This window comes from Tursiops truncatus, chromosome 6 (genome assembly GCF_011762595.2).
Source record: "Tursiops truncatus isolate mTurTru1 chromosome 6, mTurTru1.mat.Y, whole genome shotgun sequence".
NCBI lineage: Eukaryota > Metazoa > Chordata > Mammalia > Artiodactyla > Delphinidae > Tursiops > Tursiops truncatus.
The window spans coordinates 85,587,940-85,660,028 of NC_047039.1; positions in this window are offsets into that span (position 1 = coordinate 85,587,940).

A 72,089-nucleotide genomic window follows, 5' to 3' on the forward strand; every position below is an offset into this window, starting at 1 on the left:
GTAACTTGACATAGTGAAACAAAAAATAGAAATCTGTGAATGTCTACTGAACTTTTAATAATAGTTTAAAATATTATATATAACAATTAAGTATAAAAATATATATAATATTTTAAATGTTGTGTAGTCAGAACTATGTTTTCTCTGTGACTTATTTTATAGCCATTGTGTATTCAAAGTCCTTTCCCATTTATATCTCCTGTGATTATTTATTCATTTCTCATTGGGTTTATATGTTTTAATTTTTCATTTTTTTAACTTATCAATTTTGCCATATACTTTGATTTTCAAAATTCTTATTCTGATAAAAAATAGAATATTTCACAGTCTAATTTTGGTGGGGCACTAACATAACAGTTTTATTTTTTTTTCTCCACTTACTACCTTCAAATATCCTCTCTTGTATCTCCCTTCTTTCCAGTCATTTTCAGGTATTAAAAAATATGTTTCTCTCTAAGCCAGTTTAAAATTTTTTTCTCATGTCAAAATCTAATTTTCTCCTGCACCATTCCTTCTCACCTGTGACTCAGAGACCTGCACTGAAGGAAGATAGTTTGTCTGTTCTTTCCCCCTCCTGATCTTGTTCTCTCCTTCATACAGTATTGTTTTGTTTTTGGTTTCTATAGTCTCAGGTAAACGGGATGGAGAAATACCTGACAGAGACCTAAGGTGCATCACTTGGTTGCACTGTTGAAGTCTGTGTATCAGTGTATTTTGAGAGATAGGTATCCAAATGCTAAATAGTTACACAATGCTAAATAGTTATGCTTATAGTTATACAGTCGGTCATCCATATAGGTGGGTTCTGCATCTTTGGATTCAACCAACCACAGATCAAAAGTATTTTTTAAAAAAAATTTGGAAATTTCCCAAAAGCAAAACTTGAATTTGCTGCATGCTGGCAACTATTCACATACCGTTTATATTGTATTAGGTATTATAAGTAATCTAGAGATGATTTAAACTGTATAGGAGGATGTGCTTAGGTTACATGCAAATACTAACCCACTTTACATAAGGGACTTGAGCAACAGGGATTTTGGTATCCAGAGGGTCCCTTGAACCGATCCCCCATAGACAGAGAGGGAAAACTGTATGTTCTTCAGGAAATCCCATTAGAACTCCCCACAACCCCACACCCATTGCTTCATTCCTTAATATTCCTGGAATAACCTTTCATGAACTGTTTTTAGTCATTTTAATTTAATCCATAGTTTCTTCCTCTATGAGGGCAGAGTACTGACAAAATGGTCCATTTTCAATTGCTATTACTTGTTCACTTGGCCTGTGGGAAACCCACTCATCCTTTCTTTCCATGTCAAAACTATGGAAGTCCAGACTCTGTCCTTCTAAACTGACATTTCTGTGATTCTCTTCCTTATCCTCCAACTCAAAAGACAAACAAAACAACAACAACAAAGAAACCCATGGTATCCATCAGCCACTATTCTGAATACACAGTTTTCTGTTCAAAGCCTGTGTGGCTCATCTCTCCTCCCAGGAGATCTTATTCTATACTAGTTGTTTTCTTGGCTTTCCCACATCTTGGCCTAAGAGAACAGCAACAGTCTTGCCTTGGATGACAATACATGACTCTCCTAGTTAACTTACATCAAAGCACCTTTTTAAAATAGTTCTCTTCTTTTTTCACAAAACAGTGATGGGTGATGGAGTCATGGTCTGTGGACCATTTTGAGCATCTCTTAGTAAATGCTGTAAAATATACCATTTAACTTTCTGGTACCTGTCTCTAGAATACGGGAGAAATCAGAGTTTGTTAATCTTAGTTTTGGATCTCTATCCAAAATTCTGAGGCAATATACAATATCCCCTTTTATATATATACTTTTTTTTTTTTACAGAAAATCACACGTTTAATCTGTTTTTTATAATTTTAAATTATGCAGGACAACTTTATAGAAGCTCTCTGTCCTTCTATACAATAAGATAGCCATCATTTTCCTCTGCAGTGTAAACCATCTCTTGGAGTAGCAATTCCTCATGGTCTGGAAGGGACAGCTTCAGGCCCTGTGAAAGTATTCACCTCAAGGCCACAACTGATTGGATCAAGGTGAATTAATCTGTAGGCTAGACTGAGAAAATCAGATTATTTTTCTTAGTAATTTAAATTAAGAGATACTGAGACCAAGTCAGTCAGTCTGATGTATGAGGTATGAAACACATGAATGCAACTTCAGGTAGAGTTAGAGCCACAGGAAATGCTAGAATTTTGCATGAGAAAACATGTATAGAAAAGGAGAGATCAAACAGTCTAAATGTCCATCAGTGGATGAACAGATAAAAAAAATGTGGTACACACACACATACAACTGAATATTATTCAGCCATAAAATAAGGAAATCCTGCCCTTTGAGACAACATAAACGGACCTTGAGGGCATTTTGGTAAGTGAAAAAAGTCAGAGAAAGACAAATACTGTATGATCTCGCTTACACATGTATGAAAAACTGAAATCATAGAAACAGAGGGTAGAATGGTGGTTACCAGGGGGGAAATGAGGAGATGTTGGTCAAAGGAAACAAACTTCCAACTATAAGATGAATAAGGTCTGGAGATCTAATGTACAGCATGGTGACTATAGTTAACAATTTTGTGTTATATTCTTGAAAGTTGCTAAGAGAGTAGATCTTAAATGTTCTCACCACACACACAAACTCTAATTATGTGAGGTGATGAATGTGTTAACTAACCTTATTTTGGTAATCATTTTGCAAAATAAACATGTATCAAATCAGCATGTTGCACACGTTAAACTTACAAAATATATGTCAATTATATCTCAATAAGACTGGAAAAAGAAAAGAAAGAAAAGGCGAGATTAAAATCTACCCAAGAAAGTTATGCAAAGAATGGAATTGCTTTATGAGTTTCTAGTTACTGTCAGACCAGGCTTTACTTTTTGTACTTTGTTCTTCAGGATTCTCTATTCTTACAAAACAGGAGGGTCTCTTTTTATGCATGCCATATTGAAAGGGTTTATGTTTCTTGCAAGGAAATGAGGTCTAACAAAACACTTGTGAGCCAAATTTACCTGGTTCATCAATGTAAAAATGGGATTTGCAACTTCTTTAATCTCCTCAACAACCCTATAAGAACAGATGTTTTAAATGCATTTTACAGTTAAAGAAAAAATGGTACAAATAGTAATGGCCAAGTTTCCGAAGCTAGTAAGAAAAATCTCCAGAGTTTGATTCCAACTGTTTCTCTTCTGTATTAGTTTGCTAATGGTGTCTAACAGATTACCATGAATTTAGCATATTTAAACAACATGTGTTTATTATCTCACAGTCCTCTAGGTCAAAAGTCTGAGAATGGTGTGATAGGATTCTCTGCTCATAGTCTCAAAGGTTGATATCAAGTGTCAGCCAGACTGAGTTGTCATCTGGAAGCTCTGGGGAAGAATCCACTTCCAAACTCATTCAAGTTGTTGGTGGAATTCAGTTCCTTGCAACTGTAGGACTGAGGTCCCTGTTTCCTTGCTGGCTGTCAGCTAGGAGCTGTTTTTAGCTCCTCAGAGTCACCCACATTCATTGCCAATTAACCCCTCTATCTTCAGACTAGCAATGGTAAATCTTTCTTGTGTCACATTCCTCTCACGCTCTGAATATTTTTGTTCAGGAAAAGCCTAGTCCCTTTTAAGGGTTCACCTGATTAGGTCAGGCCCACTAAGGACAATCTCCCTTTCTTAAATCTGATTTGGGACCTTAATTACATATGCAAAATCCCATCATAGTAGAACCAAGATTAGTGTTATACTGACTAACTAGAAAGAGATATGTGTACACTGCGGGGCAGAGAATCTTGGTGGTCATCTTTGAAGTCTATACATCGATCATGTTCCTTGCTCTACTTTGCTTAAGATTTAAATTCCAAAGACAGACCTGTTTAACCTAGCCTGGTCACAGGTTCACCTTTTGGCTAAGTGAAACTGAGACACCTTGATTAATACTGCTCACTGGACTGATTACAATGGAGGCAGTTATTTTCCAATGGATACTTGATATTTTCTTATTTAAAAAGTAAAACTAAAATGCCATGGAGGAAAGAAAAAATGTCTTTGCATGTCCCCTGTGTTTTGAGTCTTGTTGTCTATGGAGAGAGATTGAAAAGAATCTTTTTCTAAAGAAGGTAAGAAAACAGGAGTCCAAGGCAGAAGTTCCATTCCTTAATAGGGCCTGTAGCATCTTCTCTGTTGTCTCTCCTAGGTCAGAATCTGGGCATGACTGAACCATTTAACAGGTGGGAAAGGAAATGCCCAACCAAGGTACAAGAAAGCTATAGAGATTTAGTGTTCTATAGAGGTGTGTAGAGAGATGTCTTTACTGAGATGAATGCAAAAATAGATTGTCAGCGTAAGCAGAATTTTTAAAATGCAGAATGTGAAAAATGTATTCAGCCAGTGTTACTGAAATGTTCCCTGGAGAAAGGAATAGTCATGTTAATTAGAAAAAATGGACATGTACAGATATGAAGTTTGGACAATTTAATTTAGAACATCCTTTAAAATAAAGGTGGCTACTCTCCCTTTGATCTTTGTGCTGCTTGGACAATAATGAAGCACAATTCTAGAGTGCTCTTAAGATGCCCCTAGTTGATGAGGTTCACAGTTTATAAAAATTCTTTAATGCCAATGAAAATACTGAGACCAAAAACCTAAGACCTGATTTTTCAGAATTACTGCCCATAACATTTCTAATTCTATGCCAATTTCTAATTTTAAGTGTTAGACTGTTTATATATTTTTTGCCTCTGGTTAAATAATCAGCCATTTGGAAAGAAGAGTATTATTATTAAATTTCTGGAAGAAAAATTTGTACAAGAGCCTTTTAAGAATCTGTATAGCTCTCCCTGGGATCTGTCCTCTGAAGCCCTAGTCTCAGCTCCCAGCCCCCACCCACTATGTGGTGAGCAGACAAGCATCTCAGGCTGGCTTCTAAGAGGAGAGAAGGGGGCCACCAGCCAAAAACTCCAGGCAGTTTCTGGAAGCCAGAGAAGGCAAAGAAAGGAATTCTGCCCTAGCCTCTTGAAAGGAACACAGCCCTTCTGACATCTTGAGGTTTGTCCAATGACACTCATTTTGGAATTCTGGCCTCCCAGACTCTGTGTGGCTGAGAGGGTCCTGGTGCTCTGGCCAGGTGTCAGGCCTGAGTCTCAGAGGTGGGAGAGCCGAGTACAGGATATTGGGTCACCAGAGCCCTCCTGGCCCCAAGTAATATCAATCGGCCAGAGCTCTCCAAGAGATCTCTGTCTGAATGCCAAGACCTAGCTCCACTAAACGACCAGGAAGCTACAGTGCTGGACACCCCATGCCAAACGACTAGCAAGACAGGAACACAACCCCACACATTAGCAAAGAGGCTGCCTAAAATCATAATAAGTTCACAGACACCCCAAAACACACCACTGGATGTGGTCGTACCCACCAGAAAGACAAGATCCAGCCTCATCCACCAGAACGTAGGCACCCTCCACCAGGAAGCCTACACAACCCACTGAACCAACCTTACCCACTGGGGGGCAGACACCAAAAACAACGGGAACTATGAACCTGCAGCCTGCGAAAAGGAGACCCCAAACACAGTAAGTTAAGCAAAATGAGAACACAGAGAAATAGACAGCAGATGATGGAGCACGGAAAAAACCCACCAGACCAAGCAAATGAAGAGGAAATAAGCAGTCTACCTGAAAAAGAATTCAGAGTAATTATAGTAAAGATGATCCAAAATCTTGGAAATAGAATGGAGAAAATACAAGAAACGTTTCACAAGGACCTAGAAGAACTAAAGAGCAAACAAACAATGATGAACAACACAATAAATGAAATTAAAAATTCTCTGGACTGAATCAATAGCAGGATAACTGATGCAGAAGAACAGATAAGTAACCTGGAAGATAAAATAGTGGAATTAACTACCACAGAGCAGAATAAAGAAAAAGAATGAAAAGAATTGAGGACAGTCTAAGAGACCTCTGGGACAACATAAAACACACCAACATTCGAATTACTTGGGTCCCAGAAGAAGAGAAGAAGAAAGGTTCTGAGAAAATATTTGAAGAGATGATACTTGAAAACTTCCCTAATGTGGGAAAGGTAATAGTCAATCAAGTCCAGGAAGTGCAGAGAGTCCCATACAGGATAAATCCACAGAGAAACATGCCAAGGGATATTAATCAAACTATCAAAAATTAAATACAAAGAAAAAATATTAAAAGCAGCAATGGAAAAGCAACAAGTCACATACAAGGGAATCCCCATCAGGTTAACAGCTGATCTTTCAACAGACACACTGAAAGCCAGAAGGGTGGGGCAGGAAGTATTTACAGTGATGAAAGGGAAAAACCTACAACCAAGATTACTCTACCCAGAAAGGATCTCATTGAGATTTGATGGAGAAATTAAAGCCTTTACAGAGAAGCAAAAGCTAAGAGAACACAGCACCACCAAACCAGCTTTACAACAAATGCTAAAGGATTTCTCTAGGCAGGAAACACAAGAGAAGGAAAAGACATACAATAAGAAACTGAAAACAATAAAGAAAATGGTAATAGGAACATATATATTGATAATTACCTTAAATGTAAATGGATTAAATGCTCCCACCAACAGACGTAGACTGGCTGAACAGATACAATAACAAGACCCTAATAAATGCTGTCTACAAGAGACCCACTTCAGACCTAGGGACACATACAGACTGAAAATGAGGTCATGGAATAAGATATTCCTTGCAAATGGAAATCAGAAGAAAACTGGAGTAGCAATTCTCATATCAGACAAAATAGATTTAAAATAAAGACTATTACAAGAGACAAATAAGGACACTACAGAATGATCAAGGGATCAATCGAAGAAGAAGATATAAAAATTATATATATTTATTCACCCAACATAAGAGCACCTCAATACATAAGGCAATTGCTAACAGCCATAAAAGGGGAAATCAACAGTACCACAATCATAGTAGGGGACTTTAACACCCCACTTTCACCAGTGGACAGATCATCCAAAATGAAAATAAATAAGGAAACAAGGGCTTTAATTGACACATTAAACAAGATGGACTTAATTGATATTTATAGGACATTCCATCCAAAAACAACAGAATACACTTCTCAAGTGCTCATGGAACATTCTCCAGGATCATATCTTGGGTCACAAATCAAGTCTTGGTAAATTTAAGGAAATTGAAATTGTATCAAGTATCTTTTCTGACCACAGTGCTATGAGACTAGATATCAAATACAGGGAAAAAAACTGTAAAAAAATACAAACACATGGAGGCTAAACAATACCCTACTAAATAAGCAAGAGTTCACTGAAGAAAACAAAGAGGAAATAAAAAATATCTTGAAAAAAATGACAATGAAAACCAATGGCCCAAAACCTATGGGATGCAGCAAAAGCAGTTCTAAGAGGGATGTTTATAGCAATACAATCCTACCTCAAAGAACAAGACACATCTCAAATAAACAACCTAACATTACCCCTATAGCAATTAGAGAAAGAAGAACAAAAAAACCCCAAAGTTAGCAGAAGGAAAGAAATCATAAAGATTGGATCAGAAATAAATGAAAAAGAAATGAAGGAAATGGTAGCAAAGATCAATAAAAATAAAAGCTGGTTCTTTGAGAAGATAGACACAATTAATAAACCATTAGCCAGACTCATCAAGAAAAACAGGGAGAAGACTCAAAATAGCAGAATTAGAAATGAAAAAGGAGAAGTAGCAGCTGACAGTGCAGAAATAAAAAGGATCATGAGAGATTACTACAAGCAACTCTATGCCAATAAAATGGACAACCTGGAAGAAATGGACAAATCCTTAGAAAAGCACAACCTTCCAAGACTGAACCAGGAAGAAATAGAAAATATAAACAGACAAATCACAAGCACTGCAGTTGAAACTGTGATTAAAAATCTTCCAACAAAAAAGTGCCCAGGACCCGGTGGCTTCACAGGTGAATTCTATCAAACATTTAGAGAAAGAGCTGACACCTATCCTTCTCAAAGTCTTCCAAAATATAGCAGAGGGAGGAACACTCCCAAACTCATTCTACAAGGCCACCATCACTCTGATACCAAAAGCACACAAAGATGTCTCAAAGAAAGAAAACTCCAGGCCAGTATCACTGATGAACATGGATGCAGAAATCCTCGACAAAATACTAGCACACGTAATCCAGCAGCACATTAAAAGGATCATACACCATGATCAAGTGGGGTTTATCCCAGGAATGCAAGGATTCTTCAATATACGCAAATCAATCAATGTGATACACCATATTAAAACATTGAAGAATAAAAACCATATGATCATCTCAATAGATGCAGAGCAAGCTTTTGAAAAAATTCAACACCCATTTACGATAAAAACCCTCCAGAAAGTAGGCATAGAGGGAACTTACCTCAACATAATAAAGGCCATATATGACAAACCCACAGCCAACATTGTTCTCAATGGTGAAAAACTGAAACCATTTCCTCTAAAATCGGGAACGAGACAAGGTTGCCCACTCTCACCACTGTTATTCAACATAGTTTTGGAAGTTTTAGCTACAGCAATCAGAAGAAAAGGAAATAAAAGGAATCCAAATCGGAAAGGAAGAAGTAAAACTGTCACTGCTTACAAATGACAGGGTACTATACGTTGAGAATCCAAAATATGCTACCAAAAAACTACTAGACTAATCAATGAATTTGGTAAAGTAGAAGGATACAAAATTAATGCACAGAAATCTCTTGCATACCTGTACACTAATGATGAAAAATCTAAGAGAGATATTAAGGAAACACTTCCAATTACCATTGCAACAAAAAGAATAAAATACCTAAGAATAAAACTACCTAAGGAGACAAAAGACCTGTATGTAGAAAACTATAAGACACTGATGAAAGTAATTAAAGATGATACAAACAGATGGAGAGATATGCCATGTTCTTAGACTGGAAATCTCAACACTGTGAAAATGACTCTACTACCCAAAGGAATACAGATTCAGTACAGTCCCTATCCAACTACCAATGGTATTTTTCACAGAACTAGAACAAAAAATTTCTCAATTTGTATGGAAACACAGAAGACCTTGAATGGCCAAAGCAATCTTGAGAAAGAAAAATGGAGCTGGAGGAATCAGGCTCCCTGACTTCAGACTATACTACAAAGGTACAATAATCAAGACAGAATGGTACTGGCACAGAAAAGGAAATAAAGATCAGTGGAACAGGAAAGAAAGCCCAGAGATAAACCCACGACATACGGTCACCTCATCTTTGATAAAGAGGCAAGAATATACAATGGAGAAAAGACAGCCTCTTCAATAAGTGGTACTGGGAAAACTGGACAGCTACATGTAAAAGAATGAAATTAGAACACTCCCTAACACGATACTCAAAAATAAACTCAAAATGGATTAAAGACCTAAATGTAAGGCCAGACACTATAAAACTCTTAGAGGAAAACATAGGCAGAACACTCTATGACATAAATCACAACAAGATCCTTTTTGACCCACCTCCTAGAGAAATTGAAATAAAAACGAAAATAAACAAAGGGGACCTAATGAAACTTCAAAGCTTTTGCACAACAAAGGAAAGCATAAGCAAGACAAAAAGACAACCCTCAGAATAGGAGAAAATATTTGCAAAGGAAGCAACTTTCAAAGGATTATCTCCAAAATATACAAGCAGCTCATGCAGCTCAATATCAAATAAAGAAACAACCCAATCAAGAAATGGGCAGAAGACCTAACGAGACATTTCTCCAAAGAAGATACACAGATTGCCAACAAACACATGAAAGCATGCTCAACATCACTAATCATTAGAGAAATGCAAATCAAAACTACAATGAGGTGTATCACCTCACACAGGTCAGAATGAGAATCATCAAAAAATCAACAAACAGTAAACGCTGGGGAGGGTATGGAGAAAAGGGAACCCTCTTGCACTGTTGATGGGAATGTAAATTGATACAGCCACTATAGGGAACAGTATGGAGGTTCCTTACAAAACTAAAAATAGCACTACCATATGACCCAGCAATCCCACTTCTGGGCATATACATTGAGAAAACCATAATTCAAAGTGAGACATGTACCACAGTGTTCATTGCAGCACTATTTACAATAGCCAGGACATGGAAGCAACCTAAGTGTCCATCAACAGATGAATGGATAAAGAAGATGTGGCACATGTATACAATGGAATATTACTCAGCCATAAAAAGAAATGGAATTGAGTTATTTGTAATGAGGTGGGTGGGCCTAGAGTCTGTCATTCAGAGTGAAGTAAGAAAGAAAAAGAAATACTGTATGCTAACATGTATATATGGAATCTAAAAAAAAAAATGGGTCTGAAGAACCTCAGGCCAGGGCAGGAATAAAGATGCAGACGTAGAGAGTGGACTTGAGGACACAGGGAGGGGGAAGGGTAAGCTGGCAAGAAGTGAGAGAGTAGCCTTGACATATATACACTACTGAATATTAAACAGATAGCTAGTGGGAAGCAGCCGCATAACACAAGGAGATCAGCTTAGTGCTTTATGACCACCTAGAGGGGTGGGTTAGGGAGGGTGGGAGGGAGATGGAAGAGGCAGGGGATATGGACATATATGTATACATATAGCTGATTCACTTTGTTATGCAGCAGAAACTAACACAACAGTGTAAAGAAGTGTACTCCAATAAAGACGTTAAATTCCATATATATGTGTTAGCATATGGTATTTGTTTTACTTTTTCTGACTTACTTCGCTCTGTATGGCAGACTCTGGGTCCATCCACCTCACTACAAATAACTCAATTCCTTTTCTCTTTATGGCTGAGTAATATTCCATTGTATATTTTAAAAAAAAGATGTTAAAAAAGTCAAACAAACTACAAAAAAGAATTCATAAAATGGAAGACTATAATCTCTTCCTTTTTGGTACTGAATAACTCAGAAATATGCACAAGTAAAGCAATGAGTGAATATTTAGTCTTGGTTTAATTACCTGTAATTGAATCAATTTTAAATAAATAACAAAGCTATCCACTCTTGTATAATGATATAAAATTTATACAGTAATGAAGCTGAGCGTTGAGGTTAATTAGTCATTATTGCCTTCTGAAGATAGCATGTTGTATTAGGAACCAAATCTCTAGAATTCATTTCAGTGTGCATTTGTAGAGCTATTTCATTAACTGAAATACATTTTAAAGTTGCTTTTTAAAAAGAATTATTTGGTCAACAGTGATGTTTATAGCAATTGGAAGTCATCACTTCATCCTTCCAAGAAAAAAGTTTTACAAATTGAAAATTAATAATTTTCCTTAGACTCTCAAGAGAATTGAGTTTACAGGGAAAACCATCACCCCAAAATATAGAGAGATGAGTGAATATTGAAAATCACTGCTGAGATCTGCTTACCTGGAGCAGAAGCCACTGAGACAAAAAAGGTAGGAACACATATTTGGTAATTTTGATGAATTGTTGGAGACTAAGACTGGACTAGCTGGAATGTGAGAAACTCTGGGGGCTGCAGGCTTTTTCTTTGGGAATTCTCCCACCCTTGGTTTCCCCCACCCCTTTATTTTTCTTATTCTGAATTTATCTAATTATAGCTGCTTAAATATACAATAGTAGAAAAGTGTTGGGTGAATATAGCAATTGGATAAGTGAAATGAGTGACAGTAGTGTTACATGGGATGGGAGGGAGGAAATGGAAATACTCTGTTATAAGGTACTTACACTACATATGGAGTGGTATAGTGCTATTTGTTGGTGGGCATAGATTAGTCCAAAATGTTTATCATATACTGTTGTCAGAGTGGAACAAAAAAAATTAACAAAAACAAGATCTAATTATATGCCGTCCATGAGAACTCACTTTAAATAAAAAGACCCACATAGGTTAAAGTTACAGGGATAGAGAAAGATATATCGTGCTAACACCAATCAATAGAAAGTTGGGGTGCCTATATTAATTTTTAAACAAAACAGTCTTCAGAATAAACAGGATTATCAGGGATAAAGAAGGGCATTACATAATTTAAAGGGTCCATTTCTCCAAGGAAGCATGACGATTCCAAACATATATGCATCTAACATCAGCATGTCAAAGTACATGAGGCAAAATGTGATAAAACGGAAAGAAGAATGAGACTGATTTTATATTATGTTTGAAGATCAACACTCTTCTGTCAGTAATTGATACATCAAGCAGGGAAAAATCAATAAGGATGTGGAAAATCTGAGCTGCACAGTCAACTTTGTCTAATTGACATTTATAAAATACTTTTCCAGCAACAGCAGAATACATGTTCTTCTCAAGTTGTTGTGGAAAATTCCCCAGAATAGACCATAATCTTTACCATTAAACATACTTTAACACATAAAATAGTAGAAATTGTATAAAGTATCTTCTCACACTGCAATGGACTCAACCTAAAAATCAATAGCAGAAAATAGCTGAAAAATACCCAAATATTTTTGAAATTATACAGCACATTTCTAAATAACTCAAGGGTCAAAGAAGAAGTTTCAAGAGAAATTTTAAAAATTTAACTAAAAGGGGCTTCCCTGGTGGTGCAGTGGTTGAGAGTCCACCTGCCGATGCAGGGGACATGGGTTCGTGCCCCGGTCTGGGAAGATCCCACATGCCGCAGAGTGGCTGGGCCCGTGAGCCATGGCCACTGAGCCTGCACGTCCGGAGCCTGTGCTCCGCAACGGGAGAGGCCACAACAGTGAGAGGCCTGCGTACCGCAAAAAAGAAAAAAAAAAAATTAACTAAAAGAAAATAAAAATACAACTTGTCAAAAACTGTGGGATGCAGCTAAAGCAGTGCTTAGAGGGAAATTTATGGCATAGAAAAGGAAAAAAGTCTAGTATCAATAACCTAAGCATCCACCTTAGGAAATTAAGAAGAGAAAATTAAGCTAAGGCAAGCAGAAGAAAGAACTATTAAAGATTAGAGCAAAAAGAAAAGTATCAGGTATAGCAGGTTTTTCTGTTTGTTTCTTCCCTGATAAATCCTAACAAGCTTTAAGGAAGAAATTATACTAATTCTCCGTAATCTTTTACAGAAAATAAAAACAGAAGAAATACCTCTTAATTTAAATAATTAGGCCAGCAGTATTCTAATATTAAATCCAAATGAAGACATAAGAAAATTATGTACCAATATTGTCATGAATATAAGAAGCAAAATATTAACAAATATAATTCAGCAATATGTAAAAAGGATAATACATCTAGATTAAGTTCTTAATTGCAAGGCTTCTTGTATAATCACAAATCAATCAATATATTCATCATATTAGCAGAATGAATTTTAATAAATGATATAGGTGAACAACTTAGAAAGCAAGAACTCTAACTTGTTTCTTTTGTGCTCTCATTACCTGGCACACAAGCAGTGTAATAAACATTTGTTAAGTTAATGAAAACTCTACATAAAATCTCCTCATAGTTTTTCAGGCCCAGCCTCTGAGATTCCAAGGCACCATGTCAAGACCAGGAGGAGGATTTGAGGAAAACAGAAAGACTGGCTTGCCTGAAGCTGTTATAAGCTTATGGCTAGAGCTGGGCAAGAGCCCAGGGTGATGTTTCATTAAATCACTGAGCTGTTGGAATGGGCAGAGCACATCTGGAGGGAGCTAAGTGGTTAATTTCAATTCATGGACCCAGCCAAACTAAAATGCAGCTTGTTCACCAAACCATCCCCTTTTTCCCTATTTTTCTCTGGATCGATCCCAGCTCTAATTAAAATGTAATATTCTCCTTACAAAATAATTATATCAATAGATGCAGGAAAAATATTAAAGAAAAACACCATTCATAATAAAATTATTGAAAAACTAGGACTATAAGAGAACTTCCTTAACCTAATAAAGGAAGTGTCAAAATCTACAGCTAACATCATACTTAATGGTGACATGATGACTACCTACCCCCTGCATTTGTGATCAGGGCAAGAATACCATCCGTCACCACTCCTATTCACCATAATACTGGAAGAACTACCTAATTGCAGAAAGATAAGAAAAATAATTATAAAGATTGGAAGGAAAGAAATAAAAGTGTCTTTACTTGTAGATGACATGATTGTCCATGTAGAAAACTCTGAAGACTACAGGAAAACAAAAACAATTTCTGGAACTAAGTATAGCAAGGTTGTAGGATATCATGTCAATATACAAAGATCAATTGCTTTCCTGTAAGCCAGTAATGAACATTTGGAAATTAAAATACAAAAATATGGTTTATAAAATTACCAAAAAACAAAGTACTTTTTTATGAATCAAAGTAAATATGTTTAGGATCCATATGTAGAAAACTACAAAACAAAATGATAAAAAATAATAATAAAAGAAAAGAACTAAGTACATAGAGAGCAATTCCATGTTCAGAGACTGGAAAATTCAATATTGTTCATACAATAATTCCTTGTAAATTTGATCTGTAGGTTCAGCACAGTCTCAATCAGAATTCCAGAAAGCTATTTTGTAGCCTTGGACAGACTGATTCTAAAATTTATATGGAAAGACAAAGGTTCTAGAATAGCAACATGCCACTGAAGAACAGCATAGCTGGAGTACTCATAATACTTGATTTCAAAGCTTCCTAAAAAGCTACAGTAATTAAGACTTTGTGGTATTGGTGGTGAAATAATAGGAACACTGATCAATGGAAGAGAATAGACAGCCCAGCCCAGAAAAAGAACCACACCAAATAAAACTGATTTTTGACAAATGCACAAAAGCAATTCAATGGAGAAATGATGGTCTTTAAACAATTAATGCTGAAACAACTGGAAGTCAATATGCATAAAACAAGGACCTAGACAGAGGCCCTGTACCTTACACAAAAATTAGCTAAAAATGGACCATAAACTTAAATGTAAAATGCAGATGGGAGCTTATAAACAAGCAAGGGAAGAAGCTAGAATGATCCACCTGATAATGGGTTAGAATTGGAGACATTAGTGTGAACTCACATTTAGCTTAATATAGATACAAATGGATGCATATAAAACTACTTATAGATAAGTGTAAATAAAGGAAGTAACGGAAGTTAGAATCAGAACTATGTCACATATAATGTATACCTATTGAATCGTAATTTCTAAGACTTTTTTAAACAAAAAAGTTTAAAAAAGCTCCTTTGCAGAATGAAGCTTGAATAAGGTATATTCTTATTTGGGCATGACTCATGTTACATAAGCAGTATAATAATAATTAGTAGTAACAAATTAATAAAAATAGATAATAGGATATTAAACAATTATTTGACAACTTATTTGATATCTGCATTCCATTAGATTATGAGCTACATATGCCAGGGAATTTTTTTTTAGACCAGTACATATTCATAATCTAGCACACAGCCTGATAAATAGAGGGTACTCGATAATATTTGTCAAATAACTGAGTGAACATGATAGGTGTATTTTTCAGGGAAAAAATTAGATTGGTCTGTGGTAACAGTCCCCAAATCTCATTGGCTTAAAACAAACCCTTCACTAAATACTCATGATGAGTCCACTGCTGATTTGAGTAACACTTAAGGACCGTTGGCATCTGTGCAATAATTCAGCAATGCAGGTTGTTTAGGTACTGCAGCTTTATCACCTCAAATATGAGACCTTCTCCCTGATTATTATAGCAGGGGAAATGAGGAGCTGAGAATTGTCCAGGGACTTTTCATCACATTGGCCCAGAAGCAACACATGTTATTTCAGCTCACGTTTCATTGGTCAGAACTACTCACATGTTTCCCCTTAACTGCAAGGGGAGCTGGGAAACATGGAAAAGGAAATTAAATAGTTGGTTAGCATCATCACCTCTTTCTCCAAAATTATTTGATAAAAGTTAGTTGAATGAATTAACGAGTAAATGATTATAATGTAGATAGAATAACTGAAGCATATGTTTATTATTTAGCCCTCTGTCTGGCAGTTGATATTACCAAACAAACGCCTACTACCTCCAGCTTTTTTTTTTTTTTTTTTTTTGCGGTATGCGGGCCTCTCACTGTTGTGGCCGCTCCCATTACGGAGCACAGGCTCCGGACGCGCAGGCTCAGCGGCCATGGCTCACGGGCCCAGCCGCTCCGCGGCATGTGGGATCTTCCCGGACCGGGGCACGAACCCGTGTCCCCTGCATCGGCAGGCGGACTCTCAACCACTGCACCACCAGGGAAGGGAAGCCCTTCCCCTCTTTTATTTAATTACTCTAAGTAATTCGTTGTTTCCTATTTAGGTTGGTTTCTGGGTTACGCAATCTTACATTTTTCTAGGTTCTAAATATTTTATTTCTTTTCACTTTACAAGTATATAATGATATTGACATCTGTCGTTAATGTATAACTGTCTTTAAAGGTCCACTCTGCATAAATCATCTGTTTTAATGATGTTCATCTTTATCCTCTTCATTCAAAGCTCATCGTGAAATGTAATAACATAGAAACCAAACAGCATGTGGGTTTCTTTGATGACCACATTTATAAGAGAAATTGTACTCTCTATTTTCATTCTTCAGGTTTCAGATCAGCTTATAAGGAGACTTTGAAACTTGGCTTCTTAAAGTCTTTGAATATAAACCAATTTACATTTCTAGACAGAAAGTACCTGAAACACTCATTCCTTTAATAATTAAATTTTTGTAATGAAATCAAGCAATCAATCATGTTTCTTAAGAAGAAATAAAAGTAGTATCATAGAGAAGGGAACAGAGCAGGTAAGATTTGTACATGTTGCAAAGTGAAAGAAATGCTAATTGGCTGCTAGAACCAAAGTGAAGTCAGACTCATATATCCATGAAAAGGAAATTTAAACTTTCTTTTTTGATAGTATACCCAGCATATTAGGACAGGTAAATCCAGTATTGTACTTCTAAGTCTGAGGTCCCCAAATATTTGTAATGCTCTTAAGGGTAATATTGTTTATTTTCAGTATATGAAAAAAACTGATGGATATTATCACTTTCCCCTAAAATGATACAAGCCACCTGAATGAAATTGCTTTTTTCAAATGTAGTCAGTGTAGTGACATTAGTTGTCTTATGCTGAGTTGTACAGTAAATTACACTGACTGAATTCCAAATCCTGGTTCAATCACTTACCTTGGTACCTTGGGCCAAATAATTTTTCTGATCTTCAGTTTCTTCATCTGTAAGTGGGGACCCTAACCATCACACACATCACAGTTTTAGGGATTAATGACATAACATATGTAAGTGTCCAGCATATTTGTCTTCGTCAGCTTGGGTGGCTATAAAAAAATATCACAGACTGGGTGGTTTAAACAAAAGACATTTACTTCTCATAGTCAAGGCTTTATCTCAACCTAATTAGCTCTGAAGACCCTACCTCCAAATACCATGACGCTAAGGGGTTAGGGCTTCAACATATGAATTTTGGGGAGACACAAACATTCAGTCTATATCAATGTCCTAAGTGTTTACCTCATCATAAACGTTTTTATATTAAATTACAATTGATTTATAACATTACATTACAATCAATTATAATTGATTTATAACATTACATTAGTTTTATAACATTACATTAGTTTCATTAACATTACATAGTGATTCAGTATCTTAATACACTAATGTATTAATAAGTAATGTAATAAGTGTAGTTACCATCTGTCACCATACAAAGTTATTACAATATTATTGATTATATTCCCTATGTTGTACATTACAGCCCTGTGACTTATTCATTTTATTACTGGAAGTTTGCACCTCTTAATTGTCTTCACCTATTTTGCCTGTCCACTCCCTCCTCTCTGGCAATCACCAGTTTGTTCTCTATATCTATGAGTCTGTTTCCGTTTCTGTTTTGTTTGTTTATTTGTTTTTTAGATTCCACATATAAGTGAAATCATACAGTATTTGTCTTTGTCTGACTTATTTCACTTAGCATAATGCACTCTAGATCCATCCATGTTGTCCCAGATTGAAAGATTTCATTCCTTTATATGGCTGAGTAATATTTATATATATTTATATATATATATATATATATATATATATATATATATATATATATATAAAATTACTTCTTCTTTATCCATTCATCACTGATGGACGCTTAGGTTGCTTCCATATATTGGCTATTGTAAATAATGCTGCAATGAATATAGGAAGGTATATACATATATATATATATATACACACACACACACACACATACATACATTTATATATATACACATATATACATATATAGAGATATATACATTTTTTCATATATATATGAAAAAATATATCTTGTAGAATTAGTGTTTTTATTTTCTTCAGATAAATTCTCAGATGTGGAAATGTTGGATTATATGGTAGTTCTATTTTTTAATTTTTGAGGAACCTCCAAAATTTTCCATAGTAGCACCAATTTACATTCCCACCAGTAGTACACAAGGGTTCGCTTTCCTTCATGCTCTTGCCAACGCTTGTTATTTCTTATTTCTTTGATAATAGCCATTCTGACAGGTGTGAGTCATTGTAAGATTTTAGTTGAAAAAATTAAAATTGAAGTTAATCCTTATAAACTATAATATTAAGGAGTTCAAAAGTCTGTAAATCCAGCTACTATAAGACCCAGTAGTTATGAAAAGTGGTTTCCCAGCCCCATAGGAAAAGTGATAATTCAATTGGATGGACCAAAAAGCAATTTACTACTTTCTTCAAAATAAAAGAACACTGTGAAATTGGAAAATTCAAGAAGGCAGGACATAAAATATTGCATAACCCTATAGTCCTCCAGAAAGAAAGGAAAAACAAAATAAAACAAGTGTGAAATTAGAGAAAGTGGCATGAAGGCCGGTGTCTTCTAGATTTGCCCAGTATGTATGTGCAGTAAGCTTACTTAATATTTCTCATACTTATTATACAGTATTATTAAAATAATATTAGCTTCTTAATATAGCATTTTAACTTATTTGTTGAATATTTTAGATATACTTAGGCATATTGTGTGCTGGTATATATTATGTTAATACTCTTGAAACTGATTGCATATAGGGATAGTCTGGCACATAGTAGATGGGGAATAGGCATTTGTTTCTCAAGGATTTGCTTAATGATTTAATAATTGATGGTACTGCAGTTAATAAATATATTTTATTTAATTAAACATAAAAAAGAGTACGTGACATAATCCAGTTCATACCCACGGAAACTGACTGTAGAAGGACCACTTGTTTTGGTTCGCCTTCTCCTGGGGACCTAGGAAGGGTGCGGGAAGAGAACAGTGCTGGTGGAGGGAAGGATTTTCACCACTGGATTTACGAAGCAAGTCAGAAAAGGGAACCCAGAGGTGGGTGCTGCTATAACAAAGTACCTGGAACTGCTATAACAAAGTACCACAAACTGGGTAGCTTAGAAAAACTGCCACTTATTGTCTCACAGTTCTGGAGACTAAGAGTCCAAAATAAAGTTTTTGGCAGGGCCATGCTCCCCAGGGCACTAGGGAAGGCTCCGTTTCAGGGCTCACTCCTAGCTTCTGGTAGCAACATCTGTTCCTTAGCATGTACATTGCCTTCTTCTTGCTGTGTCTCTGCATCATCTTCTCTTTTTGTGTGTCTGCCTCTTTTTGTGACTTTTCTGTTTTTTATAAAGACACCAGTCACACTAGTTTAGGGGCCACCCTACCCCAATATGACCTCATCTCAACTTTAATTGCCTTGATAACAATGCTATTTCCAAATAAAGTCCCATTCTGAGGTTCTGGGAGTTAGGATTTCAACATACAAATATTAAGGGACACATTCAACCCATAATAGTGGTTTTATGGTAATGGGGTTAAAAATTACAGGCAATAATTTAGAGCTGGAAGCATCTTTATCAATAATACAGTTTTCTTAATTCTCTATGAGAAAACTAAGGCCAGTGTGATGAGGAAACTTTCCTGAAGTCATTTTATTTATGTCAGAATTGGGCCACAATTAGGATATCCCTAATTTAGGTTATTTTCTATCACAGTATACCATGCTAAACTCTGGCTCTTATGGATGTTGATGTGCATGTGTACATCCTAAACAGGATCTCATTAGGAAATCCAATTAGGGTTATTGTTCAGCTGGAAATAACAAAGTTAATACTACCAACCATTACAGAGTATGAAATAGACTAGAGCTGAAATAAATAAAACTCATAAATTTCTTCCTTCTACCATACATCCCTCTTCATCCCTCTGGAGCATGATCAGGAAGAAGTATTTAATTATGGGACAGAAGAGAAATAAGTGAATGTTGTTAGATAGCCAAAGAAATTGCTCTTCACAAGGTACCAAGTATAGTCTCACTTCTGTATTGGCAAGAGCCCAGTTGATATAGTCCGTAGGGTCATACTTCCAGAGAACAGAGAAGGATCGAGAATGAGTAAATTTCCTTTAAGGGATGAATGAAAAATATCCATCACAAAATTGAAAGAATTAATAGTATTGAATTACTAGGAATGATGCTAGAGAAAGAAATATTCTTAGATAATGGAAATATATATATATATCATATTCATAAGTTACAAAATGGGTCACAAAATAGCATTTTATAATTAAAGTGAACATAGATAAATCGACTAGAGAACAAACAGTAATATTGGAATGAGAGGATAAATGGTTCTAGGGAAGGTATCTCAAAAGAGAAAAAAAAGAAAGAATGTGAACTGATAGACTGTATTCAGATGCATTGAGCAGTGATTTTCACTCTATGTAGAGAGACTTGGGATGAATTAAAGTGCCTTAAAAAAACACAAGTAGGAAAATAAGTATGTTTCTAGCCACAGTCCATCTCTAGATGCTGAGCTCTTCACTCACAGCATTACAGAGATAGAAAGAGAGAGAAAGAGCAAATAAAATTACTTTCAGGAAAGGCAAAGAGAGGATTGTCAAGAATTCTCTTCAAAAAAAAAAAAAAACCACCTTGATTCAATCTTCAGGGTAGAGATAGGGCATGTGAACGAAAAACTCACTAACTCAGTTTAGTGAATCACAGATTAACGAAAGAGAGGTTCCTAACGAATTGGAGTAAGTTTGGGAAGTCTTACATTTACCTCAAATTTCATATATCACCTTAGCAGTCCTCTTGAGTTATAACGTGCTAAGAATTATGTGCTATGTCCATGTAGCCAGATAGGTAGTTTGTGTTGGCTCTGTCTTTCCATAATAAATGGGTTTAAATTTTATGTAAAGAAAGAAAACATAAACAAAAGGCTTAGTGTTTATTTGGGGGGCAGGGAAAAAGTGTCTATTTTGGGGTGCATTTCACTATATAAGTTGATTTGGAGATATCAGAAGGATAAAAGATCAAATGGGTGGTGGCAGTTACTGAAAGCAAGTAATGAGACTGAGACTGAGGCCAAGGCAGTGGTGGTAGGGGAGAACAATGAGAGATTCAGCACAGACACGTTCTTTGACTCACGTTTTCTCTAACACATTTTCTCTTTTCTAATGTTTTCTGGAAGTCACTTAAATATTTCTCTAGGATCAATTTTATTTCCTGAAGCCCTTTAGTGAAAACTTTTTTCTTTTCTGTTCTGAAGCTTGATAATTCTTAGATTAAGAAGCTGCTTTCATTCCACAGTACGTACCTCATACTTTTTAAACTAAGTTTATAAAATACGTGCTCTTATCTATTTTCCTAGCACTGTTTGCACCTCCACTCTTTCACTGATTTTCAGAAGAGAAGTTATATGTAAGTCATTTCATTATTTTTCTTCCTTTTGGCATTAAGCCTTAGGAACTGTTTTTGCATTAATCTGCGAAAGAAGCGTCACACTTCATTTACTAACTACACAAAAAGAAGTTTTCATTTCCTACTGCTGAATATAGACCAAAACAAATCCTCCGTTGGGGGTGAGAATCTTTTCCTTAATGCCCAGGAACGTCTATAAAGCTTTCTACAGAAAGTTGAATATTAAACACAGGAATTTTATTTTGAAATTAAGAAACTTTTCTTTTTTACTATTTATTTTCAAAATCAGGCAGATTTATCTCTGCATTTATCTATTACAATTTCTATGCTCATCCAATTACAAACACCAGCAGGTGTTAAAAAAATGTTTCTGCACTTCATTCACTCTGTATACTTTATTGCTTATTGTCTTATCACGTGTAAGGTATTGAGGAAATAGTGATGAAAGAAATGAACATTGTTCCTATCCTCAAGAAGCTTGTGATCTTATTTTATTAATGTAATACCCAATAATATTATTTTTCCAACACAAAATTATTTACTTTATAGCTTTTATTTACTTGAAAGCATTGCCTCATTCCTTTGTATAATACTAGGGCAAATAAAACAGTTGTTTGATGGATATAATTCATGTTTTGGGTAGACTTTTTAACAGATTAACCACAAAGCTCAGGGTATGTGCAAAGGTGTTAATTTGAATCCCTCTCCTACAACATACATGTTTCTCAACCTTAACATTACTGAGGATACTGGCATATGCACTCTGGCAGGGCATTCTGTCCTGTACCCCTATAAAAATACCTGAAGGACACAGAATATAGGTCTAATAGTGAAATAAGTTTATAATCATAAACTTAAATGAAGAAATAACATAGGAAAATGTAAATAAAGTTGGTTTCTAATTATTTTTAAAACATAAGCAGTAAAATCTTGTTATTTCTTAATGCAAGTAAGTTAAAAAACAAATGTCAAGTTGGGAAAACTATCTTCAGTTTATATGATAAAAAATTAATGTATATTATACAGAAAAACTCTTCCAAATCAATATTGTAAAGAAACAAGATGAAAAATGTATGTACAACAAATGTAAAATACTCAGCTTCAGTGCTAATTAATAGTTTGAATTTCACCAAAATATTTATTTTATAAGGTTGCAAAAGCATTTCCATGATAATACCTAGTATTTGTTACTAAAAATTAAAGTACATATTTCCTTATACTGATGATGGTACTATAAACTGGTAAAAATGCTTTCTAGATATTAATTTGGCAATCTTCATCCAGGTTTCACACAGTCATGTCATTTGTCCACCTCATTTCATTTCTAAAAGTTTACCCAGAATAATATTCAAACAGCTACATAAATATTTATGTTTGATGATGATAATAGTATTGTTCTCTCTAATAATAGATAAATGTGAATCAAAGGCTCTTCTCAAATAACTGAACTTTAGGTGGTGACATCTATTTGGGTATCTGTGAGGTCTGAGCATTAAGTAATAGGATCTTGGAATACACATGACCAGTGAAAGAAAGAAGTGAAGAAAAAAAAAAAAAGAAAATCAGGACATTTACTAAGAGAAAAAGGAATGGTTCTGGGGAGACAAGTTCTTCTCACCTCTGCTTTATCTAAAAAGTGGTCATTGTAATAGAACCTACCTAAAATAAGTGTTGTGAGGATTAAATGAATTAATCAAATAAGTTTGCTTAGAGGAAGCTTAGTATATAGTAACTGCTACAAGTGTTGTTATTGTTTTATTACTATTATTAATAAAGGGGAAACTTTTACTTAGGTTAAATGACTTCAAAAAGCTCATCCAGATAGACTGAATTCAAAAAATTATTTTAAATCATACTTAGAGTAACATTGAGGGTTTTCTATGTGTATGTCTATGAGTTTTAACAGTCCGTAGATTAATGTAAACAGCAACACAATAGGGACATAAAACAAGTTTTTAATGCTGTTAGTTCTGGCTGATAATTTAAACAAATTTATGTATAGGAGCTGTTCAGATTCTCTTAGAAAGTCATCCTCTTTGTCTTCTTTTCTTGCTTGCTTCTCTCTGTAAGATATCAAAAGAATGTGTAGAGAAGGGTGGGAGGGCTTATGTGATCTAAAGAATGGAATGACTCTGGATCGTAGAGACGTATGTATTTTGGTCTCCTGAGAAATGTTCCATTTTTTGCCTGATTGCTGCTTGTTCTACCTGCATTTGCTTCTGAAGTTTTTGGTGAAAAAAACTCAGAGTATATAATCTCTTGGCTTGATCAGAGTCTAGGGATTACCCTCAGTTATCTTAACCTCACCTCTGCTCTAGCTGGTTGTGGGCCTTTGCATCTCTGCCACGTCTCCTGTGTTCCCAGAGTTTACCCCAGCTTCTTCTGTGGGGTCCACTTACTCTTGCCTTGGCAGATTCCATGGCAGGCTATCTGGCTCTCAGATCAGTGCTCTGCTCCATGGCTAAACGAGCACAGCGCAGAGGACAACTAAAAGGTGATGTCTTTACAGGATGTTAAACAGGAAAGAAGGGCAAGACTCTCTTGTGCTCTCAGTAATATCCTATTTGTGTGAATTACAGCCCTTTTTCTTGGTGAAGGGAAAAGTCAGACACAAAGCATAACTATTTCACTTTCTGATCCCTGACTGTTTTTCCTTCCCACAATCCTTTGGGGTGAGAAGGGGCCAACTTCCCCCCTACTCAAAGCATTTGGTCCTCACTTACGTAAAATTCTGAGTCTTGCTCTTGACAGGTGTATTAGTGATCTGTTGCTACATAATGCTATTGCCACAAATTTAGCAGCATGAAACAACACATATTTATTATCTCACAGTTTCCGTGGTCAGGAGTTCAGCACAGATTAGCTGGGTCCTCTGAAAGGCTGCAGTCAAGATGTCAGCTAAGGCTTCAGTCTCATCTGAGTGTTGACTGGCTCACTCAGGTTGACATAATTCAGTTCATCACAGCTGTAAGACTGAGGGCTTTAGTTTCTTGCTGGCTGTTGGATGAAGGCTGCCTTTAGCTCCTAGAAACCATCCTCAATTTCATTTCATGTGGAGTTTCCCAGCATGGCCACTTGTCCCTTCAAAGCCAATAAAGGAGAGAGAGACTCCAGCAAGTTAGATGTTAATAATCCTATGTAATATAATTACATATTCATTTATACATAATTACATACATGCCATCATTTTTACCATATTCTCTTTTCTAGAAGGAAGTCATAGGTCATGCTCACCCTCAAGGAGCGGGACTCACACACGTGCAGAACAGTGGAGGTAGCGAACAGGCACACACATTTAGGAAACCCAGAATATTTTAATAAATGTATAATCTTTGTATTTTGTGGTTTTAAGTAAAAAAATATGGCTAGAAGTCCACGTACTTATTTCCTGTGTGCACTGAATTAAAATTAACCAATTCCCTCTTGACTAAAGCAGAGAAATGGGCTCCAGGTTTGCAAATTAAAGTTTATACTTTATAAACAAAATGTTTTTTTTTTTTTTTTTGCCTTAAGTGTGATTTCTTGCTAGTCAGAGAATTTCTTCTTAGAGACTTTTTTATGGGTACATTTTTGGCACTACACATCTCAATTGCATCTAGCTGAGGCTATGTGAATAGTTCAAGTCAATGGAATGTGGACAGAAGCAATGTATGTCACTTATAGGCCTTGGGGAAAAAGAATCCTCCACATATCCAGTCTACTCTTTTTTCTTCTATAGATGGTGACATCAAAAGACCAACAGAGTGTGGGTTCTGAATAACTGCATCGAGTAAAGTACTCCTACCCACCCATGCCTCATACACACCATATTGCACTGTAGAAGCAAGAGACCTTTATTGTGTTAAGGTCACTGAGATTTGGGTATTGTTGGTTAAAATAGTTAGCCTGACCCAGACTAACACAAGTAAAAATTATTATTTCTTCAAGATGTGAGGAGAAGATCATCTAGCAGTTTTTCAGATGATAAAGGGTTTTTTTTTTTTTTTTTTTTTTAAGATAAAGGGTTTTAATTAATGTCATGGATGAAGTATTTAGTTTTCTAGGTTAGGCAATTATTACAGACATTGCCATATTTTGAAATATTGATTTATCAGTGTTCCTTCTTTTTGCCTTTGGCTAAATACAGCATAGAAAAAACAAAAACTTTTCAAAAATGGTGAAGAAGAAAAATAATTTCACCATCTTCTAGGTTTCGGAAAGTATGATTTAGAAGTACTTGTTTATGTTTACAGACAGTGACCAGGGATAAATAAATATACCCAGGTACTGTGTTGCTCAGATTAATGTTTCAAGTCTTTTTTTTTTTTTTTCTGTGAGGTCCTAAAGAGGTAATAAAATTGAAAGTGAAACTTTTCCCCACAATTCCCATTTATATGCTCTATCAACGAGGTCACACTACCATTAATTATCTAGAAGATACTGTTCCCATAATGTCCATGGGGACTTACTCAAAAACATGGTAGATTTCACTGTCAGTGCATTGTTTCTCCTGTAATAGACTACTTTTCCTTTCTTTAATTTTATCCTATTAGTGATGGTTCCTTCACCTCCCCAAGCTTCTTTCCCCCTTGAACAGTGATAAAGAAATCTTATTTAAAGTAACTAGCAAAGCTTAACTAGAACATGCTCTCAGATGGTCCTCGTTATAAGTAAATACTATGTATTGTAGATATGATGTTTGTGAATTATATAAAGTATGAATTCATGATTTATTACTCAGTTTTGTTTGTAGCTATGGAACTTTCATCCTGCAAAGTTTAAATCTGGGGACTAAAATGGCAATACTTCAAAGCTATATGAAGCTATGGTAACTTTTTTAAGGAATAATGTATACTCGAGAATGTTTATCTATCTTGTTCTTTCTATTCATATCGTAGAGGGCAGTGCAACTCTTATCCTTGTGGGAAAAGAGAAGGGCAAGTCCCCAGAGAACTAAGTGAAACACTTATAGAGATTGGAGTTGCCCCTGCAACTAATATATCACTCATTTTACCTTCAGACTGATGGCCTCGGTGCTGTATGGAACCATAGTAGGGTAGTATGGTTTCTGTAGGCAGAGAAATTGAAAACTTGACGTGTCCCCTGGAATTTGTCACCCATGTGGATTTGCTTCCTACCTGGATAATTTTGAAGGCAGAAGCCTTGCTAAATTATCCTGCAATGAAAGGCAATAGAAATGGAATAGGATAGGTTCAAGTTCCAGCTTTTGGTATAGCAAAGACACATGAGCTTTTAACTCCATAAAATGAACTTCAAAATGAATCAAGAATAAATATGACCATTTTATTATTAGAATTATCAGGTAAGGAATAAGGATTGGGTAGAGAATGGCAGAATGTTGATAATTGTTACAGCTGGGTGATGAGTACTTGGAGTTTGTTTTACTCTTTTGTGTACTTCGTATACATTTGAATTTTCCAAAATCCAAAGTTTTTATGAAAGAGTGACATTATTTGCATGAAGAACTGAGTATTAGGCACAAAGCATGGCTCCATGGAGTCCAGTGGTGATAGAAGTTAGATGCTAGATGATGGTGAGTTAACTTATAGGAATAGTAGTGGAGGTAGTAAGAAATGAATAGATGTATTTGTAATATATTTAGAAGTTAGAGCTAACAGTGTTTGATAATGAAATCTATGGAATGTGACTGAAAAAGAGCAGTTATGACTGTACATCTAAATTTTCTCTCAATTTCTGGTATTTAACACATTAGTGACCAGAGATGTATTATCACCACAGGCGTTAGTTTCTGCAAAAATCCTGTGGTCAATAATGTGTTAAAAATGAATTTATTAGTCTAGCAATATTTTCTCCTGGACTGTGGTGTTTCTCAAGGCCTATTGTTTGAGAATTAGAATTTACAAATAGACAGGTAAGATTAGCTGAAGACTAAAATGTTTCTCCAAAATTGAAACTGTCCCATTTCAAAGGAGAGATGTCACCTTTTCAAATACAAACTGGTTTTACTACTCTCCTTAGCATTATTCATAGATAGCCCACAGATCATTAACAATAAATATTATATAGCAATCTACTAACTGTTTATAACTGTTTATATACCAATATACTAACTGTGTATATATATTTGTTGCTTGATATATTTCAGGATAATATAACTTTAAATAATAGTGATAATTATTATTATGGGCTCAGAGAGAAGTCACACTGTGACGTTAACAACATCCAGTTGAGTAAAGGTGTGGGAGAAACCTGGGAACTGCCGTATTTATTGTCCCAAGGATGAGTAGGCATAAGTTCAAAGTGTGACATCTCTAAGGGGTATATGAACTCCAGTTTCATCTCAGGAGCTTCAGTCTACTGTTAGGGATTCAGTAGAAGTAGAAATATTAGGCATGTCTTGAATTAAATTGGACTAGCAGCATAATGATTCTTTGCAATCAGAATATTGGAAATAGGATCACAATCAGTAGCAGGGATTATGGTAGGTTGAATCAGGCTTTCTTTAGGGAACCCCCCAGGCTATATCAACTTTAAAGGCAGGGCTCCAATTTATATGTGAGATACTTGATTTGATATTGGGAAACCAAAGTTTGAGCACAAAAACAACTCCTTAAGGAGACTTTTATTGACTTCCCAGTCAAAATTACCCTGATCCCACCCTACTTCTCTAATATTATTGCTATTTCATTTTATTCGTAGCATCTATCACAATTTGCAATGATCTCTAGTTTATGTCCTTATTACTAGTTTCTTCTCCTTAGAATGTAAGCCCCTCAAAAGGAAAGATCTTCCTCGCCTTGCTTACCCTTATATCACAATCATCTAATATAATTTCTGTTGCAGAGTAGGTAGTCTATAAATATTTATTAAGGTAGTATTAATTCAAAGCTGAGCCCTTAGTGGGCAGGAAAGAGTTAACAGCAGTATTGCAATCCATTCTCTCCCATTAGGAGAGTGTACATGGGAAAAACCAAAACAAAATAAACCAACAAAAAAATCACAAACAAAAACTAGGTGTGTGGCCAAATCTCCTTGAAAACATGGTATTGATAGGCCTCTTGACAGGCACATTAATGGTATTTGCTAGTGGGAGAGTGTGCATCTATGAAATGCTTTTAGCAAGATGTGCTTGGTCTATCTAGGTCCTGGAGTATGTCACACAGTTCTCCAACTATTGGAGAATAAAAGGGAGATGTTTCAAGACCAAAATAGCTCCCTTTCATGTAAGGGATATGGCTTCATACATCACTTAGAAAATAGAAAGCAGTCTAATGTGGCAAGAAAGGACCAGGACTGTAGCACTGGCAACACTGCGTCTCTCTCTGCTTTGCCTGTACCTCATGATTATACTTGAAATAATTAGTAAAGCTTAGTACTGGGTAAGATCCCCTGTTCTTATGAGTCTAATCTAAAAGTCAACCTTTTGTGCTATGACATCTACTGAATTGGTCATATAGTAGGAGTAAGAGGGAAGCTGCTGATCTGAGACTACTTATAAACTTAGTTTACATGAGGATTAGGGAATGAGTGGGGCTAAAGTTTACCTGTTGAAGAAAGAGCCTTTATCTGAGAGAGCCTGAGGAATCTCCTGATTGTCATTTAAAATTATCCTTGCGGGGCTTCCCTGGTGGCGCAGTGGTTGAGAGTCTGCCTGCCGATGCAGGGGACACGGGTTCGTGCCCCAGTCCGGGAAGATCCCACATGCCGCGGAGCGGCTGGGCCCGTGAGCCATGGCTGCTGAGCCTGCGCGTCCGGAGCCTGTGCTCTGCAACGGGAGAGGCCACAACAGTGAGAGGCCTGCGTATCGCGAAAAAAAAAAAAAAATTATCCTTGCATATCCCTCTTGTACAGTCCAATTTAATTTCAAAATATTAATTAGGTTAGTTCATAATTGTATTGTAAATTGGATATTGTCCAATTAGAGTTTTTATAATTATTTGACAAGTAGATAGCAAAGAGAGCTGGTAAACTCGTGAATAGGTCTCTGAAGATCAATATCTTATGTAAGCATGAATTTCACCCCACCCTTTTTAGGAAAACAAATTCACACATTTCACAGCATTAAATTTCACACATGAAGCACAAAACTGTATAATATCATAGCACAAATTTGTCTTCAAATAAATGATTTTTTCTAAGCTTTCATTGGTCATTAAAAGGACTGTTACGCATATTTATGTTTTACAATGTACTTTCACAAATACTACCTCATTTGGTTATTACAACAATTATATGAGAGTAAATATTGTCCAACTTTCATTGATTAAAATACTGAATTTTTGAGTCCACATATTTTGATTCTAAATTGAAGATTATTTCTAGTTTTTCAGCATTCCAGTTCAACCCTTCTTAACTTTGAGAGGAGTGCCCATGAATCCCTTTGAAGTCTGCATACTCTGGTTCAGAAATAATTCTAAATATATATAATGTGTTATGCAATAATTTATTCATAGATGTACTATTTCTAATAATAAAAAATAGAAATAATCTAAATGCAGAAATGACACGTGGATTTAAGGTAAGTTGCACTCATTAAGTGATGTCTGCGAACGTTGTAAAGCATAGGATAGATTATATGCATGTAACGATGAGAGAACTGTGTAGAAAGCCATTTGTGCGTGTGTGTGTGTGTGTGTGTGTGTGTGTGTGTGTGTGTGTATAATTAAGTTAAAATAGGCATAGAAAAAGGTAGGCAGAAAATAAAATGTTAAACGGTTTTGTCTCTTAGTGGTGAGATTATAAGTAATCTAATTTTTATCCTCATACTTTTTGAATTTTCAAATTTTCTATAATTATAATTTCATAATTAGAAAAATATAGTTTATAAACATATGTAGGAATTTTACATTAGCATGCACACTGTTGTGGAAATTTCTACTCTTTCATCTTAATCAAATAATGGGTTAAAAAATAAATGAAGTCCAGAGAAATACAGACTCACATCAACTCAGTGATACATCAGAGATGCTTTTTGTCTGGTTCACCAGGACATATATTCATATTGTAAAATTTAACTTAAAAATTAAGCTGTTGAATGCTTTTCAGAATAACTACTGGAAGTGTTATAAAATGGCATAAAAGAATGTTGAGTCTGGCATTTAAAAAATGTGGCTTATTAGCAATAAAACAGATCGGTGAAGGATACAAGCATATGCCTGTAGGCACCAAAGTTAAGCCAAATACATAAATCCTTATGGAGACTTAATGGAGAGTAATAGAAAAGAGCTGAGGAAAAAGAAACATGAAAGATGAGACTAGTGTGATATGTTTCAAATCAGCCTATAACAGTATAGCCAATGGAAAAAGGGAGACAAATGAAAACAAAATCTATGCAAAGGAAGAAGAAAGAAGTTGATAGACAATTATACAATCTTAAACAAAAGAGGGTTCAAGCCCTTATGAGGTTTACTTCTGTAAGTGACTGTACTACCTGTCTGTGAACAATTCCAGTGACAAAAATATCTCACCAGTCAAAGGTAGCTCTTTCCAGGTCTGTGTGATCCTAGCTATTGCGAGAGTTTTTCATTTTATTTTTGGTGATGTGTTTTGGTCAAATACCTTGTAAACTCTACACATAACCTCTTTTTTCCCACTGTAATATTACACAGACCATGTCTAACACTCTTGTTTTCACCCTGTAGCTCTCCTGATATATAAATAAATATTTCTCTCTCACTTTTTTACCTTAAAATTTTCCAGCTCAGTTAAGTAATTCTCACAGGTGCTTTTAAGGTTTCCACTACTCTGTCCTTTTCTGTCTGAATATTCTCTGGATTGTAAAAGTCTATCTGAAAATGCAATCCCTTGCTCTGGGCAAAAAAAAAAAAAAAAAAAAATCATGCATGAATAATATAGCACCTTGAGGTTGAAAGGAAGTATGACTTCCCTCAGTCTCAATACTACAAGTTTATGGCAGTGTAGTCTCAGAGCCTGTTGGCATTTTGGACAATGATGTGACATGGTTTATGCATAATATCTTCTCTTGCCATTTAACATCCCTGTCTTTTTCACTCTTACAGCAGCTAACTTGTATCTCTCCATGTTTTATTTTTGTGGTGACCAAAAAGTTCCTCTTTACCAACTTGATCTTCTGTATTAATTTGTAACACATTTTCTGTTCTGAATGTGAGAATCCTTGTGTCTCCTCATTGTATTTTTCAAGGAAGTTGCCTCCTATACATTTAAGCTTTCATATTAGCTCCCCATTTGGTAGGTAGTGTTCTCTATTTTCAAATAAGTAACAGATACAACTTTTGGTAGCAAGGGATAAAAGTAATGCTCTGTAGAAATCATTAATTTGCTCCATTGGTTATCAAGTGACTTTTGTTTTGTGCTTATGATCCTGGACCCACCTGAGTAAACTAGTTAAGTTTTTCAGTTTGTCTACAAGAGTGTTCTGAGAGATTTTTTCAAATGACTTCCTGAATTTCAGATATTCTACATTCACCATATTACCTGGTTTATTGTTCTGGTGTTCTTGAAAAAAAAGGAAACAAGGCTACTCTGCTATGATGTGTTTCAGTGAATTCATGCTGGCTCCCAATTATCACAATGTCTCTTTCTAAAGCCACCATTACCTTTCATTTGGAGATGTGTTTTATACATACACAAGGATCATATTACATTAATCTCACTTCCCTCTGCTTTAAAAAAAATCAGTATTACTTTTGATAGCTATAATTTTGACATTTCTCTTATTCTTCAAAATTATGAGTAGTGTTAACAACTATTACCTATAAAACTTAGTGTTTATTTATCAAAATCATCCTTTGCAATAAAACTTGTTTTTCTTCTCCTTTATATTTTATTTTATAATTGAGGAGATAAGCTCAAAAAGCTTGGCAAGAGACACCCAAATAAGCAGGGGAAGTTAAAAACTTTCACCTGGTCTTCTGATCCAAATTCTGGGTGTTTTTCCCCTCAGGATATCTGACTTTCAATGGTCATTGCATGAGATTATCCACAAGTTACTAGAGCATCTAGAAAGGTATACATTGTCTTTTCACACATATTAGATTTTAGGTTTTCAGGTTTTTCATCTGAAGAACACATCCCAGAAAAAGAGGAGAAAGGAAAAATATGGATATTAGGTAGGACAATACAATAATGGTTGCTAATCTTTACTGAGTGTTTATTACATGGCACTATCTTAAGTGTTTCACACAAACTTACATGTTTTATCTTCACAACACCTCTATGAAGTAAGTAATATTATTATCATCATCCACATTTATTATAAATATGGAAACTGAAGCACAGAGAAATTACATAATCTTCCCACGGTCAAATAGCTAGCAAGTGGCAGAATTTGAATTTCCACCCAAGCCGAATGTATTGCCTTGAGTCAGTAATACTGACTCCTAATAGTTACTGAACAATGCATTTAGTGAGCTTTTACTCATAACAACATAATTAAAGAAAAAAAATATTTACATGCAAAGATAAAGAGATATAGATATATAGGTAGATATATGAATATATAGATACCCTTGCACATTTTCCATAAGAGAGCACAAGAGGGGCTTCCCTGGTGGTGCAGTGGTTGAGAGTCCGCCTGCCGATGCAGGGGACACGGGTTCGTGCCCTGGTCCGGGAAGATCCCACATGCCGCGGAGCGGCTGGGCCCGTGAGCCATGGCCGCTGAGCCTGCACGTCCAGAGCCTGTGCTCCGCAACGGGAGAGGCCACAGCAGTGAGAGGCCCACGTACCGCAAAAAAAAAAAAAAAATTTTAAACTGAAAGGCAATAGCAATAATACTAAAAATTTGTGGTATATTTCTCAAGTAGAGACTAAAAGGAGATGGACAGGCCTGAAAGAGTATATTAGCAAGATTAAAAGTAAATGAGCTAAGTGTCCAACTCAAGAAAGTAGAAGTAAATAATAAAATTAAAGAAAGTAGAAAGAAATAATAAATAGAACAATATATTAAAGTGAAAGTTAAGAAACAATATGGAGTATAAAAAAGACTAAGAATAGATAAACTTCTAGAAATATTGAACAGGAAAACAGGGTGATAAAGACAAAATATAAATAATGAAAAGGGAGCCTTTACAGATAAAAAGAAACCAGAGTTATGTTTTAAATAACTTTATGACAATGAATTTAAAATTTAGATGAAATAAATTTTATCAAATTAATTCAAGACAAAGTGGAAAACCTTAAAAAGTCTATTACAATCCAATAAATTGCATAAATTTTATTTTTATATAGACTCCCAAGTAATATGTGATTAAAAAAATATCACCTGCATTGTTTTATAGGCAATATTTTATTTGTAGAAGTCCAATATAAATTTGACATCAAATTAGATAGGAACAGCATAAGAAAATAAATTTATGAATAAATATTAATGCACATAATCTATAAATGTACAAAGAATCCATCATGACAGTAGAGCTCATTACAGAAATGCAAAGATGGTTTAACATTAGATTACTATTAATGTAATTGACCATAGGGCAGAAAGAGAGGATGAGAGTGAAGCCCACTACATTGCCATGTGCTGTGTGGCAAAGAACATATGTTTCTTGTGGGTTAAAAGAACATGAACTAACTAGGCAGTATTCCATGTAAAAGTTTTCTGCCCTGAGGAGGATTCCCATAGTGGTGTTTATTGGCTCTGGCTTTAGGTAAGACGGGTGAAAGATTTGGGTTTGATCTAGATTCTACAGGTCAAGAAATTGCACAGTGTTTGCCTGAAGGACACATATCCATCAAGCCCTCCATAAAAGATCCAGTATTTGTAAGGCTGCCACACAGAGGTTTGCCAGCTACTCATTGTTATCCAGAGAAGCAGCAATAAGCAACAAAGAAAGAATGAACAACCACCACAACAAACAGGTCTGTTAAGTAAAAACAAAAACAAAAACCCTTTGACTTTACTTCTTCCTCTTCCTCACCTCAAATCTCTAGAAAAGAAGGATTTAGAGTTAAGTATCTTATAGCCAGACATTGCCACCTAGATCCTCTTCTCCTACCAGTCAGTATCCCATCTCTAAACTGGGGTGAAGGAAGAGAGGAGATGAGATTTAAATGGAGGTTGTGGTTAATGCTTTAAAGCAGAATTTATCTTTAAAGTGAGAATTTATGAAACTCATGCAAAATATAAGTAAGGAACTGGAAAGGGAGATTCAGCAGAACATGGGTGAAAGCAGTAACTGCAGGAAATTAAAACTATTTCATGTTTATATACATCTGAGTGTAGACTGCTCATTAAAATGGGTATATCCTAGAAAACTCACTTGTACATGTAAAAAAGGCATGTAAGGGATTTTCAATGCAGTATTTAAATGGTGGAAATCAGGACAATGTACATGCCCACCAATGGGGTATTAACATGGATCTGAGTTATAAACATGGATACTAAGTTGTGTAAGGATGATTACAGTATGATTACATTTAAACTGTATGTTTTCAGACCATATAATGGTACCTTCTTAAGCAGATATATATGTGTTAATACATATCTATACTTACATATACGATAATATTATAAAATATGCATGAGGAGGATATTCATCATCTGTAGAATATGGGAAGGAGAACATTCAAGAAACATAATGGAGTGAGGAGGCTTAGCAATATGTGTAATGTGTTATTTCTTTCAACAAAAAGGTCGAAGCAAATTTTGTATAACATTAACCTTTATTTTAGCTAGTATAATAGTATCTAGTGTACTATTGTTTCTGTAATTAAAATATTGTAAAATTTAAAAGTAATACAAATATCTTGACATACTTTTCTATAAAATTTAGTTGGCAGTATAATGTAGATTATGTTAATATTGATTTAGTTCTTTACCTCCCTTGGGAGAAAAGGAATCACTTTGAACTTATTTCAAGTATTCCTTCTTATTGTCATTTGCATCTTCATGAGTGATTAAAAAAATCAGTTGTCTCTTTGTACTTCCTTTGGGAAGGCTAAGTGTCATTTTATTTTCCCTGAAAAGCTCTTCATTAAAACAAGATCCAACACATATGAATCACAATTTTTTATTCTTTTATTACCTCAGCCTGATGAACTGGGGCCCCTCCTATATGCTTAACTAAGCTTATCTAGTTTTGATTCATTGTTTAGAGCAGGAAATTATTCCAGTCTTTTAAAGGTACTGCAGTGTTAAGAATATGTTTCCTTGTGAAGGGTTAATGCACGTCATTGGACTCTAAGCCATTTTTTCGAATCCTCTTTTCCTAAATAAAACTTCTGAGCATACTTCTCCTTAGTGATAATGATCACAAGAACATGGAACCCACAGTCTATTTTCTTATTAATCTTACCAAAGTAATCACATAGGTGACTGAATATCATATGAAATAAAACATTTTTCAAAGATATTTTCCTGTGCATTATACCTAAAAATATATCACCCATCATGTCAATAAGATATCCCCCTCTGCAGCATGAGCATTTTAGTTGAAATCTCTCTCACTCTTGCAAGAGTAGTAGATATTCCTAATTGTATTTACTAAAAAAAGCCATTAACAACTGGAGTGATAATTTATTTTGGGGTAAATCAGTGTCTTCACAAATCATTTCTACCAATATAAGAAGGATACAGAGACATTAGACAAGAATCTGCAAGGTACTTTTCATTAGCACAGTGCTGTCTGTACCATTATTAAATCGTATGTGCATATCTGAGCAAGAGTTAAAATGGTCTGCTCTATATTTATTTCTCTGTGCCAAGTAACTTTAGCTCTATCTAAAGGTAAAAGAAAGCCATAAATCTGTCAGGCAAGGATTTAAGCACATCATTTTGTTCTTCATGTAATCACACTTAAATATAGCTTAATAGTATTTATAATGTGTATATGTATACACGCATAACTATACATACATATGTCTACCAAATTCATCTGTATTATGTACAGTTGTTACACATATATAATATGCATATTATACATTTATATTTAATTATCCGCAGTCTCCTTCTGCTAGCATATAACTGCATTTTTAAATCACATTTCTGGTTGCACTTAACTAAAAATTGTATTGCATTTTGCTATTTCTGGCTTTTTATCTGTTATTCATCATTTCACTACTGTGGTTATCGGTCCTTGACAGTGAAAATAAGATTCTTAGGTTCATGGAATCTTTATTATACAAAATGTGCATTAATGTCATTCTTATCTGCTAATGGCCTCCATAATCAGGAGAAGCAGTGAAAGGGAATGAAAATGATTATTTATTCACCAGCTTGGTAGAGCATATCACTAATGAACCATGAACACAGATTATCTGAACAAATTTCCAGGGTCAGGCAGGGTCCTATCTTTTGATTTTCTTGAAAATATGCATAATAATTATTTTCTATAGCATGCACAAAAAGAATATATCACATTTTCAAATCACATTTATTTTACCAAATTGGAAATATGTTAGACATTGAACTACAAGGAGTACAGTGCTTGATAAGTGAAAATGCTATTCAAATTTCTTATGATTCACTATAACATAATACATTTTCCACTTGCTGTGCAATCGCTAATTTAGACTCTCAAATTCCCAAAACATCAGTCATTATTTTGAGAAGACTCTCTTTGCGTAATTGAGGTTTTTAGAACTTTGGATTCAACAAATATTGGGTCAGAATGCCTGACATTTTGCCAGTTGCTGGGAACATAGAGATTAGTGAAACAGTCAATACCATCAAGGAATTCACTGTAGGAGAGACGGCATGTTAACAAACATGCAGGATTTAAAAAAGTCTTTGATTATTAGGATTATTGAAAGTAATGTATAATAGCTCAAATTTTGCTTGCTCTAAAATCTTCCTATACTTATGCCATGAAATGAGATTTCTGACTTAGCAATGCAATACTTTTAATCCTATACTTATGCCATGAAATGAGATTTCTGACTTAGCAATGCAATACTTTCATGTTGTCTGTCTGTGTGTATGTGTGTCCAGAAGTGGTAATTTACATAGATGATCATTAGTCCTCACTAAAAATCTAAATACATCTTATATGTATTGTCTCTTTCCTTCTTCAAAATTGCAGCTTCTTCATGCCATATCATTTTACTAGACTAGTCTCACTGCATATCTAGACCTTTAAGCCACCTTGCCTCACTCACTAAAGACACTTTTGTTTTTTGTATTTTTCCCTGTGGCGCAGCCTTTTATCCTCCATTCATGCTACTGCTTTTATCAGTGCTGAAGCCATGATGACTGATCCTTCACTCCTGATTCTCCACCTCCTCACTTCCAACAAAGTTCTTTAACTCTCTTCTACCGCTCATTTCTGTGATTATACCCTACAGCCATAAGCATATCATTCTGACCACTTCCATTTACACTTGACTTTAGCTGGTCTACTCCAAGATGTTTTGCCCTGATTTATACCTCCCAAGTCATTGTGCCACTGACCTTTTCTACTATTCATCCTTCATCTTCTGTCTTTATTTTCCTTTTTATCCAATTTGGCTCACATTCCATTATTACAATCAGTTTCTTGCAAGCACCCTGGACTTACTTTTTGCTGTCTCCCTTCATTTTCCCTATTTGGAAAAGCCCTAATTTGGTTGTTATCACCTTAAGGATTATTTCTTTTGAAACATCATTTCTTCATCCCTACTGAATTATTCCCATCAGTTTACCAACATACCTTATTTAAAGCCAACAAAAAAACATTTTTTTCATTGATCCTTCCATCCACCTCTAACTATTGTTCCATTTCTCTACTTCTTTTCACAAAAAATACTCTGAGAATAAGTTATGACCATTCTTATCTCATTTCCTCACTTCTTATTCACTCTTCAACCTGTTCCATCTCCCTAAAATTTTTTTAATTTTTATTTTATTTTTTAAAACATCTTTATTGGAGTATAATTGCTTTACAATGGCGTGTTAGTTTTTGCTGTATAACAAAGTGAATCAGCTATACATATACATATATCCCCATATCTCCTCCCTCTTGTCTCTCCCTCCCACCCCTCTAGGTGGTCACAAAGCACCAAGCTAATCTCCCTGTGCTATGCGGCTGCTTCCCACTAGCTATCTACTTTACATCCCTAAAGTTTTCACCCTCCTCTGCTATTGTTGAGATCACCAAGAACCTCCAATGATGCCAAATTCAATTATCATTTCTGTTTTTATCTACTTGCCTTATCAGTAGCATCCCACACAACTGGCTACTCATCTCTCCTTGAAATAACTCTCTCTTGTTGAATCTCTTTTGATACATATGGTAAATTGACTCATTTAATATCTATACCAACATTCTTCTATTACCTTCCTGTACTACAGTTGCTAAAAATTGTATTTCCCAAACTTCCATATATATAATACACAGATGTAAGGATTTATGTACTGCCAATGAAATGCACTAGTGAATCTGGAATTTGAAACTGATGGAGGGAGCAGAGCATAGAGCAAGAAACACTCTTTCTGTTTGTGCAACATTACTATATCTGGGTGGTGGTTTTTTATCTCCAGATTGTGGCTAAGAGAGTAGGAACGGGGAGCCAGAAGTGGAGACGATGCCTATGTGTTTCACCAGATTTCTGCTTATGACGTGAAACTTTTCCCTTGATGGGAAACCTCAGTTACCTTGTTCTGGTAGTAATTTTTGTAAGACCAGCCCAACAATCAAATTTGTAAGCATCTAATTTCCTGTATTTAATCCCATTCTGCTTGAAACTGATAGATTGGTTTCTGTTATTCGCAACTGAATTCTGATTGAAGCAGTTTGCGCAATAGTTTTTCATTGTTCCCTTTATTTCTCTTGTTGGCACTTTAAATTGTCTCAGATGACAACTTTTCCTCTTCAACCTTAAACACTGAAGAACTCCAGCCACCTATCCTGAGAGCATTTATCTTCTTCTTCTTTTTTTTTTTTTTTGGTATGCGGGCCTCTCACTGTTGTGGCCTCTCCCGTTGCGGAGCACGGGCTCCGGACGCGCAGGCTCAGCGGCCATGGCTCACGGGCCCAGCCGCTCCGCGGCATGTGGGATCTTCCCGGACCGGAGCACGAACCCGTGTCCCCTGCATCAGCAGGTGGACTCTCAACCACTGTGCCACCAGAGAAGCCCCATTTATCTTCTTTAACTAAACATTCTTCCTAGATAATCTCATTTAGTCTCATGCTTTATAATACCACCTACATGCTGATGATGCGAATCCCTTTTCATCTTTCAGTTTAAATGCTCTCTGAACTCTAGATCTGTACATCATATCAACCTTCTTACTTCATATTATCAGCTGGCTCTCCAAGAGACATATTAAATATTCATTTTACAAAACAGGACACTTGATCTCCAATTACTACCTCTACTGCCCCACGCAAGTTATCTTTCCAGTTTTATCCATTTTGATAAATGGCATAGCAATCATCCCAAATATCTCAAAGTTTTATAGAGACTCTTACTTAATTCTCACAACAAACCTATGAGGGAGATGCTATTATTATTCCCATTACCTATATGAGGAAATTCAGAAATGTTATGTAACTTGTGGTGCATCATGTAGTTAATAAAATGTAGAGCCAGGAATCAAAATCAAACCTATTTTTTTATGTAGAGCTCCACTTTTAATGATTATACTGTTTCACTGTGCTGAAATCAAGGTCTCAGCAAAGTCACACTATTCTGGAAACTCTAGGAGAGAAACCATTTCCTACTTCTACCAGCTTTTGGAGGCCACCAGCATTCCTTGGTTTGTAACTACATACTCTAGCCTTCAAGACCAGCATCTTCAAATCTTTCTTTGTTATCTCCTCTATGTCAGTCTACTCTCCCTCTGACTTGCTCTTACAGTGATACTTGTGAGTGTATTTAGGGTCCACCAGATAAGTCAAGATAATTTTCCCATCTCAAAATCCTTAACTTAATCACATTTGCAAAGATTTTCCCCCCAATGAAGTAACATTTACAGGATCCAGGGATTAGGACCTAATATTTACAGGGACCATTATTCAGCCTACTACAGATGGTTACCCAGGAATGAATATGTTTCCAATCTTAACAATGGAAAATAATTTACTGCTAGCCCAAATTGCAAGATGAAATACAATGAAGAGAGGCAGAGAATAGTAAAGGCTATCATATCTTTGTGGAAAGGCCTCAGACACTGTCTGCAGTCTTTATCTCATGAAATGAAGGTTAGCATATGTATAAGTCAGGTGAACTGTGTTATACTGTAGGAAAAAAAAAAGTCTATATCATTAAACCTTGGCCAGCTTACACAAACAAAGGTTTCCTCCCCTCTGGCATCCAGCCTGATGAAGAAGCCTCTGTCTGGATCAGGCTGGTGGTTCTGGAAAGGGAAAAAAGAGACTTACAGACTAGCTCGAAAATTTATTTCCAGAAGTAACACATTGTTCTCATGTACAAGATTTTAACAAGACTGGGGGTTTGATCCTTCTTCAGGAAGAGGCACCATGTATTTGAGAATAATAATATAGGCTAATTAATACATTGTTTAAATATATACTGTAAATATATAAATATATCAAACAAGTAACCAATAGAGGGAGTAACATTTGTGATACATATATGGAGAGAGAGAGAGGAAGAGAGAACCCAAATAGAAAGCCCCCATTTTTTAAAATGAGAAATTCTCAAAATAAAAACATTTTTTGGCCAGATTTACTACAAGTAAATTTAGAGGCAAATATGTCAAATTCTACTTCTGGTAATATTTAATTTAATTACATATTTAAAAGCATTTATGTAAGTAATATGTAAATACAGATTTATTTTTCAACACTCTGAATTCTTATGAAACAATTTTATTTAAACTTTTTTTTAATCTCCCTTGACTTTATTTTTTAACATCTTTATTGGAGTATAATTGCTTTACAATGGTGTGTTAGTTTCTGCTTTATAACAAAGTGAATCAGCTATACATATACATATATCCCCATATCTCCTCCCTCTTGGGTCTCCCGCCCACCCTCCCTATCCCACCCGACTAGGTGGTCACAAAGCACTGAGCTGATCTCCCTGTGCTATGCGGCTGCTTCCCACTAGCTATTTTATATTTGGTAGTATATATAAGTCCATGCCACTCTCATTTCGTCCCAGCTTACGCTTCCCCCTCCCTGTGTCCTCAAGTCCATTCTCTATGTCTGCATCTTTATTCCTGTCCTGCCCCTGGGTTCTTCAGAAACATTTTTTTTTTTTTTAGATTCCATAATATATGTGTTAGCATATGGTATTTGTTTTTCTCTTTCTGACTTACTTCACTCTGTATGACAGACTGTAGGTCCATCCACCTCACTACAAATAACTCAATTTCATTTCTTTTTATGGCTGAGTAATACTCCATTGTATATATGCGCCACATCTTCTTTATCCATTCATCTGTTGATGGACACTTAGGTTGCTTCCATGTCCTGGCTATTCTAAATAGAGCTGCAATGAACATTGTAGTACATGACTCTTACTGAATTATGGTTTTCTCAGGGTATATGCCCGGTAGTGGGATTGCTTAGTCATATGGTAGTTCTATTTTTAATTTTTTAAGGAACCTCCATACTGTTCTCCATAGTGGCTGTATCACTTTACATTCCCACCAACAGTGCAAGAGGGTTCCCTTTCCTCCATACCCTCTCCAGCATATACTGTTTGTATATTTTTTGATGATGGACATTCTGACTGGTGTGAGGTGATACCCCATTTTAGTTTTGATATGCATTTCTCTAATGATTAGTGATGTTGAGCATTCTTTCTTGTTTGTTGGCAATCTGTATATCTTCTTTGGAGAAATGTGTATTTAGGTCTTCTGCCCATGTTTGGATTAGTTTGTTTGTTTTTTTGATATTGAGCTGTATGAACTGCTTGTATATTTTGGAGATTAATCCTTTGTCAGTTGCTTCATTTGCAAATATTTTCTCCCATTCTGGGGGTTGTCTTTTTGTCTTGTTTAGGTTTTCTTTTGTGTGCAAAAGCTTTTATGTTTCATTAGGTCTCATTTGCGTTTTTATTTCCATTTCTCTAGGAGGTGGGTCAAAAAGGATCTTGCTGTGATTTATCTCATAGAGTGTTTTGCCTATGTTTTCCTCTAAGAGTTTTATAGTGTCTGGCCTTACATTTAGGTCTTTAATCCATTTTGAGTTTATTTTTGTGTATGGTGTTAGGGAGTGTTCTAATTTAATTCTTTTACATGTAGCTGTCCAGTTTTCCCAGCACCACTTATTGAAGAGGCTGTCTTTTCTCCATTGTATATCCTTGCCTCCTTTATCAAAAATAAGGTGACCATATGTGCGTGGGTTTATATCTGGGCTTTGTATCCTATTCCATTGATCTATATTTCTATTTTTGTGCCAGTACCATACTGTCTTGATTACTGGAGCTTTGTAGTATAGTCTCATGTCCAGGAGCCTGATTCCTCCAGCTCCATTTTTCTTCCTCAAGATTGCTTTGGCCATTTGGGGTCTTTTGTGTTTCCATACAAGTTGTGAAAATTTTTGTTCTAGTTCTGTGAAAAATGCCAGTGGTAGTTTGATAGGGATTGCATTGAATCTGTAGATTGCTTTGGATAGTGGAGTTATTTTCACAGTGTTGATTCTTCCAATCCAAGAACATGGTATATCTCTCCATCTGTTTGTATCATCTTTAATTTCTTTCATCAGTGTCTCATAGTTTTCTCATACAGGTCTTTTGTCTCCTTAGGTAGGTTTATTCCTATGTATTTTATTCTTTTTGTTGCAGTGGTAAATGAGAGTGTTTCCTTAATTTCTCTTTCAGATTTTTCATCATAATTGAATAGGAATGCAGGAGATTTCTGTGTGTTAACTTTGTATCCTGCTACTCTACCAAATTCATTGATTAGCTCTAGTAGGTTTCTGGTAACATCTTTAGGATTCTCTATGTACAGTATCATGTCATCTGCAAACTGACAATTTTAGTTCTTCTTTTCCGATTTGGATTCCTTTTATTTCTTTTTCTTCTCTGACTGCTGTGCCTATAACTTCCAAAACTATGTTGAGTAATAGTGGAGAGAGTGGGCAACTTTGTCTTGTTCCTGATCTTAGTGGAAATGGTTTCACTTTTTCACCATTGAGAGCGATGTTGGCTGTGGGTTTGTCACATATGGCCTTTATTCTGTTGAGGTAAGTTCCCTCTATGCCTACTTTCTGGAGGGTTTTTAGCATAAATCGGTGTTGAATTTTGTCAAAAGCTTTTTCTGCATTTCTTGAGATGATCATATGATATTTATCCTTCAATATGTTAATATGGTATATTACTGATTTATTTGCGTGTATTGAAGAATCCTTGCATTCCTGCGATAAACCCCACTTGATCATGGTGTATTATCCTTTTAATGTGCTGTTGGATTCTCTTTGCTAGTATTTTGTTGAGGATTTTTGCATCTATGTTCATCAGTGGTATTTAAACTCTTTACTTGCATCTTCTGCTTCACTGTCTTAGTCACCATTAGAACCACTTTTCAAATCATGTAGCACAGGTTTTCAGAGCCCATCATCCTCAATTCTACCTAAATTACTTGAAATGTAGCACCTTTTAAATTCATATATTATCTTGTCACTGGATAAGTTAGTCCAAGTTCTAAGTACCATTGATATAACATAAATATTATGATGTCTTTTAAATTTTGTAATTCTAAAGAAATATTTTCTTCATAACAAAAATAAGATTTTTGCATTGTCTTGCAAAATGAGTTCCAAAGACAGATTTATAAAGACATCTGATATTTATCGTGATGTTGTATACAGTGAGCGTTACTAACTTTTTCTTATATGTCTTTGCCTTTTGTTTTTACTCATGCCACCAAGCTTCCTTAAGCATTCTGGACAACTGAGATCTTATTGTATTTTCCTATATTTTATCTTGCTCAAAAAAAAAGCTTCTGAACAAAATGGCCTATAATCGCGCATTTTAGGACTCATACATATGTACCAGAGTTTAGCGAACAATCTTATATCTGGGCCTATATCGTACATGAGAGAGAAGCAGGGTAAGAAAGTGGGGAGAAGTATAATTAAGCTAAATTCTTATTTATCCCACTAGGAATCCAATAAGAAATTTATAAAGTCAGTAACTCAATAAAGAGCTGTATACATATCTGATTTAAGGAGATCAAAATAAATAGTGGTAAATAGAAAACATGAACTAATAAGTGTAGTTTTTTCCATCTAAAGAGAGTGATTTCAAATGACTAGAATGGAGATCTTTTAATTAAAAAAGCTTCTCTATTATTTTATTTTTAAATTACATGCATTATTACTTTTGGTAATTACAGTGCTATTAGACAGCAACAGAGACTTATTTAACCCATTAAGTCAAATTTTGGACCTCATAAACTGTAACACCTAGAACAGTTCTCTATGAGCATATGATAAAACCTTAGGTTGCTTGCTCCTATTGATACTTTTTGTACTACTTCATTTCAATTAGAAAATATACCAGCAAAACATATGCCATCACTATAGAACTCCTCTGCATGAATTAATGAAGAATGCTGCTTTACGTTTCCCTTGTCCCTTTTGGCTGCAGTTTCTGGAAATGCTTGGCTATAGTGCTGTTTAGAGATGGTTGTGGGTGGTGGCTAAAATTTGTTACGCATCGTGTCCCATGGATCCCCATGGATCCAAATGTTTTAATTACCCCAGTGGAATGAAGTGAAAAGCCTCCCTTTATTGATTTGTCAGGAATAAGACATTCCTCGCTCTACTAATTCTTGGCTCTGGCAGTTAAAGAGCCATTGCTTCTTGGTTTGCAGCCTGGAATAATTACATAAATAACTTCCTTGTGGCTTGGTCCTCCTCCAAACTTGATGTGGTGCCGCTATTCATTAATATCATGTCAGTGAGCAGACCTGCTTGGAATATGCAAGGGTTTCCCTCGTCTGGAAACTGTGGAACAGTGACATGGTTAAACAGCTGAATACAAATGAAATATCATTACAGGCCATGCCATCGCTCAGAATCTGTTTGCATAAAAAAGCTATTTTCATGATCATAAAATTTTAAAACCCCTTTAAAATGAATTCTTTTTTGTTTCTTATACATAAAACAATCTACAATATTAAGGATTTAATTATGGGCTAATATTAGATTAATGTACATGCATCTGTTTCACATCAAAATCAAATTATATATCATTACTTCATCATTTCTTACCATAGAAATGCCTTGGAAACTCAAAGTATTGATACCTGCAACTCAGTGTTCTTTTCTGGTTAAGCTCCTGTGTCTCATACTGAGAGTGGGATGTTTCCTAGCTTCACATCATTCCATGAATGCTCAGTGGGTGAGGCAAAGGTAACTCTGATAAAAGGAAGGCCAAACATCTCTGAGGATACTTCAGGTACAACTCTGTTCAGTAGGGGAACCCCATATTGAGTGTGAGCAAACTGTCCTAATGGGATCTTTTATGTGCAAATGCTGGGAAAATACAGAAGAGCAGACCAACTATTCTTAGTTTCTAGAAGAATTGTTCCAGTTCTCAGTATCAATTGTTATCTCAGACTTGGAAGCATATAGTGATTCTATGTTTTTTTAAAAAATGGAGTTCTTTGCTGGCCTGTGCTTATACATATGCAAGTATCACTGCAATAAGCTATTTAACAAAAGACTGTTATCTTTTCCCTGTGATATATCTAGGAAAGGATATCTGTACTGTTAAATCATTTGCCAAAACAAAGCAGCAGTTATGAAGATTCCAGGTCTCAGATGAGGAAAGGGGAAAGGATAACACTCTCTCTACCTTTTCCTTCAACTAGATTAAAAGTACTCCCTTACTGATTTGAAATATTAGAACAGAATTTCTAGAAATGTTATAAAATTCTGTTACTCTAGAATATTTTGGAAGCCCTATAAAGCTATAATATTGCTATTGGTATTTTTTGGTTTTAAAATTTTTATACAGATCCTTTATTTATTGAAATTAATTCATTTGAATAATGGTGAAAAAATGTTATTCTAAAGACCACAACAGTTCCAAATACATGAGTCATTAATTCAAAGAAATTTCTTATGCAAATATACAATTGTAGAGTGATATTTTCTCACATATAGAAGTTAACAAAGGAATAACAGAGGAGGTATTCCCTTTTTATGAAGGTAATACTTCAAATTTATTATTATTTAGGTTTAAAATGTTTTATTTTGGGCTTCCCTGGTGGCGCAGTGGTTGAGAGTCCGCCTGCCGATGCAGGGGACACGGGTTCGTGCCCCAGTCTGGGAGGATCCCACATGCCGCGGAGCGGCTGGGCCCGTGAGCCATGGCCGCTGAGCCTGCGCGTCCGGAGCCTGTGCTCTGCAACGGGAGAGGCCACAGCGGTGAGAGGCCTGTGTACCGCAAAAAAAAAAAAAAAAAAAAGAAAAAGAAAAAGAAAAGTTTTATTTTTAAATTTTTATTTTACACTGGAGTATAGTTAATTTACAGTGTTGTGTTAGTTCCAGGTGTACAGCAAAGCGAATCAGTTATACATATACATGTATCCACTCTTTTTTAGATTCTTTTTCCATATAGGTCATTTACAGAGTATTGAGTAGAGTTCCCTGTGCTATACAGTAGGTTCTTATTAGTTATCTATTTTATATATAGTAGTGTGTATACGTCAATCCCATCTCCCAATTTATCCCTCTCCCCCTTTCTCCCTTGGTAACCATAAGTTTGTTTTCTACCTCTGTGAGTCTTTTTCTGTTTTGTAAATAAGTTCATTTGTACCATTTTTTTAGATTCCACATAAAAACTATATCATATGATATTTGTCTTTCTCTGTCTGACTTCACTCACTTTGACAATCTCTACGTCCATCCATGTTGCTGCAAATGACATTATTTCATTCTTTTTTATGGCTGAGTAGTATTCCATTGTATATATATACCATATCTTCTTTATCCATTCATTCATTGATGGACATTTAGGTTGCTTCCATGTCTTGGCTATTGAAAATACTGCTGCAGTGAACAGTGGGGTGCATGTATCTTTTCGAATTATGGTTTTCTTAGATATATGCCCAGGAGTGGGATTGCAGGATCATATGGTAGCTCTATTTTTAGTTTTTCAAGAACCTCCATACTGTTCTCCATAGTGGCTGTACCAATTTACATTCCCAGCAACAGTGTAGGAGGGTTCCCTTTTCTCCACACCCTCTCCAGCATTTATTGTTTGTAGACTTTTTGAGGATGGTCATTCTGACTGGTGTGAGGTGATACCTCATTGTAGTTTTGATTTGCATTTCTCTAATAAGTTAGCGATGTTGAGCATCTTTTCGTGTGCCTGTTGACCACCTGTATGTCTTCTTTGGAGAAATTTCTGTTTAGATCATCTGCCCATTTTTTTGATTGGGTTGTTTGTTTGTTTTTGATATTGAGCTGTGTGAGCTGTTGGTATATTTTGGAGATTAATCCCTTATCAGTTGCATAGTTTGTCAATATTTTCTCCCAGTCTGTGGGTTGTTTTTTTTTGTTTTGTTTATGGTTTCCTTTGCTGTACAAAAGCTTTTGAGTTTAATTAGGTCCCATTTGTTTATTTTTGTTTTTATTTTCATTACTCTAGGAAGTGGATCCAAGAAGATATTTCTGCTATTTATGTCAAAGTGTTCGTCCTATGTTTTCCTCTAGGCGTTTTATAGTATCCGGTCTTACATTTAGGTCTTTAACCTATTTTGAGTTTATTTTTGTGTATTGTGTTAGAGAATGTTCCAATTTCATTCTTTTACATGTAGCTGTCCAGTTTTCCTAGCACCACTTTAAAAGTTTTTTAAGAATGTATTTCCATAAGTACATTTTACAAAATAAAAATGTAAACCTCAGGAAAATGTCTAAGGCAGAAGAAATAAAACAGTTTTAATAATTCTTAGACTAGAGAGTTTTAGAAAAGTGAAGAGTAACAATCTCATCTTCAGGAATTCAATTTCTGTATTTAATGTAAAAGCATCACTTTGACCAAGCCCCTTTATTTCTCATGGGCTCGGTGTCTTCATAAACTTATATGAAGGGGGAGCTAGGATTAAATAATAGGATCTGTTCCACATCCAACAGACTGTAATTCAGACAATAGTCCTCTTTGTCTGAAATAATGCTGTCTACTAATTAATTTTATCATTATTATTTTAAGTTATATTTATTTTTTGGCTGTGTTGGATCTTTGTTGCTGCGCACAGGCTTCCTCTAGTTGCGATGAGTGGGGGCTACTCTTCATTGTGGTGCACGGGCTTCTCTTGTTGCGAAACACAGGCTCTAGGTGCACGGGCTTCAGTAGTTGCAGTACGTGGGCTCAGTAGCTGTGGCATGTGGGCCTTGAGCACGCTGGCTTCAGTAGTTGTGGTGCACGCGCTCAGCAGTTGTGGCTCACGGGCTCTAGAGCGCAGGCTCAGTAGTTGTGGCGCATGGGCTTAGTTGCCCCGGGGCATGTGGGATCTTCCCGGACCAGGGATTGAACCCATGTCTCCTGCATTGGCAGGCGGAGTCTTAACCACTGCACCATCAGGGAAGTCCCTGTCTACTAATTTATATGTGAATTTTTAAACCCTTGTTCCTTCATCTCCTTTCCCACCATCAGCCATTCTTGGGTATCTTAAAAAATATTTTTTTTTGTAATAAACTTCTCTTTTAAAATAGATTTAGATTTAGAAAGCAGTGGCAGGGATTTCCATATATCCATATATGAACAGAGAGTTTCCATATACCCCATATCCAATTTCACTTGTTATTGGAGTCTTCCATTAGTATGGTACATTTATCACAATAAGGGAAACAGTATTGATATCTTGTTATTAACTAAAGTCCATACTGTATTCAGATTTCCTTAGGTTTTAACCATGTCCATTTTCTGTTCCAGCATAACATTCATGATAACATATTACATTCAGTAGTCAAGTCTTCTTAGGCTTCTGTTGACTATGACAGTTTCTCAGACTTTCATTGTTTTTGATGACTTTGACAGTTTTAAGGAGTACTGGCTGGATATTTTTTAGAATGTCCTTCAATTGGGATTTATCTGATACTTTTCTCATGATTGGACTGGGTTTTTGTTTTTTTGTGAGGAAGATAACAAAGGTAAATTGCCATTCTCAATAAGTCATATCTAGGGTGTATACTGTCGACATGAATTACCACTGTTGATGTTAGCCTTGATCACCTGGCTGTGATAGTGTTTGCTTTCTCTACTGTAAAGTACCCCCTTTTCTTCCCTTTCCCTCTTCTTTGAAAAGATTTTACTATGTGCAACCCACACTTAAGAAGTGGAGAGTTAGGCTCCACCTCCTTGAGGGCAAGAAATCTAAATAATTTGGCATTCTTATCCAGGGGAGTTTTGTGTAGCCCCGCTCCGAGTATTTATTTATTCAATTATATATTTATATTAGTATAGACTCATGAATATTTATTTATGCTTTGGATTACAATGCGATACTCTACTAATTTTTTGCTCAAATTGTTCCAGACTTGACCACTGGGGGCTCTTTCAGTTGACTCCTATGTCTTATTTACATACAACAGTCATTGTGTTTTCTATTTTGTTGTGTTTTAGAGTGCTTCCTTATTTTCTGGTGCTCCGGTACCATGTTGTATATGTCTTGCCTGAGTTGTAGAATTAACCATTTCTCCAAGGACTGCAATTTTTTTCTTTTAATTGGAGAGTGGTATTAGAAAATAAGATATGAGCTCTGGATGTACTCTTTACTACTGGGGTGTCATTGCTTATAGGTCTTCTCAGCTGACTGAGCAATGGAATATATGTGTGTATATTTATCCATGCTTAGGCACAAACCTATAAATATTTATAGTGCATCCATCTGTGTCTATACTAAGCTAAACATAAGTTTATGCTGATGTTTACGACTCTAAGCCATTAGCATGTGGGTCATTCTAACCTTCTCCCCTTACTATCAATCTGTAACATTCCAACGGTTAGAAACCTGGGGCTTCAGCTGTCCACCAGCCATATACTTAATTGTTCAATTCTAGTATACATATATTATGGTTTTAGAATGGTTAACCTCTACCCTTGTAAGAAAAAGCTTTATCAATTAATACAGTGGTCATTTTGTACAGTTCCTTTTGCCTTTAGTTGTGCAATCCCCTTTACCACATCTTTATCTGTGGATTTTGATAAATACATAGTGTCATGCATCCAGCATTCCAGTATCAGCCTGGATAGTTTTACTACCCTAAAAGATCCCCTGTGAGTCATCTAGTCAGTCCTCTTACTGCCCTCCCAAATCCCTGGTAGCCACCGATGTGTATATAGTTTCTGCCATCTTGCCTTTACAGAATTTCAAATAAATGAATGATACCATATACATCATTTTTAGTTTGGCTGCTTTCACCCAGCAAAATATATTTAAGGTTCATTCATGGCTTTGTTTGGCTTGATAGTTTTTTTTTTTTTTTTTTTTTTTGCGGTATGCGGGCCTCTCACTGTTGTGGCCTCTCCCGTTGCGGAGCACAGGCTCCGGATGCGCAGGCTCAGCGGCCATGGCTCACGGGCCCAGCCGCTCCGAGGCACGTGGGATCTTCCCGGACCAGGGCAGAACCCGTGTCCCCTGCATCGGCAGGTGGACTCTCAACCACTGCGCCACCAGGGAAGCCCCTGTTCTTTTTTATTACTGAATAGTATTCCATTTTATGGATGTTAGTCAGTTTGCATATCCATTCACTTTATTGAAGGACATCTTCATTGCTTCATAGTTTTAGTAATTAGGAATGGAACTGCTATAAACCTTTGCATGCGTTAGTGTGGACATAGTTTTTAAATTTGTTGGAAATATATAGGAGCATTACTCCTGGATCGTATGGTAAGGCTATGTTTAGCTTTGTAAAAAGCTACCAAACTGTATTCTAAAGTGGCTACACCCTATTGTATTGTCACCAGCAATGAATGAGTCCCTGTTGTTCTGTATCTCACCAGCAATTTGTATTGTCAGTTTTTAGATTTCCAGGCATTATAATAACCTATTATATTTTTTAGTTTGCATTCCCCTAATGGCAAATGATGTTGAGCGTGTTTTCCTGTTTCTTTTCCATTTGTATATATTCTTGTTAATGTGTCTTTTTAAACATTTTGCCCATTTTTTAGTTGTTTTTTTCTTGTGTTTTACAAGCTCTTCGTGCATGTTAGATACATTTCCCTTATCAGATATATAGTTTAAAAATATTTTCTCCCAGTTTATACTTTGTTTTAAAAATTATTTTAACAACATCTTTGACAAAGAAGTTTTTAATTTTAATAAAGTCCAGCTTATTAATTTTTTTATTCTGGGATGTTTTCACTATTGTATCTAAATAGATCTTCTCCTATGTTTTGTTTTTGAAGTTTTATTCTTTTGCATATTATAATGATCCATTTTGAATAAATTTTATGTGATGAGTAAACTTTTATGTAATATGTGAAGTCTATGTCTAGATTCCTTTTTTTTTTTTTTTTTGCATATGGATGTCTAGTTGTTCCAGCACCAGTTATTGGAAAGACTATCCTTTCTTCATTGTATTGCCCTTTGTGCCTCTGTTAAAAATTGATTGACTATGGTTGTGTGGGTCCTATCCTGGGATCTTTATTCTGATCTACTATTCTATATGTCTCTTATTTCACCATCCTTTATTATTTGCTGTAGATTTATGCTAAGTTTTGAAATCAGATAGTGTGAATCCTTTAACTTTGTTCTTCTTTAGTTTGTGCTATTGTAGGTCTTTTGTCTTTCCATATAAATTTTTGAATCAGTTTCTCAGTATCTACAAATGGTTTCCTGAGATTTTGATTGGCTTGCATTGAACCGATACATCAACTTGGTCAGAATTGAGATCTTACCAGTATCAAGTGTTCTAATCCAGAAACCTGGAATATATCTCCAATTATTTAGATACTCTTTGATTTCTTTCATCATTGTTTCATAGTTTTCCACATACAGATCCTGTACATATTTTGTTAGATTTATATGATTCCTTCTCATCATTTCTTGTAATATTTGTCATTCAACTGTCCATATGCTATAATCACCTAATATATTCTTACTATTATTTTTAAAGAAACACTTACCTTTTAGATCAAGAGTAACAAATAAAATGTTTTATTTTACCATCATTTATTCTTTCTCTGACACTCTTCCTTTCTTTATATAAATCAAAGTTTCTCATGTACCTTCTTTTAAAGTTTTCTTTGATTTTCTGCTGTTTCAATATGATATGCCTAGGTGTGGTTTATTTGCTATATCCCGCTTGGTGTTCTCTGGGCCTCCTGAATCTGTTGCTTGGTGGTCATCATTAATTTTGGAAAAATCTTTGCCACTATTACTTCAAATATTTCTTCTGCTCTATTTTCTCTTTCTTCTCTTCCTTGTATTCTATTTACACATATTTTCCTTTTTTTTTTTTTTTTATGTTGTTGCACCATTTTTGGAAGTTAGTTCTGGTTTTCCTTCCTTTTTCTCTTTGCATTTCAGACTGGGTATTCCCTGTTGCCCTACCTACAAGACCACTGATTCTTTCCTCAGCCTTTCTGAGTCCATTGATGAACCTGTAGATGGCATTCTTCATTTTTATTAGTGTTTTATTTTTTCTAGCATTTCTTTTTACTGCTTTTAGAGATACTTTGCATACCTTAGTCATCTGTTCTTGGATGTTGTATACTTTTTCCATTAGAGACCTTAACATATTAATCATAGTCATTATATATTTCCTGCCTGATCATTCTAATATCCTTATCATATCTCAGTCTGGTTCTGATGATTGCTTTGTCTCTGAAGACTCTGTTGTTTTCTTTTGCCTTTGGCATGCTTTATAATTGTTTTTAAAAGCTAGATACGGTTTTTTGGGGGGGGGAGGGTGAATATTAACTGAAGCAAATAGAGTGAGGATGTATATTATCCTGGCTAAGAATTGGGCTGTTTTAATTTTTGCTGTTAAGTGGAGGCTCGAGTCTTTAAAATCATCTTGTGTGCTTATTGCTGTCTCCTCCTGACTTTGGGCATCCATAAGTACTCCTCAGAGAGTCTGTGTCTTGCAGCTCATTCAGCTGTAATTTGCTGTTAGCGTACTGAATCCCTTTTGGTATGGTGGTTAGGTGGAGAGGGAGCATTCTGCAATCTTCTGATTATATCTCCATTTCTTAGTGAGGCTGGGTCTCAGGACTATGACTGTCACACGTGTTTCTCTAGTGGTTTAGCATTTTCCCTACACCTTCTTCCTTTTCTTGATTGCAGTGTTCCCAATCTATTTTCTTGAACCCCTGACCCCTGTTGACTAATTTTTTCCCCCTTGTGTGATACAGAAATCTTAGAGGTGGCTGGAGTGGGAGAAATTTCCTTTCCCCAACTGGGAAAGGCTCTGGTAGTCTTTTTCTGGAGTGTAGGCCTTTGCTGTAGAAAAGTCTCTGAGTGAATTTCATAATGATTATTCTCTTCTCCCTGACAGTCCATACTAAACCTCTAGCAATTCTTCAAAAATACCATTTAAGTGTTTCGACCAGTTTATGTTTCCAGGACCTTCTGCCCCAGGTAAGCAGATCTCCCCAGTGTTACCCAATGCGCCTTTTTTTTCTAGTCTTTAAGGTGGTAGTCTGCCTTGCAACCTCCATTCTCTGATGAATCCAATAAAAGTCATTGATTTTCAGGATGTCAATATTTTTCTTGCTTTAAGTACAGGAGTGGCAACTTCCAAAACTCTTTTTTTTTTCCTCCTTGCTGCGCCACGTGGCTTGTGGGATCCTAGCTCCCTGACCAGGTATCAAACCCTAACCCTTGGCAGTCAAAGTGCGGAGTCCTAACCACTGGACTGCCAGGGAATTCCCCAAACTTTATATGTGGAAGCTGAAACCTGAAGTCAGTATCCCTTTATGGAAAAGAACTTGTATTATTTGTGTCTGCAGCAAGAGGACAGGATGAGTGTGAATTATTTTGTTACAGTGGATAGTGTTTCAAATATTTGCTTTAAAATCAGATTCAAAACTAGAATGTATTTTTTATGGCAATGACATGAGTGGCAGTCATATTGAAAAAAGGTAACTATATTTTTTCTATTTTTTCCATCAAGAAAGAACTCCCCTTCTTGACAAGCTTTAGAGTTGCATTTGATATCATGTACTGGAGTCCAAATGAGTTTTCTCTGATTTACTAGTGCTTAAATGGTACTGAATAAGTTGGCGTAAAACAAAATTTTAATGTTTCTTTTCTTGTGTCATTGATTTAGTTGTTTAAGTCAGTAGCAAATTAAGAGATGGCTTCAAATATATGAATAGAAGGATCTCTGGCTGTTGAAGGATTCCATCATAGGTCCGCTGGGTAAATGCCTCATTCCCCTATAGGCTATAGGCCTGCCTGATGTAATTCCATATTCAGAGTTAATGAACCATGGAAAGCCCATTTGGGAAAAATGGCAAGGTTGCAGGGGAGGGAGACAATAGAATTCTTATTAAAAGTTAAGAATCAAAAATTATAAATTTGGTATTCCTAACTCTTTATGAAATTCAGTTAGATAATCTTTGAAATTACACAGATATTTTTAAATGTTAAGAGAAGTTAATGCAAATAGAATTTTATTCTGTATTTAATAAAAATGTTATGTTTAAATGCTTGGGCAAGAAAACATGTACATTCAATTACTGGGTCAGAAAATTGGCAGAATTTTATGTATTTTTATTTGTTACATTTATTTCCAGTTTCTTCTCATCTCACATACTGAGACCTAAGTAATTATATGACTCCAGGAAACATTTCATATCAAAAAAGGATTCTCACAGTTATAAATAATTAAATAGATATAATATCTGCTTCTACATAATTCATAGACACACACATGCCCACACACAAACATATGTAATGTCCAAAACCATGTTAAGTTTTAATATCCAGGCTAATAGTAACCACAGGAAATGTTTAATAACATGTTGCAGTAAGTCATGGGAAATAATTTATTTCTGGGTAATGGTGCAAGATGTATATATATATATTTTTTTGCGGTACGAGGGCCTCTCACTGTTGTGGCCTCTCCCGTTGCGGAGCACAGGCTCCGGACGTGCAGGCTCAGTGGCCATGGCTCACGGGCCCAGCTGCTCCGCGGCATGTGGGATCTTCCTGGACCGGGGCATGAACCCATGTCCCCTGTATCGGCAGGCGGACTCTCAACCACTGGTGCAAGATATTTTTAAAGATACTTCTCAAAATTTGACAGCATCCCAGCTAGGAATTTCCTAAACCATGTCCCCTCTTTATTCTTCTTACATAGGAGGCAAATCTTTTCCCAAATAGGTGCAAAAAGAATATTTACAGAACAGACGTGTTTAAATGGCCCAGATTGCCTGAAATCTAATATTTTTGCAGATACATGACTATAAAATATTAGTAAAACAAAAGACAAGGAGCAAATAAATATTAATGATAAAAGTTTACGTAAACTTTAAGCAAATTGCACAGAAAACAAACTACCTAACTAAAAATCCTCTTCAATTAGTGTACCAATGGAGGTGTTGATTATACTTATAAGTATAATGGAGGTGTTGATTATAAGTTTACACAATACAGACCAGAGTGGGTTACAGGATTGATCAGAGGATATGGAACCAGCAGGACACAGGAGAGAAAGATGGAGAAAATCATTTTTCTTCCAAATATTATGGGAAAATTAGAAGTTAACTAAGTTTTAAAACTGAGATATGTGTATGAATTTCCGTTTGGTGTGTGTGACCCTTGAAGGGAGGTTATTGTGGACAAATTGCTCATATTCGATCCACCCTAACTGGATTATGGGAAAAACAGCGGTGTCCAGTGCTGTACTAAAGTAAACACACTTGACTTAGTTTGAAGCTAGCTGCTAACATTTTGCAGCTGGGTGAACAAATGTATTCTCTCCTTAATCATGAGTTTTCTCATTTGAACAAAGGTATTACTATGACCTTTCATAGAATTGTTTTGAGTATGATGTGAAATTGCACACTAAATAATGTTTTTGTCTCTTAAATTAACCACTGTGTTACTACCAATAGGTTTAATGGTTAAACAATTTGTTTTCTAATGATAAACAACATGCATTAGCATATATGTTCTTTTAATAAATATGATAAATTAGAAAAATAATTGTATTTTAGCATATGTTTTGAAGTGAAATGACTTAGATCGTTTATATCTATTCCCTTCTTCTTTTGTTCTTATCTGTATTCATCCCCATATATACTTTCTTCATGGTTTGTGATTTTCCTGAAGATAGGGCAAATGTCAGTATATTTCATATTGACCATTGTATTTTAAGGATAAAGAGCATTAATTATATGATACAATATGAAAAAGAAAAAACCTCTGTGAAAAATAAGGTACCACAAGATCCTGGGCCATGTTTTCATACACAAGTGGGCCAGACTGAGTCACAGTTTGTGAACCTGCAATGAACACTACACTTTTTTTTTTTACAGTTGCTAAGGCAAAAATGCTTGCCTGCAATCACTCCCTCTTTCTCTTTCCATTCTTCCTCCCTCCTTTTCTCCCTCTCTTTTTTCCTTCCTTTCTTCCTTCTTTCCTCCCCCCTTTTCTCATTCCCAACCCCACAACCCCCATATCACTCTCTCTTTTTTGCCTCATGGTCCTCGTCCACCCAATGTTATTAATACTCTTAGTCTATAGGTTCCAACTATGTCCTACTGCCTTACTCTGTCCCTTGAAGTGACAATTTAAGGTTGACCTGCATTTTCATAATGCTCCCATAATGATTCTCTTTAGTCATTGATATTTATAAATATCTTGACCAGGTTTATCATTTTAGAAAAAATATATACCTTAAAATCTTAAGAGATTCTTTAGATATTTATATTTTAGAGCAAAACCAGTTTTAACAGCTCATGACCTCTTCTACTATAATAAATTAGTTAACTCTTAAAGCTGCTTTAAAACTTTAATTAACGTAATATTTTCATGTGTGTTCTCATACAAAATATCTTCCATATACATAAAGAAAATCTTGGGTTTTTATTAGAGATTCCATATAACATTGGATCTGTTCTGGATTTCTTACTCATTACTGAAATGTATAAAGCTTGTTTCAAAAGATGTGCAAATGTTTTAAATGCAGAACAGAGAAATAGTTGTAACTTGATCAATATAATTATGAGATGAGACTTTTTCATTAAAGATGCATTATTTTTACATCCTATTCTCAGTTTTTCACTATGTATAACAGTGCTATTAAATTGCTAGTACAAATTTGTCCTGATGAAGGACAAATAGGGAAAGCATCAGGTCCCTTGGCTATAATCTTTTTCACAGTCTAGACAAATAAAAAGTGATTTAAATTTAAAGAAGGCTTAAATAGTTCTAGAATCTGCAAATATTTTTACATACATTTAAAAATTAATAGTAAATCTCATGAGAGCATTTTTGGTAGCTATACTTTTAGACTTAATTTCTGTGCTGCTATGATAAAAGTATTACTAGACTTATTAACCCCATTAAAATTATCTTTTAAAAATGAAGAATCAGCCAATTTCTACTCTGATTAGTTAACAAAATTTGTAAACATATAGGACATTCTTATTAAACATGATATTCAGAAACTTCAACATGCCTGAAGAAACAAATCATTTAGTTTATTAATGAATTGCAAAGGGACCTAAGAGTAAATTTAAATATACTCATTTGTTCACATGAAAACTGAACATAGTATTGACTTATATATAATTATTCACCCCAAATCTTAGAGTTATAAAGTATCCCCCTACAAATAATCCTCTTCCTACTACAACTCCTTTTAATGAGAGCAATGCCAGCAAAAAGTTAATCCCCCTGTACATTTTGAGTCACAAAGAGCCAACTTCCTCATAAGAAATCTCTATTGTTAAACAACAATGTCTAAGAAAATTCAATGTTGTATTGACTATACTTGTAACTTCTACCCATTAGTTTTATTTCTAGATTTTGTACCCTAGTACATATGTCTTTTCTCTTCTTTATTTGATGGTCCTTCAAATACTTGAAAGAGCTACTAAATCCTCTATTAAGATGGCTTTTTTAAGAAGGAAGGAAATGACTGCAGTTCTTTTAATTATTCTGGTAAACTTTCTAAAATTTTATGCACAGAAGTGATCACAGTAGATGTGGTCTAACTTGTGCAAATGACAGTGAGTTTGTTATATCATTCTTCTGCCTATTATATTTCAATTAATCCACCCTAAAGCTAATGTTATTTCATATATATTTAGCTTTAGACTTTGAATGCATTTACTTTAATATGTGTGTATGTCTATTTGATGTGTGTGTATATGTGGGGTATGCATTCCAAAGACTCAGAGCCTGCATAATTATTTACCAAAATTACACTGCTTATTTTTGGAAAGTAAATGGTTTACTTGTTACTCTGTCAGTCTGCCCTATCCCCAGACATTATACCACTTGTGTTCATATTCCATTACAGTTAAATTATAAAGTGAACCTCTCAAAAAGTCCTTCAAAAGATGCAGCTCAGAGACAAAGCTGACACAGTAATCAGCACGTATATAATACAGCATGAGAGGCTCTTTGTATTAGCAGCATGAAGGCTTTATGTATAACCAAAACACTCGTGAAACTCTCAAGCTGAAAATGTTAAAAATGATTAGGGAGGGTTGGTTATTCACTGAATAGAATTATAAAATAATGAGAAAGAAATTTGGAAATACGTATTGAAGGAAAGGGATTGACATAAAAGAAGTATCCTTAGTACAGAAGTCATGCTTGGTACTTTAGTGTCATCTTTGTATTTAAGCATATTACACATAACATCGATTCATAGACTGATTTATCTGTTATACTTTGACAGCCATACAATAAAATATTTGATAAATTAAAATCACATTTCATAACAGAAAGAGCTCACTCATCCACTAAAGGGACACATATTTTGAAAGAACATGAAGATCTAATTAGCTTTTGGAATCCTGGAGTCATTTTCTCTATTAAATAGATTTATGAACTTTTCTTGGCTATGTTTGCTCACTTTAAATTGGAGGATCTGGACTAAATAACCTTCAGCTTTCCTTCAAACGTGAATAATATATGACTGATTAAAACAGATGGTAAAGAGAAGTTAAAAATTCTATCAAACTTCAAAATGTATAAAATCCTGAGGTCATTGTCATTCCATCAACTTTTCTGAGTTTGCAGCCTCTTCACATCAGAAAACGTTTGTATGGGATTATTTCTTCAAGTGGAATCCTTTGGGCTACAATTCTATGATTCATAATTCATGTCTCCAGCCCTAATATCGTTCAGCAACCCATGTAGACCTCTGACACCCCTACTTAAATGATCATACCCACGTCTGACTCTATCCCCACAGACCTTGCCAAACGGGAAGCAGACACTACAAAGACATGATAACTCCCTTTGCTGCTAGAGTCTTGAGAGGAGTTGCAAACTGCTGTCTAGACCACTGTACTGCTTGTGTAAGAAATGGCAGTAGTCTCCCATTCACATTTCCAATATCACCCAGGGTCATGGCCTTCTGGGCCTGAAACAGCCATCTATTATTGAAAACCTAAAAGCTAAAGCCAAAATGCAAGATTCTGGTTATGGCTGTCATTCATTTATTTTTCTGCAGTTCTTGCTCCTATCCCTTTTTGTAACACAGTTAACACTCCTCCTTCATTTTAAATTGTTTGTTCCAAAATAGCCCATTATTTATCTGTATAAATTTTCACAGGTTTGAGGAATTTTTTTCCACCTCAATGTTATCTGAAATCTGACAATTTCCCAAGATCACTGCCTTTTTGTTATACTTTCTAGGGGAGGCAGCTTGATCTTCTAAACCCCACGTACAAGAAAACACCAACATTAATACTGTTAAATAATGAAAGGGTTTTATTTTTGTCTTCCCTACTCTACCACCCGTTTTCTACTTGGCCCTTTCTAAAAAATTAATACACTTTATTTTTTAATCAGTTTTAGGTTTATAGAACAACTGAGTGGAAAGTATAGAAAGTGTCCATATATCTCTGTCCCCACCTCTGCCAAGTTTCCTCGGTTGTTAACATCTTGCATTTAGTTTGGTGCATTTGTTAGAAGTGATGAGCCAACATTGATACATCATTATTAACAAAAGTTTGTAGTTTACAGTGGGGTTTACTCTTTGTGTTGTATAATTCTTTGGGTTCTGGCAATGTATAATATCATGTATCCACCATTATAATATCTTCCAGAATAGCTTCACTGCCCCCAAAATCCCCTGCACTCCACTGATTCATCCCTCCTACTCTCCTTACCCCAAAACCCCTGGCAACCAACTACTGATCTTTTCACTGTCTGCATAGTTTTGCCTTTTCTGAATATCATATAGTTGGAATCATCCAATATGTGGCCTTTTCAGGTTGATTTCTTTCACTTAGCAATATACATACATTTCCTCCATGTTTTTTCTTGGCTTGATAAGTCATTTCTTTTTAGTGCTGAAAAATGTTCCATTGTATGGATGTACAACAATTTGTTCATCCATTTACCTACCCAAGGGTATCTTGATAGCTTTCAGGTTTTGGCAATTATGAATAAAGTTGCTATAAACATTCATGCGCTGGTTTTTGTGTGGACATAAGTTTCAGCTAATTTGGATAAATACCAAGGAGTATGATTACTGAATCCTGTGATAAATGTATGTTTAGTTGCATAAAACACTGCCAAATTGTATTCAAAAGTGGCTGTTCCATTTGCATTACCACTAGCAATGAATGAGAGTTACTGTTGCTTTACATCGTTGCAAGTATTTTGTGTTGTCAGTATTCTAGATTTTGGCCATTCCAATAGGTATATAGTGGTATCATATTGTTTTAATCTGAATTTCCTTGATGACATATGAGGTGGAGCATCTTTTCATATGCTTATTTGCCATCTGTATATAATCTTTGGTGAGATGTCTGTTAAGGTTTTTGGAGCACTTTTTCTTTTTTACTGAAAATTTGTTTTTTTGACATATTTTTTCTTTTCCATTTATCATTTATTACAAGATATTGAATATAATTCCCTGTACTATGCAGTAGGACCTTGTTTATCTCTTTTTTATATAGTAGTATGTATCTGTTAATCCCAAACTCTTAATTTATCCGTCCCCCACTTTCCCCTTTGGTAACCATATGTTTGTTTTCTATGTCTGTGTGTTTGTTTCTGTTTTGCAAACAAGCTTATTTATATCTTTTTTTAAGATTACACATATAAGTTATATGATATTTGTGTTTCTCACTCTGACTTACTTAACTTAGTATGATAATTTCTAAGTCCATCTATGTTGCTGCAAATGGCATTATTTCATTCTTTTTTATGACTGAGTAGTATTCCATTATATATATATATATATATATATATATATATATATATATATATATATACGACATCTTCTTTATCCATTCATCTGTTGATGGACATTTAGGTTGCTTCCATGTCTTGGCTATTGTAAATAATGCTGCTGTGAACATTGGGGTGCATGTATCTTTTCAAATTAGAGTTTTCTTAGGATATATGCCCAGGAGTGGGATTGCTGGATCATATGGTAACTTAGTAATTTTCACTGTTTTAAGGAACCTCCATACTGTTCTCCGTATCGGTTGCACCAATTCACATTCATACCAACAGGGTAGGAGGGTTTCCTTTTCTCCAAACTCTCTCCAGCATGTATTATTTATAGACTTTTTGATGATGGCCATTCTGACTGGTGTGAGGTGATACCTCATTGTAGTTTTGATTTGTGTTTCTCTAATAATTTGTGAATTTGAGCATCTTTTCATGTGCCAGTTGGCCATCTGTATGTTTTCTTTGGTGAAGTGTCTATTTAGGTCTTCTGCCCATTCTTTGATTGGATTGTTTTTTTGATGTTGAGCTGTATGAGCTGTTTGTGTATTTTAGAATTAAAGGCCATGACTATGGCTTCCATTGTGAATATTTTCTCCATTCCACAAGTTGTCTTTTCTTTTTGCTTATGGTTTCCTTTGCTGTGCAAATGCTTATAAGTTTAATTAGGTCCCATTTCTTTATTTTTGTTTTTATTCCCATTACTCTAGGAGATGGATCCAAAAAATTATTGCTGCGATTTATGTCACAGAGTGTTCTGCCTATGTCTTTGTCTAGGAGTTTTATAGTATCTGGTCTTACACTTAGGCCTTTATTTTCAAATATGATGTTTGAGGTTGTTCTAATTTCATTCTTTTACATGTAGCTGTCCAGTTTTCCTGGCACCACTTATTGAAGAGACTGTCTTTTCTCCATCTATATTCTTACCTCCTTTGTTGTAGCTTAATTGACCATAAGTGCATGGGCATTTATTTCTGGGCATGCTGTCCTGTTTCATTGATCTATGTGTCTTGTTTTGTGCAGGTACCATACTGTTTTGATTACTGTAGCTTTGTAGTATAGTCTAAAGTAAGGGCGTGTGATTCCTCTAGCTCCTCAAGATTGAGGAAATAATCAACTTATGTATATTAACTGTGTACCCTGCAGCCATGCTATAATTGTTTATTAGTTCCAAAAGTTTTTTTGTGAATTCTTTCAGTTTTCTACATAGATGATGTTGTCATTTGCCTTTTTCCCAAAGTTTAATTGGGCTTTTTTCCCCTATTGTTGAATTTTAAAAGTTCTTTATGTATTTTGGATATTAATCCTTTATCAGATATATATTTTGCAAAGATTTTCTACCAGTTTGTGCCTTGTTTTATCATTCTCTTAATGCCAATCCATTTTTAAATCTGCTCTGTGGTCTTGTTTTTTCCTGATTCCTAGATTAAAAACTCAGCAAGCCCCTATGACTTCCAGAAACAAATTTTTCCATGGCCACTTCAAGTCACAAAACCACCTTGATGTCATTAGTACATTGCTCAGATCCATTTAATAATTAAAACTTGATTCTTTCTTTAGAGTTGTAGTTCTTCTGCCTCATTTTCCCTCCATTTTCTGCTGGAGCCTTTTGTGGAGAGGTGGGAAGACTACTTTTGGTGAAGGTAGGCTAGGTTAGCCACTTCTTTCTTTTCCCACTTAGTATTTCTACTTAATCTCAGTAAGTATATATTCTGATCCTTTTAGGAGTTGGATCATCAAGAGGTCACAGTGATTTAGTGTTTAGACTAGATGTTCAAAGTGGGCTTTTTCTTTCCTGAGTGCATTCATGAGTTTTTTGCTATCCTCTTTCCCTTCCCCTCCTCTTATGAACTGAATTGTGTATCCCCCAAATTCTTAAATTGAGGCGCTAACCCCCAGTAGCTCAAAATGTGACTGTATTTGGGGATAAGGCCTTTAAAGGTGTAAGTTAAAATAAGTCCATTATGGTGGGATCTAATCCAATATCCTTACAAGAAAAGGAAATATGGGCCCACAAAGACAGGGATGTTTGCTCATAGAGGAAAGACCATGTTAGGGCACAATGAAAAGGTGGCTGCAAGCCAAGGAGAGAGGCCTTAGAAGAAATGAACCTGCTGACATATTGATCTTGGACAGCCCTGGTAAATTAATATACCCCTGGTCACTCAGGGTCTCTAATCCACAGTTGCCTTGATGAATGTATACATCTCTCTTCTGTCAGTAGCTGAGTCTTTCTTCATTCCCTAGATATGTAAGAAACACTCACACTTTGTTCTTTGGTCAAATTTATTGTGATACCATGGTGGTTTTCTTGTATATGGCCTGTAACAATGTGTAGAAAACACTGCTGCTCCTTTTATTTAATATAAATTCTTAATTTTAGAATATCTTAGAATTATATGATTATTGCAAAGATAGTACAGGGTGTTGCTGTATACTCCACACTCAGTTTCCTTTATTTATTTATTTTTGGCTGTGTTGGGTCTTCATTTCTGTGTGAGGGCGTTCTCTAGTTGTGGCAAGCGGGGGCCACTCTTCATTGCGGTGCACGGGCCTCTCACTATCGTGGCCTCTCTTGTTGCGGAGCACAGGCTCCAGATGTGCAGGCTCAGTAGTTGTGGCTCATGGGCCTACTTGCTCCGCGGCATGTGGGATCTTCCCAGACCAGGGCTCGAACCCGTGTCCCCTGCTTTAGCACGCAGATTCTCAACCACTGCACCACCAGGGAAGCCCAAGTTTCCTTTACAATTAACATTTTATATTAGTATGGTACATTTATCACAGCCAATTCTGCCACTTTTTTTTTTTTTTTTTTTTGCGGTACGCGGGCCTCTCACCATCGTGGCCTCTCCCGTTGCAGAGCACAGGCTCCAGACGTGCAGGCCCAGCGGCCATGGCTCACGGGCCCAGCTGCTCCGCGGCATGTGGGATCCTCCCGGACCGGGGCATGAACCCGCGTCCCCTGCATCGGCAGGCGGACTCTCAACCACTGTGCCACCCGGGAAGCCCAATTCTGCCACTTTTTAAGTCAGTTATCAAAGCAGCTGTTCTACTGTTTTTCAGACTACAGTCACTCCAGTTTACTGTGTCTCTCAAAATACAAGAGATCCATTAAAAACTCTGTGACTGGTTCTACTGGAGCATTTTTTTCTGAAGCTTCAAATGATGGGGTGATAATCCGCCCAAGGCAGTATGTCAAGAGTTCTCTAAAAATCTTCTCCTATAATCATTCCACATCAGAATTTTTAGTTTCTAATATTCCATTCTCTCAACTCAATATCTTCTCATCACAATTATATATATATATATAAATTCTCTACACCTGTTCACATCAAGAACTCTGCTCCTTTAAGCAGTTTAAGTTTTTTCCCCAAACTACCAGGCCTCTCCTGGATTTATTCCCTTTATAGCAATCCTAAATGTTTTTAAAGAGAAATGTTTATGGAATTTTATTGATGTGGCAATCACTTTCATTAGTAATTTAATACATTAACTCAAATGATTCAAAGTTGAAGATGGTTGTGTGACGTACTATTTTCCCAAGGAAGTTTTTTCTTGAGCTAACCAGCCAAACACTCAGTTAAAAGAAATTAATAAAGGAAATGTAGAAAACTTATCGATCCAACAGAAGAAAAGGAAAAAGAAGCAAAGAAAAAGGATGATAAAAAGAAAACACAAAATAAGGTCGATAAACTTAAACAAAAGTTTAGTGTCATAATAGTAGTATCAGAAAAACAGAATTTAAGCCAAAAGCTGTAATAGGACTAGAGGAGTCTTACGGAAGGATATAAAGGATCAGTTTACTAAGAAGGTAACTTAGGGCTGACAATAGTGTGAGGGAAGTGAGGTGAATGAGGTGAGTCCTGTAAGTGCACATCGGATTTTTTTTTTTTTTATTCAAACAGAAAGTCTCAAAAATTATAATCATCCTCATCAGTTCACTCAGTCCCACATAATTAATTTTTTTTCATCTTGATCTTTTGTTAGCACTTTTATGAATTCATCAGTTTTCCATTAGAGTTCTGAAAATGCTTATTCATTCAGTTAAGCAGTATAGTCAGTTACCAGAAACCTGTACTTGTCAGAGTCTTTTCCATGAATTCCTTGAAGATGAAACCCTTTCATAGGAACATTTTTGCAAAAGCATCAGAGTACACCCAGAACTGTCTGTAAATGACAAAAGACTTAAAAATGACTACGGTTAAAGATTTGATGAAAGTTCATAATAATGCAGTTAACAGGGACACTTAGTTATTTCTGAGATATACATTTTAAAGTAATAACTAGAATTAAGACTTATAACATTATACCAGAACATGTAAGATTTTTAGAAATTTCACGTAATGTCTGAAAAATTTATATTGACGTATTTCCATACAAATAATCCAAAGCAAGTTTAGTATTAGTTGTTTTTGTTTGGTTTTTTATACTGCAGGTTCTTATCAGTCATCAGTTTTATATACATCAGTGTATACATGTCAATCCCAATCACCCAATTCAGCACACCACCATCCCCACCCCACCGCAGTTTCCCCCTCTTGGTGTCCATACGTTTGTTCTCTACTTCCGTGTCTCAACTTCTGCCCTGCAAACTGGTTCATCTGTACCATTTTTCTAGGTTCCACATACATGCGTTAATATACGATATTTGTTTTTCTCTTTCTGACTTACTTCACTCTGTATGACAGTCTCTAGGTCCATCCACGTCTCAACAAATGACTCAATTTCATTCCTTTTTATGGCTAGGTAATGTTCCATTGTATATATGTACCACATCTTCTTTATCCATTCATCTGTCGATGGGCATTTAGGTTGCTTCCATGACCTGGCTATTTATTGTAAATAGTGCTGCAATGAACACTGGGGTGTGTGTGTCTTTTTGAATTATGGTTTTCTCAGGGTATATGCCCAGTAGTGGGATTGCTGGATCATATGGTAATTCTATTTTTAGTTTTTTAAGGAACCTCCATACTGCTCTCCATAGTGGCTGTATCAATTTACATTCCCACCAACAGTGCAAGAGGGTTCCCTTTTCTGCACACCCTCTCCAGCATTTGTTGTTTGTAGATTTTCTGATGATGCCCATTCTAACTGGTGTGAGGTGATACCTCATTGTAGTTTTGATTTGCATTGCTCTAATAATTAGTGATGTTGAGCAGCTTTTCATGTGCTTCTTGGCCATCTGTATGTCTTCTTTGGAGAAATGTCTATTTAGGTCTTCTGCCCATTTTTGGATTGGGTTCTTTGTTTCTTTAATATTGAACTGCATGAGCTGTTTATATATTTTGGAGATTAATCCTTTGTCCGTTGATTTGTTTGCAAATATTTTCGCCCATTCTGAGGGTTGTCTTTTGGTCTTGTTTATGGTTTCCTTTGCTGTGCAAAAGCTTTGAAATTTCATTAGGTCCCATTTGTTTATTTTTGTTTTTATTTCCACTACTCTAGGAGGTGGATCACAAAAGATCTTGCTGTGATTTATGTCAAAGAGTGTTCTTCCTATATTTTCCTCTAAGAGTTTTATAGTGTCCGTTCTTATATTTAGGTCTTTAATCCACTTTGAGTTTATTTTTGTGTATAGTGTTTGGGAGTGTTCTAATTTCATTCTTTTACATGTAGCTGTCCAGTTTTCCTAGCACCACTTATTGAAGAGGCTGTCTTTTCTCCATTGTATATCTTTGCCTCCTTTGTCATAGATTAGTTGACCATAGGTGCGTGGGTTTATCTCTGGGCTTTCTATCTTGTTCCATTGATCTATGTTTCTGTTTTTGTGCCAGTACCATATTGTCTTGATTGCTGTTGCTTTGTAGTATAGTCTGTAGTCAGGGAGTCTGATTCCTGCAGCTCCGTTTTTTTCCCTCAAGTGTGCTTAAGCTATTCGGGGCCTTTTGTGTCTCCATACAAATTTTAAGATGATTTGTTCTAGTTCCGTAAAAAATGCCATTGGTAATTTGATAGGGATTGCATTGAATCTGTAGATTGCTTTGGGTAGTATAGTCATTTTCACAATATTGATTTTCCAATCCAAGAACATGGTATATCTCTCCATCTGTTGCTATCATCTTTAATTTCTTTCATCAGTGTCTTATAGTTTTCTGCATACAGGTCTTTTGTCTCCCTAGGTAGGTTTATTCCTAGATATTTTATTCTTTTTGTTGCAGTGGTAAATGGAAGTGTTTCCATAATTTCTCTTTCAGATTTTTCATCATTTGTGTATAGGAATGCAAGAGATTTCTGTGCATTAATTTTGTATCCTGTAACTTTACCAAATTCATTGATTAGCTCTAGTAGTTTTCTGGTGGCATCTTTAGGATTCTCTATGTATAGTATCATGTCATCTGCAAACAGGGACAGTTTTACTTCTTCTTTTCCAGTTTGTTTTCCTTTTATCTCTTTTTCTTCTCTGATTGCCGTGGCTAGGACTTCCAAAACTATGTTGAGTAATTTTGGCGAGAGTGGACATCTTTGTCTTGTTCCTGATCTTAGAGGAAATGCTTTCAGTTTTTCACGATTGAGAATGATGTTTGCTGTGGGTTTGTCATATATGGCCTTTATTATTTTGAGGTAGTTTCCCTCTATGCCCACTTTCTGCAGAGTTTTTATCATAAATGGGTGTTGAATTTTGTCAAAAGCTTTTTCTGCATCTATTGAAATGATCATATGGTTTTTATTCTTCATTTTGTTAATATGGTGTATCACATTGATTGATTTGCATATATTAACGAATCCTTGCATTCCTGGGATAAATCCCACTTGATCATGGTGTATTATTCTTTTACTGTGTTGTTGGATTCTGTTTGCTAGTATTTTGTTGAGGATTTTTGCATCTATATTCATCAGTGATATTGGTCTGTAATTTTCTTTTTTTGTAATATCTTTGTCTGGTTTTGGTATCAGGGTGATGGTGGCCTCATAGAATCACATCGGATTTTTTCATTTAAAATTGTAGTATTTGATCCATCATGGATTTTTGTATTATTTTAACATATTGTGTTAAAATGTGATTTATCTTGTTACTGAGCTTTTTGGTGCCCCTTTAAATTTTGCACCTAAGAGTAATGCCTCACTCCAGTCCCGGATGTGGACCAAGAGGGTATATGTATGCATCTGAAAATACAACCCCAAGTGATATACTGCAAAAGTGGACAGACTCAAAAGAATCTAACATAACCCCAACAACAGGGTTTCATTTTTAACATACCCACATCAGAAACTGATTGATCAAAAAGTCAAACTAAGAGAGGTAGGAAAGCTGTGCACAATACAACTGTTTCCACGAGCTCTATGAAGGGCAGCTTGCAGTAAACACCTGGTCCTGGGTGCCCTTGGCCGGCTGCCAGCACCCAGTAAGCATCATCCCAGATAGTGGGGAGCAGAGTCTGGGAGGTCAAACCACACAGAGCAGGTGCCTGAAATGTTGCGACTATGCAATCTATCACAATACAGGTTAACAAATCAGTACTACTCTGTCTCTGTTTGGTTCCATTTATAATTCCCCTCAATAAATTAGTCTGAACTTATGTTTCTCTCCTTAAATCCCATATCTACCACATATTTTGTTAAATGATCATTTGCTTTCCTACTTCACAGGAAAAAAACCCCAGTCTATTAGGCATGAATTCCCTTAATTTTCTGTCTTCCCACTCCCACATTTAGACTTACCTATATTTCTTTATGTGCTTTTCTATTTTCTTCCAATTTCAAAGGGAAATCAAAAAAGGATTTAAAAAATAAATACAGTTTAAGGCTACTTTTGAAAAATCTAGATCCTTGTCTATCAACTCAGCAAATTCTCTTTCTGTCTCTCCCCTTCTTTCTCTGTGTCTCTCCTGTGTGTGTGTGTGTGTGTGTGTCTGTCTGTCTGTCTCTCTGTGCTTGCTTATAAACATTTCTGTCCCCTGCCTTGTTTACACATGGTTCAGTAAAAGCATCTAAGGCCTGGAGGCATTTTTTTAAAGCAAAATGTGCTAAATCAATTAGCTGGGAAAGGAACACCCAGATATTTGATCTTGAAAGCCAATGGCTTTAAGATACTTCAAGGGGATTATGGGAAAGAAAAAAAGTTTGCCTTAATTCTCAGAACCCCTTATCAAATTGCCAAGGTCAGTGAGTACTTTTCAGGTTTTATCTTCCTTAACCCCTCTGAAAATGTTTCCTTTTTGAAACCTTGTATGAGTCTTAAATTCCCTGTCTTGTATTCTCTGTCACCACCTGGAAGAATGCTCTTCCTCAGTATCATTTTCTCTGCTTGCTCCTTGACTTTTTTTGAAAGTAATCTTGAATAACCGATGTAATACATTATAACAAGTTTTATAATATAAATACCCAGGGGGACATCTATTTTTCTTAATTTGATTTCCCTGAGGACACCCCATAGTCAACCTAAGGCATCAAAGTTTTCTCTTTTACACATGTTTCTTAGTTCCCATACTGCCCTCTTATGAACTATGAATGTCTCTGGTATTTATCCTTATTTCATCTGGATAGAAATGTTTCCATGGTGAGGTGACAAATGCTACAAAATGTGACTTATTTGGCTCCATGGTCATCACGGGATTGTTCTACTGTGCTTTGGATTATTTTGGATTCCACTGTGAGTTATAATAACAATTTATCTGTGAAATAAGCCATCTCGTGCCACAAAAGATTGATAGAATTGAGAAATGACTGCCTTCAAAGGAATAAGAAACATATGGAAGCATTGCAAAATCCATGAGGAATGCCTACTGTTTTATTTAGAAATTCAAGTTACCTTGGAGACAGATAACTCAAATTTTAGTTGTTTTTTTGTTTGTTTTTTAAAGCAAACCTTTCCCCAAGCGAATTCATTTGGATCATTATTTCAGAGGTTTTATAATTTCCTATGTATCTTCCTCGGAAACCTCCAACGCTTAAAATAGTTTTATGCATTTCTGCACATTGTTAATGCTGAGACCTTTGTAGTTTTAATAATTAATTTAGGGCCACAACATCCAGAAGAGGGAAAAAAAATAATTGAGATCATCCGATAGCTAGCTGAAAGGACAGAGCTGTTCATAACTTAGAGCTGATGAAGTCTCTCAAGGAGGAAAGGTGTTGGAAGCATTCAGAGGTACTAGAAGTGGTTTAACTCTGAGGGTCTAGCTTCAGAGTATAGGTGATCCTGGTTTGACTTGCTCTCCTTCCCCCTGCTCTCCTTGTCAACAATGGCCATTTTTATAAAAGACCACTGAAGAGAAAGCAAAAACAATAAAAAACAGAACTAAAATAACAAACATAACCAAGATGGAAAAGAAAGAGCTTGAGGTTTTTATCAGAGAAAGAAGGACTGGGTCTGTGAGTTGGCCCTTGTTCTCTGGCCCCAAGGAGTCTTCAGGTATTTTTCTGCCCCATTTGGAAGTATCTTCTATGTCCTCTGCCTATGGGCAGAGGTTAAGACACTACATATCTGGGAGACTGGGGTAAACATGGCTGATCAGATGCTTCACTGAATTCTCTGTCCATTAAGTCCTGAATTGGGCCCTGACTCTTAACAGAGACCTACTTCCTTTTTATATCTCTCACTCTTAATCATTCCAAGTAGAGAAGGAGTCAGCAGTGAGGGCAGAAGAAGAGAACTAAGAGAGGGGCAATGAGTCCCCTTCCTGTTCTTTCTCAACTAGATTTGACAACGGGAACACTTGATTTTGATTATAGTTCTTTTCCATCTTCACAGGAACTCTGCTTCTAGAACTATGTCTGCCACCATTCCTCCTTCCCTCCAAACAGGCTGTGCTCTTGATCACAGGATTCCTGATTTGGGTTGGCCACACCGTTTTTGGGAATGTTATCTCCTTTTCCAGTAGCAGGGAGAGGGACAGAGAGAGAGAGAAAGAGTTGTCCTAGCGACATCTGTTTCTGCTCTCACCCCGAAATCTCCTTAGGCTTGAGTTCTCCCTTTTGCTGCAAACATTGTGAGTGGCAAGATGTGTATGTAACCAAAGCTATTCAGTAGGAAGTTTGGCAGTGATATGCTCAACAGGTGGATTTTTAACCTCCACCTTTTTTCTTGGCCTCTGCTTTAACACATGTTCCAGACAAAAAGAACCCAGGAATGTATGGACCTGATTTGAGTGAAGAAAACTCAGCCATGAAGTTGGGAGAGGTAACATCAGATAACATGAAAACAATGTCGAGTCCAAATGAGCTTTGAACGTAACTGTGAACTCTCATATTTTCTGCAATTTGTCCAATTAGTATTAACCAATTTTAAAATT